This window comes from Lissotriton helveticus, chromosome 2_1, assembly GCF_964261635.1.
Source record: "Lissotriton helveticus chromosome 2_1, aLisHel1.1, whole genome shotgun sequence".
NCBI classification, from domain to species: Eukaryota; Metazoa; Chordata; class Amphibia; order Caudata; family Salamandridae; genus Lissotriton; species Lissotriton helveticus.
In genome coordinates, this window is record NC_136059.1 from 846,260,186 (window position 1) to 846,332,274 (window position 72,089).

Below are 72,089 nucleotides of genomic sequence, written 5' to 3' on the forward strand. Positions count from 1 at the left end.
CAGTGTAGCGGGATACAGTTGGGGTCGATGGAATGTACACAAGGTTTGTTGGCGGTCTTACCCAAATCGCGTAGAGTCGCGCTAGAATAGTGGAATCTCGGCTGGTCCACTATCTCAGCAGAGCCTATATCGATGATGGAGGAGCCAGAGTGTCCTGCCCCGCGCCCCGGTCGATCGCGGACGGGCGCAGACGGGCAGGACTCTGGCTTGACTCCGGCGCGCGACCGGCGCGCTCGCAGTGCGCGTCCGCTGCGCGGAGCCATGGACGTATGCTTTTAAGCGCTCGGTAGCGCGACGTGCAGCGTGAGCCCACAGTAATATGGCCGCTGCCTGACTCTCGAGTTAGCCTAGACCTGCCTTTAACCGGTCATTGAATCGACCGTGCTCCCAGGGCAAGCAAGTAGGAAGCCTGACAATAATGTTAGCCTGACAGTTATTTTCGGCAAATCGGCGCTAATGTGGCAAAGCAGAACAATTGTAAATCATTGTTGGGGGGAGGGAGCGGACACACGGGAAAAAGGTTAAAAAGATCGGATCACAATTTAAAAAAGATATCCTCCCGGCTCAAGCCTTAGGAGTGAATGGTAGCAATCTAAGATCCCCACGAGCCTTTCCTGCTTTTAAGCGCTCGGTAGCGCGACGTGCAGCGTGAGCCCACAGTAATATGGCCGCTGCCTGACTCTCGAGTTAGCCTAGACCTGCCTTTAACCGGTCATTGAATCGACCGTGCTCCCAGGGCAAGCAAGTAGGAAGCCTGACAATAATGTTAGCCTGACAGTTATTTTCGGCAAATCGGCGCTAATTCACCAAATCGAGCGATCTCTGACAGCAAGGGCTGCAGGTTGGCCTTTGGGGTGCGGACATACAGGACCATTTCGTCTGCATAGAGCGAGACTAAGAGCGGGCCGGTGCGGAATTGGAACACCCTGTGGAGATGTTTCTCCTGAAAGTGTCGCACTAGGGGGTGCATGTCAATGATGAAGAGGAGTGGGGATAGGGGGAATCCCTGCCGGGTGCCTCTAGATAGGTGAAACCTTTCAGTGATGGTGCCATTCAAGCGGATCCGAGCAGTGGGGACCGTATACAGCAGTTCCACCGTGGCAACAAACATCGCGGGCATGCCCATCCGCCGCATCACTGTCAGGAAAAAAGGCCACTCCAGCATGTCGAACGCTTTTTCGGCGTCTAGAAATACAGCCGCCGCCGGAGTTGAGGGGTCGATCCTGTGTAAGACTGAAAAAAGTGTGCGGAGATTCAGGGAGGTAGACCTGTGGAGGACAAAGCCGGACTGGGCCGGGGACACAATAGTATCCACCAGCAGCGCCAGTCTTATCGCCAGAACTTTGGCCAAAATGTTATAGTCGAGGTTGAGGAGCGAAAGCGGTCGGTAGGAGCTACAGACCGAGGGGTCGCGTCCCGGTTTGGGCAGCAAAACAATGACCGCCTCACGGAGCGTTGGAGGGAGAACGCCGGACTCCAGAGCCTCCGCATACACCTCGACCAGTCTCGGTACCAGTTCCTCCTTATATTCTTTGTAAAAATCGGCCGTGAAGCCATCAAGACCAGGCGCCGAAGAACCCCTCAAGGAGTAAATGGCTTCAATTATAGAGTCCGGTGTGATGGGATCGGCCAGGAAGTCTTGCATGTATTTCTCTAAGTATACCATGGCAATTTCATTGATATACAACCCTGGGTCTCGGCGATCTCCTGGTAGGGCGGAAGTGTAAAGGCGGCGCTAGTAAGCCAGAAAGGCGTCACAGATTTCGGGGTTGGAAAAAAGGTGGGTGTCCTGTGAGTCAACTATGTCCGTGATGTATGCAGCTTGTCGTGGGGGGCGGAGCAGCTGCGCCAATAATCTGCCCAGCCTATCCCCTTCACCATACTGGCGTGCCGTTTGGTACTTGCCCAGAAACCGCAGTTCCCTGTCCGCAGTTTCCCTGAACTCAAGAAGTAGCTCAAGACGCTTAGCTTCGCGGGTCGGCGCGGGGTTAGCGAGAATCTCACTCTCCACCGCCAACAACTCCGCCTCCACTCGATCCAGAGTAGCACGAACCTCACGCAGAGCCCCAACATGCTTGGCGATACAGACACCCCTAATGGTGGCCTTGAACCCCTCCCATAACGTGGCCCATGTGGCCACAGAGCCAGTGTTGATGTCAAAATAGTCCTCAATAGCAGTACAGATCTCCTCAGTAAAGACCGGGTCTGCAAGGGCTCTTCCCGGGAAACGCCACTGCCGTTCATACCCACCCAGCCTCAGCACCGCCAGGGTCAACAGCACCGGAGAGTGGTCAGAAAGTGTGGGCGGAAGCGTGGTGTGATCAGCCACCCATCCCACCAGGCCCGGAGAAAGTAGCCAGTAGTCAATTCTTGTGCTGGTGTTATGGAAGCTGGAGTGGTGAGTAAAAGCTGGGGCATGAGCATGCAGTCTGGTCTCCACATCCAGCAGGGAGAAGTGTGAGCAAATAGCAGCTACCGCAGCGTGAGCAAGTGGTTTGCGATCTGGGGAGGAAGCCGTGCTATCTCTGCCAGGGTCCATCACCGCCCAACGCCAGCAGCTCTATGTCCGAGTGTAGTAGTGTCAGATGCAGGTCATGGAAACAGGCCGGGGAGTCAGTATTAGGGCCATAGACCCCAACCAAAGCAATTCTGTAGCCATACAACACACCAGAAAGTAGCGCATATCTGCCCTCTCTATCCACCTTGCTGATTGTAACTACAAAGGGTATTCGTTTGTGGACAAGAATCGCAACCCCCCGAGTATTCCTACTATAAGTGGAAAACACTCTATGAGTCCCCCATCCCCTAGCCAATGAGGCAGTATCCGCCTGCACCAAGTGGGTTTCCTTTAGGAAGAGGATGTCCACCCCATGACGGTCAACATATTGCAGAACCTGTTTGCGCTTTCGAGTGGTGTTCAAGCCACAAACATTCCATGACATCAACTTTAGTCTGGAGGGACCAGACTGCATGCCTAACCTGGCCATAGCGCTAAACCAAGGACAGTAAATGGTGAGCCGTCAGCTACCAGGCCGATACCATGAATCTCGCAATCAAACACAAATACAAATTTCCTCAAATAAAACATACACCCCGTCCCCCACCCACCACCCAGCCTCCCAACACCCCAAGAGAGGCAGAACCCCAACAAGCTCTGAACAGTTGCGCAGAACACAAATAGCAAAATATACATTGTAACAGAGCATATCAGCCAACTAAAAGATAATAAACCCCAATAGAATCGGAACAGACAGGCATTCGCCATGGGGGAAGCAACGCTACCCCATGCGGGCGGCCCAGCAGAGCGTCCAACGAGGTTTCAGCACGAAATGTCACCTCCCAGAGCGGAACTCTCAACCACCATACATAAGAATCAAGAATAGAGTGCATTTGGGTGATCAGCCTAGGCCAGTTTCAGCAAACAAATCAGCACTGGCCTGTGTGTCGGACTGAGGAGGAGAATGAGGCCTAGATCCGGGGGCTGAGCCCGGTTGCTTTTTGTAGCCATGGCAGAAATCTTGGGCCTCTGCCGGAGAGTCGAAGATGCGGAATCGGCCATTCACTTCCACCTTCAGCTGTGCCGGATATAGCATGCCGTATTTCAAGCCAAGATTGCGGAGGGCGGCCTTGACAGAAGTGTATTTCCTACGTGCCTCTTGCACCATGAGAGTGTAGTCCGGAAAGAAAGACAGCTTGCTTCCCTGCCACTGCACCTCTCCCATCTCACGTGCGGCGCGGAGTGCCGCATCACGGTCCCGAAAGTTCATAATCCTGGCAATAATGGGACGAGGTGCCTGTCCAGTGCGCGGCCTGGGTCCTAGGGACCTATGTGCTCGTTCGACGACAAATCCAGCCGTGAAGGTGTCCCTTCCGAACAGTTCGATAAGGAGGTGTTCTACAAAGGTGTCGAACCGGCCCGTGGCAGTTGTCTCCGCCACTCCAAGGATTCGAATATTGTTCCTCCGGCTACGCGCTTCCAAGTCCTCATTCTTAATGGCCACATCCTTAAGAATTTTTTCGACTCGTTCCAGCCGTTTCAGTGTTTTGGCGGCCCCGTCCTCAACATCTGAAATTCTGGACTCCGCTAAGTCGAGGCGGCGGTCATGGGCTTGCACCGTGGAACCAATATCTGACAGTTTTTTCTCTAGGCTGTCGAAGCGAGTGTCCAAGGCCTTGAAGCCAGCGCGCATTTCACCCATCATGGTGGCTACCATGGACGCTGCGTCGCCACTTTCCATTGTGCCGACAGCACCAGAAGCCGCGCCAGGTAGGGGGTCCGTGGTAAGGAGGGGAGTTTTATCGAAGCTGAGCTTCCTTTGGTTAGGATCTCTTTTCCCCATCCCCAAGGCCGCGTGGAAAAGCGTTGCAGCAGCAAATATGGCAAAGGTGGCGGGCAGTTAGACAGAAAGCAGGGACCGATGAACCACTTGGCGTCACCACCACGCCGCCACCAGAGTGTGGGCAGCCCAGACGATGGTAGCGGAAAGAAGGCCGGACCCAATCCTTAGGCGCGTTGTTCCAAAAAAGCAGCGGTCAGGAATGGCCAGCCTCGCAGCCCAAAAGCGGGACCTTCTCCAGCATGGACGTGTCGGCACACTGCGTGCAGTGAGTCGGGGAGCAACCCTCTCTCGGTGACCACACCGGAGGAAAGGGGAGATACACGGTCTCCCGGCCGGCATGCGAAAGGCGGGGCCGCCGTGTGTCGCCGGAGAGCGCCGCCAGCTACCCCAGCCGCACCACTCCCAGCCCCCACCCGAACACCAGCGCGGGCCCAAAATCGAACACCAGCGCGGGCCCAAAATCGAGGCCTCAGCTCTGGCACTTCCCTAGGCCGCAGGCTGCAGTTGCGCACCGGGAGCCAGGCGCCCGAAAAAAAAACGGGAGCCGCGGAGGAAGGGAGACGCAGTGTGAGCCCAGCGGGGGGAAAAGGCGGGGGAAGGAAGCGCAGCGGGCGAGAGCCGCGCCGCACTCACCCGGCACACCAGCGCAGAAGGGAAGATGGCGCCGAGGTCCGAAGGCCTCGAGTCCCCTCCGCCGTATACGCAGCCTTAGGTTGCTCCCACGGCATGGAAACTTCGCCCAGCTGCCCAGGGTGTCATCAGCAGTCGGCTCCACGAATCTGGGGGAGGCAGGAGTAGCGGATCACATCTCGCCCGCAGCCACTGGGAGCCCGCACGGAGGAGCTTCACGGCAGAGCGGCCATTTCGTTCGCCGCCGTGGCCACGCCCCCCTTTGAGTTTGTCCTTTGTGTGGTTTGAAAGGTGGGTATATGTTTTTATTTTGTGATGGTAAGTATTATGAGGTGTTGCACTTTGAAGATCTTGTTGTGCTGGTGTGTGATATGTTTTTTTTAGGAGTAGTGAAAAGGGGTGCTGATGTATATGTTTCATGAAATGGATTTAGTTGTATAGTATTGTTTGTGAGAGGAGGTTGGACGGTAGAGGGGGTGGTGATGTATTTATGAGTAGAGTGTATTTTGTGTGTAGGAGGGAATGAAGTTGAGGTAAGAGTGTTTATCTTAGACTGGTTTGTTACAAGAGTTACAAAGTGTGGTGGTGTGCAGTGTGTTTGTTGTGCGTTGGTGTTATTATGGTAGAAGGGAGAGGAGGGTGTTTGTTGGACAACTGATGGAAGGATGATTATATGTTTATTAGTTATAAAAGGTGATCTGTAATTACAGCAGGAAGTGTGTTTCTGAATGGGATGTAGTTATGTATGGTGTTGATTGGCGTTGTGTTAGTGAGACGTGTATTGGTTAGTGGTATAGGATAGAATTGTGTACTGTTTGTAGGTGATGGTGGATATGTGTGGTAGTTGGTATAGTAGGGTGTGTAGATGTGGTTTGGTTGGGTTTGTAGTGCATGCTGGTACATTAATCTGTGCATAGTGTTGTGCGTGGTGTACATTTGGTGTGAGTGTGTTGCTCTGTTTGTGGATGTGGATGGTGTGGGCTAGGTATTGCTAAATGGGAAAATGGGCAGCATTTCTGGCTCTGGCCCTGGTCAGTCTTGAACAGGCTCAAACTGGCAACTGCCCTTGTCCTCTCTGCCCTTAGCCTCGACGCCCGGGCTGAGACACCCTAAGCCTGGCCTTTTATAGCCCTAGCATTCAGGTGACCATTCAGCCAATGGGAACCCTAGACCTAACACTATCCAATCACAACACTAGCCCTAAAATCTAGAACCAATAGGAGACCAGGACCTTACAGCCAATCTTAGCCCTAGTCCAAACATCCAATCAGTTCAAAAACCCTGACCTCTACGTCTAATAGAGGCCCTAGCCCTACCAGTAGTCCCAATTAAAGTCCAAGCAACCAATGGCACAGGAAGCCCTAGTCCCTACTTCCAATAAAAAGCCTAGCCCTAATTTTAGTCCCACAACTAGTCCAGGAACCAATCACACCAGAAGCCCTAATTGCTACTTCCAATTAAAAGTCTAACCCTAGCCCTAGCCCTAGTCCCACCCTACTCCCAACAACCAATAACATAGGAAGGCCTAGTCCCTTCTTCCAATAGAAATCCTAACCCTAGCCCTAGTCACTACCCTACATTGATTGAATCATAGACCCAGAAACCAACTAGAACCCTCAAAAACACAACCAATGAGTACAATAACTCTAATCCAATAGAAACACCAGATACAACCACCAATCAGTGTACACATGTACCAACCACTAGCAGACCATATAAGGTCCCAGCGACCACAGACAAGGTTTGCTGGCCAGGGAGTTGGAAGCTGCTTCTCCTGTTCAGAATCTCCTAAGAGACTGACAGGCTCAATCCACACTTTGGACTTCTGCAGCTAAAGGCCTCACTAACCTGAAATCTAACACTACTGTTTAAATAAAAATGTACTCACTCTCCTGGCCAAAAATCAAAGTGCACAGGCCCTACTAAACACAGTTTAAACAGCTCACAGAAGCACCCTCTGATGTAGAATATCCCTGTTGCTGGGGGGGGGGGGCATGGGGGTTGGTTTCACTGGCTTGTGAACACAAAATGGTGGCTGGGGGTGCACTGTTTTAACATACAGGTCTAAGCACAAAGCAAAGGAGAAATTTGGAGGGAAAACTGAATTGTCACCAGGAATGAGAGAGATAAACTGCAGAGGTTGGACTGCAAATCCCACAATTCAACACGTTAAATGGAAGCAATCATGGGCAGGAAAAACCACAAGTTTAAAACACAAAACAGGTGATAAAATATGCAATCACAGGCAGGTTAAAACTACGATTTCAAACTGTAACATCCACAGGCAAAGACAGTAATCACAGAAAGGGAAAATCGTTTTTTTAACAACTTTTGTTTTGGGGAAGAGACAGCACTAGTCTGTCTCTGTACCACTTCCTGGACTCTGCTCACTGCAATCTGGGGCAAAGGTAGGCTGCAACTTACAAGATGGAGGAGAATGATTTGGGGTGCACCTAGCAAAGCCTTAAGGGGCCTGGGCAGGTGTGAGAGGAGGGCTCAAGGTTGCCTGGTAGCTGAGTCGCCAATGGTCTGCTGGCCTGGGGGTACTCTCCTGGCCAAAAAACGAAGTGCACAGGTCCTAGTAAACACAGTTTAAACAGCTCAGAGAAGCAACCTCTGATGTAAAATATCCCTGTTGCTGGCTGGAGGGGGGGGGGCAGGGGACTGGTTTCACTGGCTTTTGAACACAAAATTGTGTCTGGGGGTGCACTGTTTTAACATACAGGTCTAAGCACAGAGCAAAGGAGAAATTTGGAGGGAAAATTGAATTGTCACCAGGAATGAGAGGGATAAACTACCGAGGTTGGACTGCAAATCCCACAATACAATACATTAAATGGAAGCAATCATGGGCAGGGAAAATCACAAGTTTAAAACACAAAACAGGTGATAAAATATGCAATCACAGGCAGGTTAAAACTACGATTTCAAACTGTAACATCCGCAGGCAAAGACAGTAATCACAGAAAGGGAAAATCGTTTTTTTAACAACTTTTGTTTTGAGGAAGTGATAGCACTAGTCTGTCTCCTTACCACTTCCTGGATTATGCTCACTGCAATCTGAAATTATTAATGACAGAGATCATATCCAGCTACCACAGTGATCAGGTCAATCATGTCTTTCACCCTCCCCACCTATCAGGAGACATGCTGCAAAGGTCCACCACAAGTAAATAAAACTTCTGGGGCTCTTTAATGGTCAAAACACTCCATCATGATGGGACATTTCTGCTGCATTTATGAGGTATGTGTCACAAGTGCCCTTTCCTAGTGCACAGCTTTGCCAACGTCTAAACAAAACATAGCCCTAGATTGAGTGATGACTACCCAATCTCTCCTAGGGATCATATGTGACGAGGCTATGATTGTGTCTAGGAAAGGTTTTCCTATCCAAGGGAATTCCTGGAAGTTGAGTTCATGTAGTCGTTTTCAACCTAAGGTCGCCAAATTGTTGACCCACATGGTAAGGGGAAAATAAATTCATGGGCTACACTCCCCTACAACTTTACGCATTAGGCACAGTCTCTCCCGGCTGGTATGAGCAAACCTCCAACACTGAGCCACTTGAATGTCACACCAGTAGATTTGTGGCTTTTGACAGTGATCCAGCGAGCTACCAACCTGCGGACATCTATCACGAAATACTTATCTGGGCCCATAAACACACTCACTCATATAGGCCGGTGAACACCGCTGGGGATCGATTTATAGAGCTAAAATTGTATATTCGTTTGCTTATCAATTCTTAAATCTATTTACTAATGCAAAGCCCTTTCTATGATGAATAGATCTATTTTAGTTGATTAGGATTTTATGATTATGACATACATCTCATATACCTGATTTTCTCATTGAATAACCACAGACTCTGGAAAGTGATTAATGTGTATCTAAATTAATCATATGAACAAACAAATTACAGTATTAACTCCATCTTTCAGAGGAAGAAAGATTGAATCTATCCACTTAAGTAAGATTTCACAAGTACCTCAGGAAAGAGAGGATAGAGAGAGAAAGGCACATTGACACAATGCACAGATATATATTTATCTAGAATGGTGCGAAAATCAGACCCCTCTGGCCAACAGTTATAGGCCCCTTCGAAAATTCAGGTGACAGGTTTTCAGGACAGGATAGGACAGGACAGATGACCTCTTCTGGATTCGATACCTGCGTCTCACCCCTCTCTGATGCTAACTTCCTTGATTCTTCCGTGATCTTCTTCTAATTCTATTACCTCCTCGATTCTTCCGCGATCTTTTTCTAATTCTAATTTGCTTTGAAAATTCTAAGTCTGCTTCTTCAGGTGATCGATCAGCATTCGGACAGCATCTCTATCGCTCAGCGTTCTGACAGCGACTACTCAACTAGATTCTAACTAACTACCCCAATTATACTTTCTTAATGGCAAGTGCCACCCCTAAATGTGTCAACTTTATGGAACTCCTATTTCTGATTGGACAAGCTGAGAAGATGATCATCACACCATGCTAAGTTTAATACTTTTTCTTTAAGGTCATTGTTTTAAGTTCCCGCCCATTAATTTGTTCTCCTAAGCTTTATTTACCACCCATATTTGTAAACTTTATCGACACCAATGTATACAATTTCACAGTTGTCCATTGAATCTTCAGGATGTTCAGCTGGTTCCCAGGACATGTGTGGAGAATGTCCTTGGACGAGTCCCAGGACTTGAGCTCATTGCTTCAGAGTTGTCCCTCCTGCGCATGTGGGTAAACCTATGTGGGTGTCAGACTTTAGCATCATCCAGAGGCCCAAATATGAACTAATAGAAAGGTCAAAAGACAAATTATAAAATTCCGAGTAAAATTATTTTACTGTACACCACCTGTCTCTACTCCCATTTACATATAAAGACTATTTATGCATTAGTACTTAATATATAACACAGTTAATTTCAGCAAAGCAGATGCTTAGCGTGTGAGTTCTCAAGCGGCCATATTAGATGCTACTGCGCAGAAGCAGAATTTTCTCTCCAAGCGTTAAGACGTCATGCAGCTGATGCATGCGAAGTACATTTTCCTGCTTTAGCAGCCATCTTTAATGACACTCAGGTTACTTTTAGTAAAACACATAGGCAAGCTTCCCCTACATAGAAATATAGGGAATGTTGTGTATAATTATTATTACAAACATTATTAATACTTTGTTACGCGGTCATATGAGAGGATTGCGTCCGAGCAAGTCTCTTTTACACAAGTTCTTGCTCCATCAACAGCATACTGTTATTGTTATTGTTAGCTTCGGTTTATATAGCGCCAACTCACCGGCAGGTCTCAAGGCGCTTGTGACCGAAGGACAAAAACAGCTATTAGCAAATCGGAGGCTAAAAAGACCCCAGAGCCTCCTTAAATAGAAGTGTTTTTAGCGATTTCCTAAAACGCAGAAGGTTACTTTCTTTACGAAGGGACTCAGGTAGTCTGTTCCAAATTTGTGGAACTAGACAGAAAAGGATCTCCCACCCTTTGTTGCTAGTTTGAACCGTGGACAAACTAACATCTGAGCATCAGAAGACCTCAGTCTTCGTTCAGGTTTATAGACCTCCAACCGTTCTTTAATATAGGCCGGTGCTTGCCCATAGATTGCCTTATGGGCCGTGCATAAGCTTTTGAACCCAGCCCTTTGCCTAATAGGAAGCCAATGAAGGCTCTGTAGCAAAGGAGAGGCATGGGATCTTCTCGGGAGTCTGAAGATGAGTCGTGCGGCATCATTCAGAACAACCTGCAGTCTATTGGTCAAGATTTTCGGCAGACCTAAATAGAGAGCGTTCCCGTAGTCCAGCCTCGAGATGATTGCAGCAGAAACTATGGTGCGAAGCATGGAGGGGGAGAGAAGAGGAACTAACTTGCGCAGCTGTCTAATTAGGCCCGTGCACGTCCCCACGACAGAGGAAATCTGACTGGCCATTGACAGTTCACAGTCAATCTTGATACCAAGACTTTTCACCTTGTCACATGGTATTGGGGTAGGACCTAATTCCTGGGGCCAATATAGATGACTCCAGGGAGAGCTTATAGTCGAGACCACTAAAACCTCAGTTTTTTCAGGATTAATTTTCAACAGATTTGCCGTCATCCAACTGACTACATATCTGAGAATATTCTGAGCATAGTTCTGCGTGGGGACCGTATTATCTATGCTAAGTAGCAGCTGGGTGTCGTCAGCGTAATTAAATACGCGGCAACCCATATTTGCCAGAGAGTTAATCAATGGTTGTAAATAAAGATTAAACAATACTGGAGATAGTGCAGAGCCCTGTGGGACTCCGCACCTCAGGTTGCCCACCTCTGATAAACTATCCCCCAACTGAATCCGCTGCGTCCTTCCCGACAGGAAAGATTGAAGCCACCGAAAGGCCGCATCCCGAAACCCGAATTTGGCCAGTCTATCCAAGAGCAAGGTGTGGCTGACAGTATCGAACGCCGCTGAAAGATCTAAAAGTATCAGGGCGCTCGGTTTCTTACTGTCAGCCATCCCACTAAGCTCATCCAGCACCGAGAGCATCACCAACTCGGTGCTGTGATGTGCCCGAAACCCCGCCTGACGTTCCTGGAGAAGATGATGTGACTCCAGAAACGGGGCCAGGGACTTCAGCACATGCTGTTCTAGGATTTTGGCCAAGGAACAGGAGTTGGGAGATAGGCCTATAGTTTTTCAAAATAGTGGGGTCGGCTCCTGGCTTCTTTATCAGGGGCTTCACTTGAGCTTCCTTGAAACTAGCTGGTAACAGCACTGTTTCCAAAGAGTTGTTCAGAAGGGAGGTGATATGGTCTTCTAAAATAGGACGTGCCAAACGGAAGACACTAGGGGGGCATGGATCTGCCGGAGAGCCTGATTTAGTTTTGCTCATAAGTTGCTCAAGACTCATCGGATCTATCAATGGGAACTTTGAAATGAAGACTTCCTGAGGGATCTTGACATCCTGTGACATAATAGATCCAGTCATAGTACCATTCCTAATATCAGAGAGGATGGTGTCTACCTTCGCCAGAAAATAGTCCTGAAACATATTACAGCTAATTGTTATCTCAGTATTTTCAGGTTTTTTGCTCAACTCTGCTAATTTTTTTAAAGTTTCTTTCTGGACATTCTCAGCCTGGTTAATACGAGTTTCGTAGTATTTTGCTTTAGTAGCCAGAATAAGTTTTTTATATGAGTTGAGCGAGTTTTTATACTGTTCCCGATCCTCTTCGTCTTTTGTTCTCCTCCAGCTTCTTTCTATATGACGGAGGTTCTTTTTATGTTCCCTCAAAGGCGGTGTAAACCAGGGAGCCCCCTTTCCTGCTCCTTTGGCTAATTGTAGCCTCTCCGGTGCAATCTGATCAACCGCTTTACTCAGGCTGCAAACTATATCCCTGTAATCTTGATCTAAATTGCCATTAAGGGACTTTGGTTGGACAAGTTTCGAGAGGGTATCCGTTAAAGTTTGTGAATCAACTTTCCTCCATTGACGGACTTTCTTCATTTTAGGGGGTGGTTGTGTCGGCTTCATATCAATAGGGACATCACAATAAACCAGGTGGTGATCTGACCAAATACAAGGTAGGATGTCCAAAAGAGCCACCTTAGGATCTGAACTCCAGATAAGATCAAGGATGTGTCCCTTTATGTGTGTTGGAGCTTCTACCAGCTGCCTAAAGCCCAGTGAGGACATAGTTGTCTCCAAAAATCTGGCCGCCGGCTCCTTATGAGCCTTGTCCCAATGTAGATTAAAGTCCCCAGTTACCACTACTTTTTATATCTAGAGCAAATGTCAGATATAGTAGACATAAATAAATCGTTAAAGGCTGAGGTAGAGTTGGGTGGACGATAGACTGTGAGAATCACCAGACATGGATTATCAAACATAATTTTTACTCCAAGAATGTCGGCTAAGTCCATTGTTTCTGCCACCATTTTAACTACTGTTAACGCTTTTTTAAACAGAATTGCTACTCCCCCCCCTCGCGCATTTTCTGCACGGTTATGCCATACTACATCATACTCATTCGGAAGAGCGGCTATAATATCTGGCAGCGAATTGTCTCCGAGCCACGTCTCGGTAAGAGTTAAAACATCAATATCTTCATCCTGAAGCAGGGAAAATATTTCGAGATTATGTTTGTGCAGTGACCTTGTGTTTAAACAGGTCAATTTCAAGGAGCAAGGATGGATTCCAGACGAGCCAGAGGATGATCTTACGATGGACATCTCGTCCAGTATAGTTAACGTGGCCAAATCTAAAGACTGATCCTTTCTGACAAGCTGGTGTAATTCCCCCGCGGAATAGACCCGCCGCCGACCAGGAGTCCAGGCCCCGGCGCCCGTTCGTGCGCGGACGGGCGCAGACGGGCTGGACTCTGGCGTGACTCCGGCGTGCTCACGCTGTGCTCGAACGCTGCACGTTAGCATGGCCATCCTGAATAGCTGCCTATGGACAACTAGCGCGCAAACAAAGATGGCGCCGCCGGGCGTCCCGTCTTTCCCCCAAGATGGCCGCCGGTGAATAAAGGGATGCAAGGGACCCGCCAAAGCGCGGTGTGTTTACAAAATTAACGTGCAAGTAAGCTGAAATTGGCCGGATTTAAAAACAGGGGATATTTAAAACTCGCTCTTGCCACCACACTATGAGGCCTAATACACGATCTCCAAAGCGCTGCAGAAGTGAATAAGCGCCGATCTCCAAAGCGCTGCAAAATTGATTTCAAGCGCCCATCGAAGTCCCATACAATCCTGGACCTGGATGCTGCCTGTTGGACTAATGAATGGCCCACCGGACACACAGCCACTTGGACTCCATGGCTCACAAAGACAATTTTGTGAGACTTTGCAATCAAAGGCATAGCAATTAGGTGCACACATGAAGCTTATAAGAATATCAAGATCACCTTCCCAGGTTTTTCACTTGATCATGGCTTAAGCCTACTCCAGCTGCCATGACACGCAGCTTCTGTTCTCCTGGAAACGGGGTGAGGACTCGGTCAGCACGGCGCAGCGTTGCCTTTCAGCTGTGTTTTGCTGGCTGGCTAATGCACAGCTAAAGTGCAACGAAGAAAAATCTGAGGTTCTCCTGTTTGGCTCGTTTCCTGTGGATTTTAGAACTAGGCTGTGGCCACCTGACTTCCCGCCCCCTTTGACGGAGAAGGGTCTTGCCAAAAACCTGGGGGTCTGGTTTGAGGAAAATTAACACAGGTGAAGAAGCTAACAGGGACATGCTTTGGCACCCTGAAAATTCTGAGGAAATTTCTTGCCCTTTCGCCAGGTGGCGCCAAAGAGACGGTCGTTCGGGCTCTGATCCTCTCCCGCCTGGACTATGCCAATGCTCTCCTGGTGGGCTGTCCGGGCTATCTGACCAGGAAGCTGCAGGTAGTCCAGAATACGGCAGCGAGACTCCTCATGGGACTCTCTGCTAGACAGAGTGTGCGGACCCATCTGCGTCATCTGCACTGGCTCCCAGTAGAGTCTCGTCTGAAATTTAAAATGCTGTCCATTGTTCATCGGGCCCTGTATGGGTTGGGTCCGCTCTATCTTCAGATGCGCTTTGCCTTTTATAAACCTTCTAGGCAATTGCGTTCCTCTGACTAACTCTTAATACAGAACCCTTGTTTCAATCGACACAGGCTGGGTGGTTGTTCCTTCACCCGCAAAGCAGGTCTTGCCTGGAATGAGCTTCCACTGGCCCTCAGGGGGGTGTCGGACCCCGTTGTTTTCAAGAAGAAATTAAAAACTTTGCTTTTCTGAGGCCCTGGCTGTGTGGTAGGCTTTCTTTGGAATTAGCGCCAGGATACTTTGAGTAGCTGTGCGCTTTAGAAATCTAGTATAACATATAACATGGTTGCTGCACCACTTTGGAAGGAGTGGGGTAAAAAATAACTAGGATGAATACCGACAGCTGGCAGTGCAGAAATAAAAACTTCCGAAAATTGATGACATGATAAAACTTTTTCTTATTCGTGTATCAAAAGGGCAGTAGACAATGCAGTCAGCTGCACTGATAGATGCTGTTTAGATGACTGATGGAGCAACCCGATGGCCCAGGAATTGTTTTCATCATCCACCCTTTTCCAAGTAGGCTTTTTTAGAATGTGTCAGCTTAATGATTACATACCAGTGCCAACATATGCATGACTTATCTGAAGACCCCATTACGGTTCATTCTATACTGATCGACTAGCTCCTCTACCAACAATGTCCCATAAAAGATGAGCACGGACACTGCTGCAAACAGCTTTCCATCATAGGTTGTGAGGAAGATGTGAATGTGGGGTAAATAAGTGAGATTGAGAGTGTCCACTTAGGGCCCAATTATGAGTCTGGCATTCTGAGGACCACTCTTGGTGACGCTGCGGTAGCGGTTTTTGTGACCTAGGATCACAGACTTCATCAGGGAACCGCCATTCCCTGGTGGTTGCGTGGCAGTCTAAAGGCATCTATATGCTTGCCGGGACCGCCAAGGATGTTATGACTTTCACTTCCGCCACTGATTTGATGGAGTTCTTTCGTCCATGAAAACAGTGGCCGAGACTGAAGGCAATAGGGCCCTGCATGGCCCCTTTGTGCCTCACGCCATGTGGATGCACAAAGGGGGGCATATGTGCCCACCTGTGTGCATGCACAAAAGTTCCAGCACAGCATGGACGTTCAAGTCCATGCCATGCTTGAACTTCCTTATCCGTTCCCATGGTGGTGCCTATTTTATAGGTACCGCCATGGCAATGGCAAAGGAAATGCCTGCCAATGACTTAGAAAGTCATTATTGGGCAGGCGGTCTTCAAGTGGCTTTGGCACAGCTGCACCGGAGGAGAGCAGGCGCAACTGCGCAAAAGTTGTAATCAGGGCCTTAGTGTCTGGGGCCAACTTAGGGGCTTATTTACAAGGCCCTTGCACCACTTTTGCATCATTTTTAACATGGGAAAAGTGATGCAAAAGTGGTGCAAGAGGCTTGTAAATCTGCCCCTTAGTGTTTAGTGTTCATCTAGTGTCTAATGCCGACCTAGCGTCATGTTTCTTCCTTGTCAATACTAAACTCTATTCCTTATCTCCATTAAAAAGTAAAAAGATAAATTGTCCACTGCCATAGAGTGCTTAGCAAAGGACCCTAAAGCTGCTAAGTGAGCTCTGGAACAACTGACCTCCCTTGTGCCTGCAGCTTCTTAAGAAACACAACTATTCATTCCAGTATAAAGATATTATCCTTTCCTTTTTTGTGCAAAATATCTCGTATGTTCCGAAGGACCTAGTGTAAGTACTGTGCTTAGTGTCTGCCAACAAAGCAGATTCCAGGTTGATGTCTGCCGCTTCAGTGTGTATCTTCCAAAAATTAGATAAAGTCTTAGCTGCATTATTCAATATCCCTAGAACATGTTTTACTTGAAACATGGCGTTTACTTTCAGATATAGCAGCACCAGCTATTTCAGCAGTGGCAAAACCATTTTGCAAAGGACTGTGCGCGATCCAAGATGTAAGCTCCTGTCGTATCGCTATGCCTGACCTCTGTCAGGGATAGTTTGTGAAGTCAAATATCTAACAAACAAACCAGCTGGGTAGGAACTAAGATTACCTAATGCATATACTCATCAACATTCTATGTGGTCACCATTAAATTTGAGACATTTCAGATTCAAATTATCAATTGTTGATTAATTGTATAGACTTCCGTCAGACAAAAATATAAAAAACTATAAAAAGAGGGAGTAAAAACACATGTATATAACACAACAGAATTTTTATTATGACACAATAAATCAACCGGAAAAATTGGACAAGAACTACAATTCATAAAACCTTCTTGTATCAATTTATAATTAAAAATTACAGATAGTCAAATAAAAAAGATTTTCAAATGTGAATAACTAAGGTTCCTTCTAAATCCTAAAATATAAGGAAAACCTATATTCACAAGAAACATAAAACGTGGCCAGAAAACTAATTTCTGTTCGACGCGCGTTTCGGCGTTTCCACAAACGCCTTCTTCAGGAGCCACAAGGTTATACTGTAATAATCTTTAAAGAAAAAGAAGAAAGAAAAATATTTACATTTACCTTCTGTCCATTCTAAAAACATCTCATTATCATTATACAAAAAAACATATGTACACATTCCCTCATAATTCAAACATTGTTACATAAATTTCTATTTACATCATAAGCATCTATCTTGAGCCGTGAACCACAGTTCTCATTTAATCAACATATTCCTATCTTACACCAGCTGTCTTATTCATCTTATATCACATAATTATTTACACAGGAGAAAAAAATTTTCTCAGTTCATGATGGGTTTCTAGAGCAGTTAAGTCACAGATTTGGAATATGGCAATAGAGGGGTACCTCACTAGTGTTAGGAGATACAACCTAATAAAAACCAAAGTCATTTTAATGTTTAAAGAAACACAGGGCTATCCCTTACTAAGGTTTCATTTATTATGCAGTGCAGGTGATAAGTTGTATTTAGGGGTCTACTTACTTTAAAAGGGGAAGGAAAAGGACTTCCCAAGTTCAGAATATTTCATGTACCAATAAGACACTCCACTTCTGTTTAGGCAAGAGATGTCAATTTATGTCTGTAATTTTCAAAAAAGGAAAGAGGGAGGTGGGCCATGTTATAGCTGCTATTGTATTCTTTTAATTGCAAGTACATGTTCACCATCAGCCATAAATAGCGGCCAGCAAGGGCAAGATATCTTTATGTATTATCATCTTTCATATTTTGGCTTCAAAGATGACCCTTCAAAATTGCAATGATGCAAACACCCCATATGGTGGCGTTTTATATATTGGTCTATTATCTGTCAGGGATAGGGCAGGCGAGGAGGAAGAGGAGGGGCAGGAGGAGGGACACAGGAACGGGAAATGAGTTTTTCTAGGTTGTTGTATGCAGTCAGGGAAAGAATAAAGACGCATGCACTTGAGCTCCGACTCCTGGGTATTATTTCAGTGCGGGTTCGCGACAATGGCGACGAGGGTGGGATGCCTACACACCCGATGAAGAGCGCAGCCCAGCCGTCGACACACGGCCCGACCAGCGAGTCTGCAGCCCGCCACCCGGCAGCGCGGAAAGGCGCGAAAAGCAGAAACCGACGCCGGGGCTGCCGAGAGCAAGTGCGCCCGCTAGAGAGCGGTGAGGACAACCAGCCGTCTGTACACGGCCCGACAGGAGCCTGTCACCCTGCCCCCCCCGCAGCGCGGTGAGCGCCAAGAGAGACAGAAACCAGCGGGGAGCGACCTCACGCAGTGAGCGGAGAAGACAGCGTGAGGGAGACGCGTCATTCTGGGGATAGCACGTGGAGGAGGAGTGAGTCGCGCTCCTGAAATAAATAACCTGCATGACTGTGGAAGTTCCAAGGGGACCAAGGCCTAACCACACGGCGTCCCAGAAAGCGGCCATTTTGAGGTCAGGCGCCCGTCATTGGACAACCCACGCTGTGAGCACGGCGGCCATTTTAGAGTCAGGCGCCACTCACTTCAGCCCATAAAACGTGTCCTGAAAAGAGCGGGAAGCCTCAAGTACCAGAGGTCAAGCCACTGAAGCTCCAGGAGAGCGTGTGCCAACCCTGATGTCTGATACTGACGCCACCAGCACCTCGGGAGGCACCGCTGCGGCAAGCACGGCCGCCCAAGCCAGCACAGTCATGATGCCCCATCTGCCCATGGGGGTACCTTACCTGCGACCACCGGAACCCCTGACATTGACGACAGGCAACAGCATGGGGCCCGCATGGAAAAGCTGGAGCGAAGACTTCGAGGACTATATGACTGGGTCCCTCGTACAGGACCCCAAGCAGAAACTCATAGCCTTAAGAAACCTGATAGGCAAAGAAATAGCTCAAATCATCAAGGAACTGCCAAATGCGACCACAGCGCAATATGAAGAGATAAAGGAAGCTCTCAACAAACGTTTCCTTCACAAACGTAACGTGGATTACGAACGATACACGTTTGGCCTAGCCACCCAAGAAAAAGAAGAGTGCATGAGCGACTTCATTATGCGCATCAAGAGGTTAGCACGTCACTGTGAGTTCGACAATTTCAACACAGAAGACGCACTGCGACTCCGTATCATTGATGGCTGCCAATCTGAGTCCCTACGTCGGCGACTCCTGAAGAAGCAATATACCTTGGAAGAAATTGAAGAACTAACGAGAATTAACGATCAGGCGGAGGATCATGCGAAACGGATGGAGACCCACAAGTCCGACAGGAAAGAACACGCCCTGCGGATGCAAGCACACAAGACCACCCGACATCCACCGAGCTCCCACCAGTCAAGTAAGTCGTCTCGGTCCATGACCTCCCGAAAAAGCTCATCCAGACAAGAACAAAGACACAACAGATCTGACAAATCAGCACCCACAAGCTACAGGTGTGGACAAGACTACCCTCACTCAGGACAATGCCCAGCGATTGGCCAGCAATGCCACCGCTGTGGGAGAGACAATCATTTCGAGATTGCATGCCAGGCCCGACAGTCAAAACACAGGCCGTCGCAACCTCGGCACGCCACACAACACCATGCGCGTGCTGTGAAAGGACGAGAAAGATGTTCCTCCAGCTCGTCGAGATCCAGCAACCAATCGATAAGCCCATATCGCTCACGAGGCAGATCCGTGAGCGCTCATCGATCTCGGAACCAACCGACGACTTCCTATCGGTCACATCGGCCAGCGTCCAGCGACTCATCATCATCTCACACACATATATCTCAGGACAGTGATGAGTACATTTGCATGGTTACGCTTATATCTCAGGACAGTGATGAGTACATTTGCATGGTCTCAGACCCCGATCGCCTGAAGCGATACCCAAAACTAGACATTAAAATAGGTGATCACCCAGCAAAGTTTGTTCTTGATTCGGGAGCGTCACTAAACTACATCTGTGCACTGGAATACCATAACATGAAACCACAGCCCAAACTAGAGCCAGCAGCTGTCCGTATATTTACATGGATGTCCAGAAAACCTTTGCCGTGCCTGGGCTGATTTCACACCGTGCTGTCATTTAAGGACCGGAAAATCCCTGCATACATCCCCGTGGTCAAAGGCCCAGACCTGGCTGACTGCCTGCTCAGCCTGCCGACAGCCGAACGACTAAAATTAGTGGAACTCCTCTACATGACCGAAGATGCTCCCGACATTGTGGCAAAGTTCCCGAACCTCTTCAAAGGTCTAGGAAAGTTAAACCACTTTAAGGTAAAACTGCACATCAACGAACGAGTGACACCCATTGCTCAGCACCATAGGAAGGTACCTTTCCATCTACAACAAGCTGTAGACGATGAGCTCCAAGACCTGTTACAAACAGACATCATCGAGCGCACGTCAGGACCCACTCCCTGGGTATCGCCAGTCGTGGTGGTTCCCAAAAAGGGACAAGACAACAAAGTACGGCTATGTGTGGACATGCGGGCGCCCAACACTGCTATTGAACGAGAACGACACCCGGGTCCACACATAAGTGACATGATCACGCGCCTCAATGGCGCTACTGTGTTCTCCAAGCTCGACCTCAACAAGGGGTATCATCAGCTAGAGCTCCATGACAAGTCCAGATATATCACTACATTCACTACGCATCAAGGCCTTTTTCGCTACAAGCGGTTGAACTTTGGCATTTCATCGGCCGCCGAAATCTTCCAATAGGCTATCCGGCGAGTCATACAAGGCATTCCAAATGCCTTCAATTACAGTGACGATCTGTTAGTCTTTGGGAAAGACCAAACCGAACATGACACTGCGCTCGACAGAGGCTGCCACGCTTTACTGAATGCTAACTTGACGCTTCATGCCAGCAAATGCGAATTCCACAAGGACACCCTGAAATTCTACGGCCACATCTTTTCCAGGGACGGAATGAAACCCGATCCGGAGAAGGTATCAGCTCTCGCCGACACCCCGACACCCCAGGATGTGAGCGACCTTCGCTCGTTTCTAGGAATGGCAAGCTACTGCGCGCGTTACATTCGTGACTACGCCACCATCAGCTATCCCCTACGAGAACTCACACGTCAGGGTCAACCCTTCGAATGGTCCAACGCCTGTGAGCGAGTATTTGTTGAGATCAAAACTGCTGTCGGCTCGGCGATCAACCTCGCCTACTTCGACACGAAAAGGAGAACGGAGATCACTGTCGACGCCAGCCCAGTGGGACTTGGCGCGATCCTAGCCCAGTACCGAGAGGATTCTGACCAGCGCCACATCATTGTGTACGCGAGCCGCAGCCTCACCGACACCGAAAGAGCGTACTCCCAGCCGGAGAAGGAAAGTCTAGCAGTGGTGGGGCTTGCGAGCATTTCCACCTGTTCGTCTATGGGAAACATTTTACCATCGTCACGGACCATCAAGCCCTCATCACTATATTCGGCAATCCCACCGCCAAGATGCCGCCTCGCATCGAGCGGTGGGGACTGCGTCTCCAGGACTACATCTATACTATCGTTCACAAGCCGGGGAAAGCTGAAAACCCAGCCGACTATATGTCCCGGCATCCCCGACCCATCACTGGTGTCGCTCACTCTCTGGCTGAAGATTACATTCACTTCGTCATTGATGCTGCCTGCCCACCTACGGTCCCGCTGGACGCCATCCAAGCGGCGTCGGTGCAAGATCCGCTGCTTCAAAATGTCATGACTCGCATCCGTACCAACACATGGCGCCACGTGAAAGACACGGACCAGGACTCCGGATCCACTCTCCGCAAACTCAAAGCATTCCAACATGTACAGGATGAACTCTCTATCAGCGACAATGGACTACTTCTGAGAGGGGGGAGGATCGTCATTCCTCACAAGTTACGCCAAGGGGTAATCAACCTCACCCATGAAGGCCATAGAGGCATAAGCGCCACAAAGAAGACTCTGCGGGAACGTGTCTGGTTTCCCACGTTAGACCAGATGGTAGAATCAACCTTAAAAGACTGCATGACATGCCAACTAGTGAGCCGTGAGGAGCCACCTGCCCCGCTCCAAATGTCGGAACTACCAGACGGGGTATGGCAGCAGGTAGCCGTTGACTTCTTTGGACCACTGAGATCAGGACAATATATCATCGTTGTCATGGACGAATACTCCCGGTTCCCGTTCGCACACCTGGTGTCATCCACCAGAGCAGCGGCAGTAATCCCAATACTGGACGAAATCTTCGCAGCATGGGGAAACCCACAGCGAGTCAAATCGGACAATGGGCCCCCATTCAACGGCCATGAGTTCTCAGAATTCGCTGAGCATCTCGATTTCAAACACCAGAAAATCACACCACTTTGGCCACAGGCCAACGGCATGGTGGAACGATTTATGGGGACACTGAAAAAGGCAATCCAGCAAGCTGAGTTAACGCACAGAGAGGTTCAACAAACCTTGAACGAAGTACTGCGGGCATACCGCACCACACCGCACAACACTACCAATCAGTGCCCAGCCACTGTGATGTTGGGGAGATCCCCTCGCACCCGGCTGCCCATGATGAACAACATGATGCAGCCACGGACTGTACACATCGATCATGACACCCTGGCTGGAACTGACCGTGTAAAGAAACTCAAGATGAAAACATACGCTGACCGGCGCAGACGCGCCAGAGACGTCGACATTCAAGAAGGAGACTGGGTGATAGTTCGGAGTGATCGACGAACAAAAGCAGACAGCCGATATCTCGACCAACCCCTTCAAGTGAGCCGACGAAAAGGAACCATGGTCACGGCGAAGGCTGACCACAAGCAAATTACCAGAAACATATCGCACTTCAAAAGGTGCAATCCCAACCATCACCGGGAAATCCAGTCGAGTCGAACTTCCACTGACTCAACGGACCACAGTGACATCAATGACTACGATCACCCAAGCCCTTTGAGACTTGACACCAACCCAGACCGTCACGTCAGAACGCCAGAACAAGAGAGCCGCCCGAAACGTCAAACAAGAAGACCAACGCGACTCATTGAAGAAATATAAGAGACGGTGAGACTTTGTACAAAAGGGGGAGGTGTTGTATCGCTATGCCTGACCTCTGTCAGGGACAGGGCAGGCGAGGAGGAAGAGGAGGGGCAGGAAGAGGGACACAGGAACGGGAAATGAGTTTTTCTAGGTTGTTGTATGCAGTCAGGGAAAGAATAAAGACGCATGCACTTGAGCTCCGACTCCTGGGTATTATTTCAGTGCGGGTTCGCGACAGCTCCGTCATTGTCTGCAATTTGCTGCCGATATTTTACAGACAAATTGCTGCTTTTTGCTTGCTACTGCATAAAACTGAAATTTCATGTACCCTGGCACCTACCTGATGCTTTTCACTCATTTTCCTGGCCTTGGTGACCTGGCTTCTGCTGTTTCAATGTTCTAGTCAGAAGCCTGCATTCCCAGAGTTGGCCTGAGGGAGGTTTCCTGAAAGAGGGTGGTCTTATTCAGCCTGCTGCTGTTTCTTAAAGGTACTGTTTATAGCTTTTGCTTTAGGTATTACAGGTAAGGTCTGCTTTTATTGGTACCTGGCAATGATGAAATCTGTTTTTTTGGGCACCATTGTTTAACTGGGTTCTTGCCTGCTTTTTCAGCAGTTTTGTCACAAAAAAGAGGTTTTCGTTCCCTATTTCAACATTTATTTAATTTTGCCAGCCTTTGAAAGAACTGTCTTTTATAACTACATAAAATGGATACAAAAAGCACACAAAATACTCAACAAAATTGAAAACAAGAATCTTCTCTACCTCCTGCCAAAACAAAAATGGTGGATTCAAACACAAAATCTATGGCGAAAATTCTGGAAAAAATACAAGCCATACATAAAACTACAGACACCATCTGCTCTGATATTAAGCATTTGCAGAGAGATATGGCAGCGCTTAGAATGCAGACCTTTGATAAAGGCATTAAAATAAGAGATAATAAGGCTGCGAATGACGAAATGTCTCCTCAGGTTAATCTTATTGTACCTTTGAGGAAATAGCTTCTTGACCAAGAAAACAGAAATCGCCTATATAATCTGCATATTTTCAATCTGCCAGAAAATATTGAGGGACAAAACTGTAGATCTTTTTTGGAGAATGTCATACCTTAACTTTTGAAAATAAAATTTATCTGAAAAATTTGAAATCAACAAGGCCCATCATTTTCCCTCAACTCAATCCAAGCCAAGACAAATGATTTTCAAAGTTCTGCAACATCATCAAATTGTCCTTATTCGAAAGGCTTTCACAGAAATCCCAATGCTAATTGTTGAAGGAAATAAAGTTTATATTCATCAAGACTTAGCAAACGAAACTGTTGTCATGCACAAGCAATTCTCTCACCTACACCTTAGATTAAGAGAAGCTGGGTAAAAATATGGGCTGTTTGATCCTGCAGTGATACGAAAATGGAAAAATGACATTTCCAAGTCCTTCAAATCTCCTTCTGATCTAATTGCGTATTTGGATATTCACACTCCGTTGGCAATGGAATTTCAGTCTTCTACAAATGATACTTGATATTTGTTGCTGCATAACTAATAATAATTTCTTTTCCACTACTAGGCTTCACGCTATTCATTGGATTCCGGGTTTGTACCTTCGTAGTTTCAATACTTCATTTTATGTGCGCTGTACTTAAGTGTTCTCCATGGTTATTTGTCATATTCGGGAGTCTGTCCTTGTTTCTGGGCTCATAGTTTGTTCGATTCAATTATATCTTTTCTAATTCCTATATATAAATCCCACTTTTAATTGCACTTTTCTGTACATTTATTATGACTAATAGGTGTGAGTTAAAAATTGTCTCACTTAATGTTAATGGTTTAAAACATCCTGTCAAACAACCAGAGTTCTAGATTATTTATACAAATGTAAAGCTACAAAAAACCCTTATTGCTGATAACATCTTAGCAACTATGGCTAAATCGTGGGTAGGATTTAAAGTGTCCTCACAAGCTTCTTGTTGCAAAAGTGGTGTTGCTATCTTTTTCTCTTGCAAATTACAAGTTGCCATTTTAAAGCATAAAGCTGAATTAGATGAATGCTACATTTATGCTCAAATTCAAATTGATATTCTTCTCTCCATTTAGTCAATATTTATGCTCCCACTCAAGGTGATCCCCATTTTTGGCAAACAATTTCAACTGAAATCCAGCTATAGGACATGTACCTATTATTGTGGGAGGAAACTTTAATATAATTTTGGACCTACCTTTAGATAGAATTTCCAAAACTAACTTTCATCCTACAAAAACAAACGCATGTTTAAAACCTTTCTGTCTACTACTAAATATTAGATCATTGGCGACTCGCACACCCAACTGACAAAGACTTAACATTCTTCTCCCATGCTCATACTACATATTCTCGTATTGACAATTATCCTCCAGACATTTAATTCATATGATTTCCAATGCTAAAATAGAACCCATCACTATGTCAAATCATGTTTTAATTTATCTTTCATTAACCATAGCTTACGTTCCTTAAAATACATATAAGTGGAGAATGAATACTGACACTTTACTTTTTGGTCAAAATCAACTCAAATTGACAACTGCTGTTACAGAATATTTCCAAATTACAAAATTGAAGATACACCCAAAATTGATAATTGGGGCACTTTTAAAGTTTACGTACAAGGAGTTTCCATCTCTATAATGGCATATGAGAACAAATTATTTAATTCCTTATTATCATTACTAAAGAAACAAATTGATATACGATTTAAGCTAAAACAACAATCCCTTTGTTTTTTTTTGTTTTTCTTTAAAGAGGTTTATTGAAAAATAAAGAGGTATGACATAACATTACAAGGACACCACTTACATCAAATCAAATATATGACAGATCTACAGCATTGCATATCATTGAGCGTGTCATGGGGTAAGGCAGTACTGAGAATGTTAAAGGAGTGCAGAGAGATTGTTACACCATGCAGGTCATAAATAAAATATAACTTTACATACAATAATCAAAGAAAATACACAACTTGTAACTCATTGAGTTAGGTGGGTTCCGTGAACAACATTGTATGAAGTGCCAGTCTAATACCATTGGCGGTGTCCATAGTGAATATGCGATAGCCATCTCATAGCTGTGAGAGATGCACTTAAGGGCACATTGAACTATCAAGTGCATCAGGAGATCTGACTATAGTCTGCTCAGCATGTGGGGGGACTGGTGGTGTGGAAGAAGCCTGTGACGAGTGAAGCAAGCGCTGTAGGTGTGTGCGATATATGCACCAAATGTCACGGGCCTGGAGGTTGGAGTGTGGCGTATGTCTCTGACTGGACACTGCAATGCGCCATACTCCGGAGCCAGGCCGACCTGGTTGGGCTAGCCCTAGCTCCCCAGAGAGTAGCTATCTGGCGCTTCGCCAGTAATAAGGCAATCGATGTAAAGCGCCTGTAGCACAGTTTAATTCGTTGAACCACCCACAGCAGTCCCAACTCCAGAGAGGGTACCAGAGACGTTTCTATTATTTAAGCTAACACAGCAAATACTTCCTGCCAATACGGTAGAATGTGGGGGCAGGACCAGGACATATGAGCAAAATCGGCATTCAAGACGTTACACTTGGGGCAATTTGTTTGCTTAGAAGGGTCAAATTTGACTAGTTGGGTAGGGGTCACATAAATTCTATGAATTAAGTTAAAATGGAGCAACTTATACCTATGATTAGGGGACACCCTGTGGGTCTGTTCTAGGCAGTAGGCCCATTCTTTGTTAGTCAGTGGAAACCCAATGTCGGCCTTCCATCGTATCCGGGCCCGCTATCCCGCCCCATGCGGAGCGCCATGCATGCCCTATATAGTTTTGTGACAATATGTGATCCTGTGTCATCGGCTATGAGGAGGGTGACTTGGGAAAGTCGTCGTAAGGGGCAGGATAAGTGGAAAACAACAATCCCTTTGAAATGAATATAATACACTGCTTAGTAAAAGAGCGAATCTTTATGTGTGTAAGCAGTAAGTTAATTTCCAGTTTAATGCTAATAAAGCAGGTCGCATTTTTTGCAAACTACATGCTCATTAAAAGAGATAAGATAGACATTCCTGCCATTCGTTCCTCAAGTGGTCACCTTCTTTTATCCACCACCGAAATAGCTCATGAATTTCAAGAATTGTGTTCAAACTTATACAATAAACCCACACGTTGCTGCTAACGATGCAATTATGCAGTTCCTTTCTCTATTGAAGAAGTTTACTCTGCCATTAAATCCCCAAAGTCCAAAAGTACACCTGGACCTGATGAAATTACAGCAGAATTCCACAAAATGTTTTCTACTCAATTAGGCCCGGTCCTCCAATCCTTGTTTTTTGCTTTCAATGCCTCTGTTGAGGGTACATTTAAAGATGTCATAATTATTGTGCTTCCCAAACCAGAGAAGGACCATACTCCAATTTCAAACTTTTGCCCTATCTTGCTTATTAATCAAGACTGCAACATATATGCAAAAATCATCTGAATTAGGGTATATTGTGTACTAAATCAACATATTCACCCAGACCAAACAGGTTTTATTAAAGGATGTGTATCTGCATATAATACAAGACTTTGATGTCATACTATTGTTTCAGAATGAAAAATAAAGCACCCTATTTATCTTTTAGCTCTAGATGCTGAAAAAACATTTGATAAAGTTAATTGGAAATGTTTGTTCAAAACTATGGAAACATTTGGTTTTGGAGTGAAAGTTCGTTCAATGGTTAAAGCTTTGTATTCTGCACCTCAGGCAACTATTTATGTTAATGCCACCACTTCTAAGTCATTTGCCTTATATAGCGGTACAAGACAAGGTTGCCCTTTTTCGGCCCTATAATTTTTACTAGTCATTGAACCTTTATTGTGCCTTCTACGTAACTCGCCAGATAATACGGGAACTAAAGTTAATAATATTATTTTAAAAACTTCTGCTTCTGCTTATGATGTTTTGCTATATATTAGTGACCCCACAACCACTATACACAGTATTTTGCGCATTATACAAGATTATGCTTTACTCTCAGGATACACATTGAATATTAATAACATGGATTTTTTCCACTCAATGTTTATTGTACTCAATATATGCTTAGTAATACCAACGTTATTTGGAATTCATCTACTCTACAGTACTTAGGAATGTAATGTAAATCTTAATTAAGAATACTGTCGACAAGAATTGTAATTAAGTAATATCTCGTATTACTGAACAATTTGACAAAGTGGTCTTCCTTGAATTTATCCTAGTGGGGGAAATTAGAAGCAATTAAAATAGTGATTACACCTCAAATATTATACATGCTGTCAATGTAACCTCTGTCATTTCCTACTTTTTTTTACAAGACCCTCAATACACTTCTCATTAAATTCACCTGGAATAATAAGCCTTCAAAAATATCATTTCTCTTTTTTAGCTGCACAAAATGTTCATTGGTTTACAAGCTCAGATACAGGTAAACATGCCAAAGTTTCAAAAAAGAAATATACATAGGTTCTCTGGCAATATTGCCTCTAAAAAGTATAAAAAAATAGATTCTTACTAAGTCTTCTAACCTCACACAGATATGTCAATTTTGGAATCATATTCTTAATAGCAATTATGCTACAATCAATAAGAAGAAAATTTGGTTCTGAAATATTTCTGGTTGGTTACCTTTGTCTCGTTGCCAATCCTATTAATTTATTTAAAACAATTGCTATTGGACTCCTGTCAAATTACATGATGCACACCTGTCTGTGTCTAGTAAACTCAAGCATTTGTTTTTAAATTGTCTGCTTATTTTTAAGTTTTGGTCTAATGTTTGGAAATTTTGGGGGTACATATTTAAATTTGATAACGTTTAACATTATTATAAGCACATCTTTTTACCTTCCTAAACATCTATTATATATGGATATGCAATTGTTTGATCTTCTGGTTTTATGTACAAATAAATATATCAGTATGAATTTGAAGTCTGCTAACCTTTTATCTGTGCAAGTATGGTGGGATTAAATCTATACTAATATAATAAAGAGAGAGCCCAAACCTTTGAGGCGGGTAATCTCAGGAACCACAGCACCAATCACAACACCCAATACAGCGTTGGAAAGGGCAGTTACAGCAGAAGGACATAGGCTATGCAGACGCACACCATATACATTTAAAAGGTAAAAGAACCGTGCCAGCAAAGTAGTCCCTTGTGGGCGTGTCTGCGTTGTGCTGTGGGCGTGTGCTGGGGGAGTGATAAACGCTGGGGGCGTGTGGTACGTTCCGCCCTTCATGCCATGTCTCATATCGTGTGCTAATCCCAACCCTGCTCCCTTTAAATAGCCCTGCACCCCATAATCATAACCCACCCTTACTCCTTAAAATACCCCAACACCCTTAAACACTAACCCAACTTAACCCTATAAATATACCCTGTACCCCAAAACCCAAACCTATCCCTAAAACCTAAAAATACCCCTGTAACCCAAAACCCAAACCTAGCCCATAACCCTATAAATACCCCTGTACCTCAAAACCCAAACCGACCCCTGAACCCCAAAAATATCCCTGTACCCCAAAACCCAAACCTAGCCCTGAACCCCAAAAATACCACTGTACCCCCAAACCACCCCTGAACCCTAAAATACCCCTGTACCCCAAAACCCAAACCTAGCCCTTAACCCTTAAAATACACCAGTACCCCAAAACCCAAACCTACCTCTGAACCCTAAAAATACCCCTGTACCCCAAAACCCAAACTTAGCCCTGAACCCTAAAAATAACCCTGTACCCCAAAACCTAAGCCTACCCCTGAACCCTAAAATACCCATGTACCCCAAAACCCAAACCTAGCCCTGAGCCCTAAAAATACCCCTGTACCCCAAAACCCAAACCTAGCCCTGAACCCTTAAAATACCCCTGTACCCCACAACCCAAACCTACCCCTGAACCCTAAAAATACCCCTGTACCCCAAAACCCAAACCTAGCCCTGAACCCTAAAATACCCCTGTACCCCAAAACCCATACCTATCCCTAAACCCTAAAACTACTCCTGTACCCCATAACCCAAAACTATATCTGAACCCTTAAAATACCCAAACACCCCAAAACATATACCTCAGTACCCCAAAACATATACCCCTATACCCATACTTACCTTATCCAAACATTTAAAAAAAACATGCTTTTACCATTCATGCATTTACAACGCATTTCGTTGTAAATGAATGCGTGGTAAAAGCATATAAAATGTAATGCCATGCGTTATAATGGCATTGCGGAGTCATGGTACTTTTGTAATGAAAGTATGCGGAGTGATGGTATGCGGAAAGAAAGTTACGGAATAATGGGTGTTTACCCTCCCCCGGTAAGTACATTGGTGGCACGGCGGCCCACATCTCCAGCAACATACTCATATTTTTTCACCACCCATTTGAAAAATGCACAGGTCTCTCTCATTGATGGCCAGCACCGACATACACTTTTAGACACACCTCCCGCCACAAGTTCTAGAATTGCGAACTTTAGAGCTGGGGAGCTACGTTCGAATCTCGGCATCAGCTCAACATCCTGTGATTCCAGGCAAATCGCTTTGTCTCCCCGTGCCTACCACAAATGAATGTGTTCTTCTGTAATGTAAATTGTGCTCATGCCATGTTGTCGAGTTTGCGCTATATAATATTGCTAGGAAAAATAAAGTAGGGAAACTCGAGTTCACACACTACTGAACGCGCACTCTTAAGTGCATCAGCAGTGCACTGTGAATCGGAGCGTTTCACAGGACTGTCACAGATAAGAAATGCTATCAAAACGAAATCCTACAAAACAATATACTACGGGCCGGCAGCAATTCATACCCGGACAACGTCGGGACGGGCTGCTAGTTCTTTATATAAGGAAAGGAATAGATTTTTCTTTTAACAAAATTAAGACATTTCCTTTAATCCGAATCCTTATATCGAAAACTTTGGATGAAATTATTTCTAACTGAATGGCTCTGAATATGCATTTCTTTTTAATAAGTTTTGTTTCTTTTATAGGGTTATTATTAATTCCAACATATTTCTTATTACACAATTACATAGCATAAGTATATAATTTGTGTAAATGTGTACCACATTTTTCTGATATTTTTTGTCTGTTTCTTGTTCATTTATTTATAACATTCAATATAATACTTTGAAATTGAAAAATAAATTGCAAGATGTCCACTGTGTATTCATTCACACACTGCTTTGTTGTTTGACAAACAAAGAAATTACGATTCCGGTATGAAATTGGGAGGACCAGATGGATGTCATAACTACGGTGAGAAATAATGGCAACCTGTATTTAAACCATTCATCTAGCTTAATTGCCCATACACCACTCAGAGCCCAAATGGCACCAAAAAACAATGCTCCTTGCAGAACAATGTCACAATTCGAGAGAGACTGTGATAATCAAACCAAAAATCTGTTAAACTGAAGCAAGAAGAGCAACAAATTCCCAAGTCTTCTCTGATATCCTCAGTGAGCCATGGGTGCAATGATTTTTTCTCAAGTTCGCTATTGCCCAAGAGATAGACATAGAAAATGGACAACCCATTGGAATGATCCTCAAGGTGAAATTCAGCAAAAAAAAACAACCTGTAGTTGATGTAATCACTTTCCTTACTCTTATGCACCCATCAACTCGCTGCAGTAAAGCACGCTTATTTTCCAGTGGGACTTTACCCCGTAGTTCCTCAGCCTTGAATACATTTCAATGCTTAGGAAAACAAGAGAGGTGGAGGGGTCTGTAGTTACTCCCTTCCCTAGAGGTACTAACATCATTTATGAAATGTGAATAGGCCCCTGTAACGAGGATCAACACTCAGAGGAGGCTGCTGCTGCCATGAAATGGGAATCATCAAGTTTATTAATAATGTTGGTAAAACTAGTTGCTCAGGAAAAACACACTCACTAAAGGTACTACATTTTTCAAAATACACACATGATATGACATATACAGTTGGGATATATCTATGATTGTTAAACACGCTCTTAAAGTGGAAAGTAAATCAGGCAATAAGCAATTGTCTGGAAGACTGGGAGAAAAATGAAGGCTAATTCAATGTCAGCTTTCTCCAAATATGCACCCTGCCCATACAATCTCATTGTTCCAGTGCTTGGGTGTGCCACTTAGGGAATGATAGATTGTGCATTAAGCGGGTTCTTTCTTAGGTACCATGCCCAAAGTTGAACACACAAAATAATGCTCTGAAGGTTTTCTATAGGAATCAGCTATAAGGCATAGGACTATTTATTTCTCAATATTTGCCCTTACCATGCCAGGATTAGCCACTATGATAACTGATTCTCACTCGTGCTGTTAGCCTCTACTTCGATAGCAGGGTTTTCAAAACCTTCAGAAAAACATGACATAACTCTTTTGCAGTTCTCTAGACAGACCTTTGATTAAACTATTGCAAAAAAAATCTATTCTTACAGGGATGGGGGCTGTCCAACCTCACTGGGACATTTTTGTGGGACTTTTTTTTGTCTTTGACTTTTTAGAACATGTACATTCCGAGTGTTATGTAAGATCACAAAAGGAGAAGGCATGCTTTAACTTGGAGGTACCTGGGGGTTTCATACACAAAGTCCTGTGTAAATGCCCACCATGTATCTTTTTGCTGCTCTATGTTGGTAGGTGCAAATTTTTTGTTTCCTGTATGAGGATTTTCTTCCTGACACTGAGTTAAGCCACACCACACAGCCATTCCATAACTTCAGTCTTTTCCCAACCAGCATCTTGGTCATCGACTTTCACCCATCTAAAAGTGTGGTTGTAGTCAAGCCATGCTGTGCCCCGATATTCATGGTGCACTTTTAAAATCTTGTTCCTGTAATAAATCCTCTCTGTTCTTAACTCAGGTTTCTTCTCTAATAGAACCACCTCATACACAATAAAGCCAAACAACTAATTTGTAATATCCTTAAACCTTTAGCTTCTTGCTAAACTCCTAACTACCTTTAGCCTCCATCTCACTTCACTTCACACTGATTAAGGAAAACACTTCTCTATAGTCTCCAGAAATACACAAGGACTCCATTTTCCATGGGAAGACAACATGGACTCAGTCCCTAACCCCCCTAATATTCTTGCTAGTTCAGTCTCACCTTGACTTTCTGAGGCCATCTGATTTTGCTTACCTGCCTTCTTTTTGTGTGCCTTATTGTGTGTTGCTCCTTCTACCATTACATTGTCAACCTCTCCAAATTAATCTCTCTGCCCCTGCACATGCACTGGTACTCCTGTACTAAAACTGGTTTCTTATGATGATGCTGCTGTTCCCATTTAGACTTGTATTTGATGCTATAGAGCCGATGCAACAGTTGTGATTTAGCTGTAGAGGCTATAATTAACTGCTGAACTGATGATAACTGTGCCTATAGTAAGCCCAAGCATGATTGGTCTAAAGATAGGAGTATACCATGTCAGATGGGTCAGCAAATTGGTCACAAAAGAATATTGTAGGAATGCAGTACCTGCTACCGGGGCCAGAGTAGTAAATAAACTACATGCATTAAGATCAGTCCCCCCACAACCTACAGTAGAGGGATTATGACGACTGTCCTTATTGGACGAAGGGCTAGCTGCGGACATAGGTATTATACGGGACATCATGACACCAATAGCACCAAATGATTGCCTGGAAGTCGTGGAGACCCATGATCCTAAGTCGTCCCATAGGTAAATTACAAGGGAACCCCTCAAGAAATACATCACTGTTGGCCCCTATTTAAGCCTAAGGCATAACTGCAATACTGATTTCAATGTAGTTATCACAGATCTCCCGTATATTGAAAATTAACCAATCCTTGGGCCTCGGGACAGCAGTGATACTGTCAAACAAGCTATAACTAATCTGCACTCAAGTACAAGCACAGATATGCTAACAAACAACATTAATAGTACTATTAAAACTACGCCCTTGATGCAACATCAATTAACATCATGTCCGATCGGCACATCCAGTGATAGTGATCTTCCAATTGGTACAGACACACAAGGATGTACACCCATAATTAATAATGAGGTAAACAACACTCTAACAATAATATTGTGGAACCTGGCGGGTATCCACTCCAAACTCCAAGATCCAGATTGGTTTTCCTATGTAGAGAAAAATGATATTTGTGTCTTCCAAGAGACCTGGGCCTTAGACAGGGTACATATAAACGGTTACACAACTTACAGTGTGGAAGCTAACCCGCCCAAGACGACGGGTAGGACTAGTGGTGGGCAACTAATATTTGTAAAGCCTTTCTATCTTGCAAATATAAGCACATACCAATTGACTCTCAAGATATTATGGGGATACAGCTTGTCTTTTCGACCAGCTTAATTTTGACCTTTCTTATAGTTTATGCCAGGTATGAACCATATAACAGAGTTCATTACAAGAGTGTTAGCAACTTAGCCACGTTAAGCTCTTATCTCATGTTGGGGGTTCCTATGACTGAACCCTACATTGGGGAACCAAGGTCTGGAAATTACCTTGGCAATTATTTCTTGCAGTCCCAGATCTTCACTGCTGTTGTTAGTTTGCAAGGAAACAGCTGTAAGTGCATTGTGGACAACCATCACACCGGAGGACTCGCCCATTCACTAAACTTGCTAGGAATGTCCTGCGAGAGTGATGACTCAGAACAGCACACATGACTTTCCTCACTGTCCACAGGTCCCAATGGTAAAAGGGTTACTCCTGTCACTGACTCAAACTAACAGCTCCTAGTGAACTCAAAACTAAAAATGACTTAACAGAAGTAAAAACAACTATCCCCCCCTCTACCCATATATTCTATGCAGGCCACAGCTGACCATGGAATCAGTGAGGTGGGGGTAGACCCAGCCACCCCTCCCTAAAGTTGCTGCCGCGTAATCAGAGCACACACTTTCATTTCTCACCATATATGTTTTCTTTGTGGTTAATTTTGTAAGCTTATTTACCCAATCATCAACTTCATTAAACAAACCTTAAACTTTGATGTAAACGTTATACTTCTATTTAAGCAATCTGTGTCTGAATAGTTATAAGACAATGTGAGAACACATATTTGGTGGTGTATGTTGTGTCCACAAAACAAGCTTTGAACATCTAGCCGTTAGTGAAGTATTGAGGTAATCGGTGCTCAGGTGGTTTAGCATATGATGCTATAGCTTGGATTTTAATATTTGAAGAAATGGCGAATTCCTACTTGGGCAGACAGGGCATTCCATATTCAAGAGGGCAGACATTTGTTTGAAGGGAAGTGTTTTCAGAAGTAATGTGGACTTGCTTCATATGGTCCTGGTTTTACTGGATTATTCCAGTTTTTGTGTGAACTTGGGTGGTACATTTAGGCGGATTGCTTTAAATGTGAGACAGGCTGTTGTTTAAGTCAAGTCAAATTCCATGTTAGCCATTTAAGGGAGATAAAAACTGAAGTGAGCCCATTGTGTTTTCTCGTTTATGTGGTCAGCCTAACCGCAGCGTGGAGGATAGCCTTCGGAGATTCTAGACTGATTAGTTGAGCCTTGAGGAGCGTACGCTTTTATGTGGAATGGTGGTGAATGGAAAGTGAACCAGTGCTTATTGAAGCTTCTCTACCAGAATAGTGATCCATTTCAACATGGCCATGCTTATTTGTATAAAATGCATGTATTGGTCTTGAAATGTCCTAATATTTAAAGATTTGTGTGCATTGGTATTTATTTGCTTTTTCAACAGTGAGATGTCACAAGCAATGGTTTTCTGGGTGAGACAGTAAATATTGCCTAGTAATACCCTCACTTTTGCTTGGAATCAGAATTCCACTTTAAGTATGAGTTTCCTAAATTAATATATAGATGTAAATATTATATTTAAATATGAAGATAAATGATTTATCAATTAATTTTAATTCTCCTCTATCAGTTCTCTTTCAATGCACATTACTTCCTTTTAAATACATGCTATTCAAAATATTTTTTGTGATGTAGGGATAGATTTATGAAAAAAACACAAAGTGCTCTGTTGCATCAAAAAGAAGATGGACTGTGCAATTTTTTGCTCCATGAGCAGCGCCATATTTACTGCTACCAATCAGAGCTATGCATTATGTCACAACGCATTGTAACACTATTCATCAGTCCCTGAAACAAGACCTTGTTGCATGGCGCAAGATGTCCTTACATCATTCTACACTTTAAAAAATGCTTCAAATCTGATGCAAATATCTGGATTGTTCCAAACAGCAAGATAGCAAGTAAGAAGAGGGTATATGTCAAGAGGTCACTTAGCATCAAGAAAGAGTAATCTTATGTTTACCCAGGAGGAGGATAGGATTTTGATTACCGAGATGACAAAGCAGAAAAACATCTTTTTGTCGCCTAAAAACTTTTACCAACTAAGAAGGCTGTTTTGTGGAAAGGAATAGTTGAATAGGTGACTAGTTAATTCTGTAGCACCAACACAAAAGAATGTAGAGGGAAATAGAAGGAAAAGTGGCATGACTACAAGAGAAGGACTAAGAAGAAACTGTGATAAATCCTGAGGGCCACATGGCAACAGGTGGAGGTCCAGGCATCTAACAGGAATTGACGCCTATTGTAGTGTAGTTCCTATCTTCCCAATAGGCTCTGCGCATTGGAATAATACCTACAGCAGTAAAGGCCTAGGCCAGACGTTAACTAGGTCTACTACTGTCGATACTAGACTTAAGTTTTGGGTTTGCCAGCGTAGCTCAGAGTTCGCTAGAAACTTTCTCGAATGTTCAGGAAAGAATTAACTCCCCTGATTAGACAAGAAGGGATTTAGTTTCTGACAACCATAGAACATGACAACTTTGCTCTCCCCTAATCAAGAGTATATCTCCAGAGTCGTGTGAGCACAAGGCAATTATTTTACTCAGTCAGTACGTGCATTCTTAGTCTCATCAGATTGTAGAGAAAAGGAAGAGACGGGCGTGTTCAATAAAAAGGTGTTATTTATTGATCAGTCTCTTTTCTCGTACAAGAGAAATGGATCGATATTATTGCAATACTTATAGTTAAGTAAAGTGCATACATTAAAAGCAATAGTATAAAATAATACTGTAAAAACATTGATATGGTTTCTGAGCCATATGATGTTTAAAATGATTAAAATATATTTACATACACATATACATTTGACTAAACGTACTCAACTGGTGTTTCTAAATACGCCTACCCCGTGTACCTGACCTAAGTCTAATGCGTGGGCGGGAATAGAAAGTTCCAGTTTAAGTTAAGTTTGTTTTTGCCAAGTGAATAACTAAAGAATTCTCTGTGAGGGGTTATTCAGTTCTGCACCTGGAAGTTAGGATGAATGAGGAATGGTATCTCTTTCTCTGCTCTCGATATTCCAGGCCGCCTGCGAGGGCAGCCCGAAAGCGCCAGTGCTGGGTCTCTCGGCAGGAGATAGCAGCGCGTCTCTCAGCGCGTCAGGAAGGCGGGGCTGCTGCCAGCGGGGTCTGCTCTGCTTCTGGGCTTCGGCAAGTATGGCTGCTCCGTCTCGTCACCACGCGTGTGTTTGCATAGGGCAAGATCGGCAATATTTATACCTTAAAGGTGCCGAGATTGACGTAAGGATGGACATAGATACGTCAATAAAGATGTCATACGACTTGCTCGTTAGCACATTCTTTACTAAAGTTCTCTGTGAAATCAAAACAATGGCTGCACGGATTTTCCAGGTTGTCATAGGTTTGATTTGTTATGAGAACGTCGTATGCCTTATCAGGGGCTGGAGGAATGTCGCTTGTCTAATTAGATCTCAAGCGTTATGACCTAATCAGATAACACGTTCCTGTGCCGTAGTGTGACTGCATCAGATAACGGTATCTGCATCATGGGGGCTTTTCTTGCCTCATGGGCTGACTGTTAGTTAACTTGATAGTTAGTTTAACCAGAATAGGGTCAGGAATAGGGGGATTGATTCAGAACCTATTTTTGTTTCTTGCATTGTCATTTGGTACTTCATTGTAGATTGGTGTGTCTCTGCTAAATGTTTTTATTTGGGTTGTCAGAGGTCTGAGTTCTATTGCATTGTTGCATAGTCCTTCTTGTTCTTCTGTAGGCGTGTCGAATGTGATGAGCCTCTTTGTTAGGACCTCTGTACTGGTAGCAAACCTTGGTGTTCTGCTACTTATTGGGAGTCCACTTGGCCTACTGTTTGTTATCGGCCACATGTTGTGGTTTTACCAGGTCGATTGATACAACTCGGTTCTCCTTTTTACCAGCAAGTGGCGGTAGTACAACTGATCTTGTCCCGTTGACAGACAAGACAGGAACTGCTTTTCTGTAAGAAGGCCCAAATTCCTTCTTTACCGCGATCTTCTCCCTGACTAGATCCCCGACTTTTGGAATCCAGACAGGTCTTGCTGGGACAGGTGGTGGTTCTTCAGTGGTTGTTGGCTGTTGTTTCAACTGTATGTTGCTCAGGTCTTTTCTTGTTTTGTTTAAGTCCTGCAAAATAGCCAAACGGTCTTTGACATCAAAGCTTTTTTCTTTAACCACTGAAGTCTGACTATCAAGGTCAGAGATTATCATTCTAGTTCCAAATAATAATTCGTACGGACTGAATCCCTTCAGAGAATTTCTTGGCAACTTATTTAGACTACGTTGGACACTTATTAGATGTTTGACCCACCCAGCTCCCGAACCTAATACCTTTGCCGTTATAGATTGCTTTATGTCACGGTTTTTTCTTTCAACAATTCCGTTCCCCTCAGGGTGAAATGGACAAGAGTACCGCAATTGCACGCCCATGCTGACCATGGCCTCCTTATAAGCCCGAGAGCTAAAAGCAGGACCATTGTCCAAATGCAGCATGCCAATTGCGTATGTGCCGATAAAGACTCGCAAATCTTTTATAACAGTTCTGGCGTCAGCCGTTCGCTGGGGCCACATCCATATGAATCTCGTGCATGAATCCACTGCGACCAAGATATATTTATAGTTACCATCCCTTTGTAAGGGACCGCAGTGGTCTAGATAAACACAGGCTAATGGTTTATCCGAGATTAGAAGGGGCGTCTGCGCTGGACGTCTCACCGTTGATACTTTCATTTTTTGACATATTTCACATGCTAGAACATAGTTCCTCGTTTGTCTTCTCATTTGTGGCCACCAGTATCTCTGTTTTAATAATGATACTGTGGCTGAGACGCCAGCATGAATAGAAGCAAGCCCTTCGTGTGCCGCTATTATTAGTCCTAACCTATGTTCCATGTTTGGAATTGCCCTATCCCCCACTCCAGGGATTCGAGCAAAAGGAACATTGTTTGCATCAGATATGTATGAGTATTTTACTGGAAAGCCTTTAGGGAGTGGTTCTATCGAATCCTTTTCTGAAGCGCTGACAGCTTGTAATATTTCGCTGTCTATTTTTGTTTTTGACCGGGTGACGGCAGCTACGGAAGCCGTTTGCACAGCTGCCTTCGCGGCCTCATCAGCCAATGAATTCCCTGCAACGTGAACGCCATCACGTTGATGACTCAGTGTATGTATCACGTGAGTCTTTGGTAGTTCTTTTTGTAAAAGAGCTACTTGTTCCCAGAGCATTTTATGCTTGATTGTGCCACCTTTCGCATCCTTGAAACCGTTCTGAAGCCAGATCTGCAAGTATTCATTGTAAGACTGAACGCAATAATACGAATCACACACTATGAGTGTGGGGAATTCTCGATCGGTATTTTCAAGCGCCATCTTGAATGCTAGTAGTTCAGCTCGCTGAGCTGTACAATCTCCTAGGGATTGTGTTTTAGTGAGGGTTGGTTTAAATTTCCCTTCGTGCCAACGACCTTTAACAATCGCGCACGCAGCACTGTAAGCTTGTTTACCCCCTACTGCGGGTTGTGCTGATCCGTCTGTATATATTATACAGCCGTAGTGATCTAGAGGCAGAATTTCGGTTGGCGGAGGACATTCAAATTCATATTGGAGACATTCTTGTGTTTTTAAGTAAGGATCAAATTCGTACACCACGTCTGTTGCAGCAAGAGAGTTAGCCCATTGTATCCATCTTGGATGGAGTGTGTTACCGCCTCTAAGGCTGGTATTGGTGTTACGATTACTATTCGTTTACCTTGTGCCAGGGCTCGTTCTTTTGCTATAGCTGTCTGTGTTGCTGTAAGAATTTTTTCCGTTGGGCTAAATTTCATTTCAGCCTTAGTGTACAAGTGTGATTTGAATGCAATTGGTACCTTTTCTCCTTCATTAGAAGTCAGGTATGTGAATCCGCATCTCCCTGGGATGACTCGAATCACAAGATTGCGTGTGTTATCACGTGTTTCTAATTTTGTTTTAATTAGCATGTCTGTTTGTAAGGATCTCAAAATTTCTGTGTGTGTTTGAGTCCAATTGGATCTTTTAAAGTCTGGTTGAATTAGATCATAAAGGGGTTTGACCCTTTCTGCGTAATTTGCAATGTATGTTCTTCCGAAATTTAGGAAGCCTAGAATTGACTGTAGGTTTTTTAGTGTTTTAGGAGCTTGGATTACGGCACATTTCTCTAGGAAATTGTCTGCCAGGCTTTTACCTTCACTTGATAACTCATATCCTAAGAACAGGACTGTCAGATGGGCAATTCTGGATTTTTTAAAGTTGAATTTGTAACCCTCTGCTGCGAACCCAAGTATTATGGTGTTCACTCTTTTCAAGTGAGTATCCAAGTCATCATCTGTTAAGTAAATGTCATCGACATAAGATAACGCTTCATCATCATATAGTTGTAGTAATTCTGTTACTCTCGCTGAGAATACCCCCGGGCTGTTCTTGTACCCCTGGGCTAACCGACAGAATTGTTTTTGAGTGCCATTTACTGAGAATGCAGTTAAATATCTGCTCTCTGGTGCTATGTTTTGACAAAAGAATCCATTGGAGATGTCCAAGGTTGTTTTGTATTTTTTGCGCACTATGTTATTCATTAGTGCAGCACTGTGTGAGTTTTGCACTGCAAAGGTTTTGCAACATGTGTTAAGGTGTCGGTAATCCAAAACTAGACGATATGAATTGTCTGGTTTGGAGACCGGAAACAAAGGGTTGTTCATTTGTGAGGTGCAAGTTTCAATCACCCCCTGGTATTCTAGCTGATCTAGTATTTCATTTACTTGTTTTTTAGCTTCTTGCTTAATTGGGTACTGCCTTTGTGCAGTAGGTTGTGATTTTAACTGGATTTTGTGAGGAGGAGAATCCTCATCCCATCCTACATGATTTTTATATAAAGCAGGTGCTAAGGCCACTGCCCACTTTCTAGCAAGTGTGTATTTTTTATGAATCGGGATTTGATTCGAGAAGGCAGGCATAATTACTTCTTCGCCATGAGGGCACTCCCTGACAAACTCTGGTGGCCAGTCTTTTTCAGCTAGAAGGATGTCATAACCCTTGGAGAGGTTATCCCAAAATAGTCCCCTTATTTTCCTAGTCTTATCTCCCTCTATACGTAATGTTATCTCGTATATCTTGTGGGGTTTGCTAACTCTGGTGTCTGCAGTTTCCACTTGAAGATATTCATTCGTGTCCACTGTCTCCAGATGATTCATAAGGACTTTGCGAGCTATGCTCACCTCTGCTGCGCTGTCTAGCATTGTCTGAGCCCATTCTCCGTTTTTCAGTTGTGTCCTCAGTATTCTCGGCATTTTTAACTACCTTGATACTGGCTACCTTCTTTTTTGGAAATTGTAATTTCTTTTTTAGTTGAGCAGGTTCCTTGTCTTTGGACTTGGCGTGCTCTTCTCTTTGTTCTGATCGTCCTCTTCTTTCCGATTTCTGCGAGGAATTCTGAAAAGATTGAGAGGGACGTGTATCAATGTCTTGATATCTATCAGGTTTTTTAATGTTATCCCTATTTCTAAGGTTATATCTATTCCCAGAGGGGTCACTCTGCGGTGACCTCTGTCTTCGGTTTGGAGATTTCTCCCTTCGCCTAGGAGACCTTCCTCGGGACTGGAATTTCTTTTCTTTTGGATTGGATTGTTTGTTTCCATCCCAGTTCTTTTTTGGTGAATTATTATTAAAAAATATTTTTTCTGGACTTTCAGTCAGTTGCGGTTTTACTGGTATTCCACCTAAACTATCTCTACCTAGTTCCTCATAGGATTTTTCTATGATTCTGGCAATTTCAGCTGGTTGGTCTGCTATATCTGTCTCTTTTAACCTCTGGCAGATTGCCACGTTTGCTGCTTCACCTTTTATGTTGGCTAATAATATAGCCGAGACCTGCTTGAAGTCTTTCAGTAATTTCATACCAAGAGTTAAAGCTGGTTCTGGACCGTATTCATCTTGAATTTGTTTTAGCACATCTGGTATCACCGAAATGGATGGAACACCGTGCGTTTTTGTGTAGATGGAAGCAAAGACTGTACCCCAAGTGTCACAGTCCTCTATGTGTGGTGCGATTCCCATTGGGAGACATATAGTCAGAATCCTGTGTTTTTCTATCGAGGTGGTGTCAGGAAACACCGCCTCTATTTGGGTGATTTTCTGTGCCAACCAGAATGGTATCTGTTCCCGTTTAGCCGGAACTTTACCTAGGCAGGATTGGATGTTCTGTGGTGTAATTTTATTTGTGTTCCCCTGGTGAGGGGTCAGCTGTGGAAGTTTAATCGCTGGCTGAATTGTTGAAGTCCGCATTACATACTGAACTAATTGTCTATGAATTTTTAGTAATTGTTTTAGCTGTATTAACAGCTCTCCTGTAGACATTCCTTCGATGTCTGGGTGAGGTGTGTATCCGGCTAAGACCGGCCACGTTGCTCCTGGTCTACCTAAAGGACCGAGCCTTGTAATGTGATTGTTATGTTTTAGGGCGCAATCAAATAAGAGCAAATGCTCTTGGAATTTGAGTGGTACTTCCACCTCCTCGAAAGGAGTGTACTCATTAGGAGGTTCCTCTATTTTGTAATAGTGGAAGTACTTTGTTACAGCATTTGCTGCTGGAAAATGTATCCATGAATAGTATACCTCTGTCTGCCGATATTCGTGTGCCTCAATTACGAATATGACTGTGCCACCTCTAGGTGTCAGTCCATTTTCTATAAGTTTTAGAGTTATAGATTTTCTTTTGATGACCGGAATGAGTATTATATCCGCGTCTGCTGCTTGCATGGTAGCATCAGCATCTGCGATTTCAGTTGCTAATCTAACTGCCTCTCTTTCTTCATCACTTTCTGACATTTTACTGTTAGAAAGGTTATTTTGTTTATTTGCAGATCAGGTTTCTCAATGGAATAAAGATTAGATGCACAATATTTTGGAACAGTGTATCCTTCAACGTTGACTAAACCAAGAACCTTACATAGGAGTTCCCTCCTGCGAGGTTTTGGAGGATATTACCTTTCACCCACTCCAGACGTCTTTGGAGTATTTGGGAAAAGGGGTCTGAGTGAGAAAGCACGACTGAGTTACTCTAAATGTCTTACGTTAGTTTTATCGCCCTTTCCAAATGCGTTGGGCGCCATGTAGTGTAGTTCCTATTTTCCCAATAGGCTCTGCGCATTGGAATAATACCTACAGCAGTAAAGGCCTAGACCAGACGTTAACTAGGTCTACTACTGTCGATACTAGACTTAAGTTTTGGGTTTGCCAGCGTAGCTCAGAGTTCGCTAGAAACTTTCTCGAATGTTCAAGGAGGAATTAACTTCCCTGATTAGACAAGAAGGGATTTAGTCTCATCAGATTGTAGAGAAAAGGAAGAGACGGGCGTGTTCAATAAAAAGGTGTTATTTATTGATCAGTCTCTTTTCTCGTACAAGAGAAATGGATCGATATTATTGCAATACTTATAGTTAAGTAAAGTGCATACATTAAAAGCAATAGTATAAAATAATACTGTAAAAACATTGATATGGTTTCTGAGCCATATGATGTTTAAAATGATTAAAATATATTTACATACACATATACATTTGACTAAACGTACTCAACTGGTGTTTCTAAATACGCCTACCCCGTGTACCTGACCTAAGTCTAATGCGTGGGCGGGAATAGAAAGTTACAGTTTAAGTTAAGTTTGTTTTTGCCAAGTGAATAACTAAAGAATTCTCTGTGAGGGGTTATTCAGTTCTGTACCTGGAATTTAGGATGAATGAGGAATGGTATCTCTTTCTCTGCTCTCGATATTCCAGGCTGCCTGCGAGGGCTGCCCAGAAGCGCCGGTGCTGGGTCTCTCGGCTTGAGATAGCAGCGCGTCTCTCAGCGCGTCAGGAAGGCGGGGCTGCTGCCAGCGGGGTCTGCTCCTGCTCTCGGCTTCGGCAAGTGTGGCTGCTCCGTCTCGTCACCACGCGTGTGTTTGCATAGGGCAAGATCGGCAATATTTATACCTTAAAGGTGCCGAGATTGACGTAAGGATGGACATAGATACGTCAATAAAGATGTCATACGACTTGCTCGTTAGCACATTCTTTACTAAAGTTCTCTGTGAAATCAAAACAATGGCCGCACGGATTTTCCAGGTTGTCATAGGTTTGATTTGTTATGAGAACGTCGTATGCCTTATCAGGGGCTGGAGGAATGTCGCTTGTCTAATTAGATCTCAAGCGTTATGACCTAATCAGATAACACGTTCCTGTGCCGTAGTGTGACTGCGTCAGATAACGGTATCTGCATCATGGGGGCTTTTCTAGCCTCATGGGCTGACTGTTAGTTAACTTGATAGTTAGTTTAACCAGAATAGGGTCAGGAATAGGGGGATTGATTCAGAACCTATAGGAATACATGACACAGGCTCCATGCAAACTAATTCCGTTACACAGAAGCGTGCCGCTTAGTGACATAGCACAATTGTTGCCACTAAGAAACACTTTCTGTCCTTTATTACTGACACATGCATGTGAATAGGGCAGGTTCCAAGTTGTTTTAAGGTACCCCTTCCCCAATTTCTCGTACATGCCAGCCTGTATATATTTTTGGCAGTATTGAAACCTGAAGGTTGAGATTGGAATATTTATGATTCCGTGGATTATCCATTCACTGACAGGTCGTTCTGACATTGTCATTGGTAATCTTTCTAGTTTTTCAATGCTCAAGATTGTATAATCAGCACCCTTTTGCGCCATACCGATTTGTCTATCAGTAAGGTTAAAGATTTGGAATAGTGACGTTGTGTTGATTAAACGCCAAGGCACATAGCCTGAACGCAGATTTTGTAACGTCCAGCCAAGCTGTACAATAGAACGCAATTGTGACGGACCATGTTGTAATAACAGTAAGTCTTGCGATAATATATCGATTGCTGAAGACACAATGCTGTCCAATGAAAAAATTCTGGAGGACAGAGTCATTAACCCATTGTCCACTACAGAAAGTGATTTTTCCAAATTAATACGGTCAATTTCCCGTATTCTCTCTGCTGTTTCAATTTGATTAACCTTCCAGGCCTCATTGTATGCTGCATATACAGAGGCTGCTATGAAACGCTTTTGACGCTGTTTGCGTGGTCCCATTATGAAATCACACAAGTCAGCACCATCAGTAAGTAAAGTTAGGTGTTGCTTAATTTCAGGCAGTGTGGAAGTTTGTAGCCACTGAAGGCATAATTTGCCCACACTGTAGGTTGTTATTATCCCTGGGTGATGTCTTTGGGGATATCTAGGGTCTGGCCTGGTCATTTTGAACCCCTGTGTTTTATTCAGGAATCTGTCTTGACAGTTATTTGTATCTGTGGGCCAGATTAACCATTGTTTCCAATCAGGATGTGTTCTGTTTTGGTTTAATATATGGTTTACGTCTATCTCTTCATCCGTATCAGAGCTATTGCTAAACATTGTTGGCCTTGGAATAGACGGTTTATTTAAATCTTTGATTTTGGCTAGGCCAAGACAGGTGGTTTGTTGAACAGTGTCATTTAAAAATATCATTTGTTCTGGGATCATGCAAGCTCTAAACAAAGCTTCTAAACCCTGTACTTGCCATTCTTTTGTACCCCAAACACTTTTCAAATCAACATTTTTGTCCCAATAATCAAATCCAAAAGTATTCATTTCTTCGAAGAATGAATCTGAATATATCAACTTTGTGTTGGTTATCATGGTTTTCATCCCTGTCTTGTTTGACAATTTAAAATAAAATGTTTCAGCATTACTTGTGTTAAAACCTGAAAAATATGAATATTTGTCGTAAACGGTTCTTGAGCTCCCTTTTGGAGGTGTTGCACAATGTTCCCATTGATTATAATTTAAAACATTTCTAGGTTGTGCAGATTTATGTAAAAAATGGTTACCATAGTGGTTATAGCAATACATACTATCATAATTTGTAGAACCTTGCAAATAATCATGTTTTGTAAATTTAGCAGACATTACTAAGTCAGACATCATGTTATTAATGCTTTCGAAGTCCCAATCATCAGCAAATGAGTTTGGTTTTGCAAAGTCACTCAAGGAGATCTTGATTTGGTGTGGATATTTCAGGATCTCGACCGGACCATAAATTTCATAGTCAGTGTTGTCCCAGGCTACCCCACCAGGTATAGGATTGGCTGTGAAGTTGGCTGAAGAAAGTTCTCTTTTCTCGACGTGTGAAGATGTGTGTGGTTTGAGGACCAAGTTGATGTTCTGACTTGCTGTGTCCATTTTGGCATATTTTCCCTCAATGAAGCGTCCCAAAGTTAATACCATGATGAGCCAAAGTATGAGGATAAATGCACCAAACCCCACCCAAAATTCAATCCATGGAGAAATCAGATATGTTTCTTTCAGTTGGTTCAAAAGTTCCTTAGCTTTGTCTTTAAAGGATTTTGATGATGGCTGTGTCTTTGATTCACTGAGGCTTTCAGAGGAATCATCGAAGTTGATGAAGTAGCCGGATGCAGTTCTGTCAATTGTTCCAATTGCTTCAGGATTTTTGTTTCTTGAATTGTCACCTGATACTTCATTATAGATTGGTGTGTCTCTGCTAAATGTTTTTATTTGGGTTTTCAGAGGTCTGAGTTCTATTGCATTGTTGCATAGTCCTTGTTGTTCTTCTGTAGGCGTTTCGAATGTGATGAGCCTCTTTGTTAGGACCTCTGTACTGGTAGCAAACCTTGGTGTTCTGCTACTTATTGGGAGTCCACTTGGCCTACTGTTTGTTATCGGCCACATGTTGTGGTTTTACCAGGTCGATGGATACAACTCGGTTCTTCTTTTTACCAGCAAGTGGCGGTAGTACAACTGATCTTGTCCCGTTGACAGACAAGACAGGAACTGCTTTTCTGTAAGAAGGCCCAAATTCCTTCTTTACCGCGATCTTCTCCCTGACTAGATCCCCGACTTTTGGAATCCAGACAGGTCTTGCTGGGACAGGTGGTGATTCTCCAGTGGTTGTTGGCTGTTGTTTCAACTGTATGTTGCTCAGGTCTTTTCTTGTTTTGTTTAAGTCCTGCAAAATAGCCAAACGGTCTTTGACATCAAAGCTTTTTTCTTTAACCACTGAAGTCTGACTGTCGAGGTCAGAGATAATCATTCTAGTTCCAAATAATAATTCGTACGGACTGAATCCCTTCAGAGAATTTCTTGGCAAGTTATTTAGACTACGTTGGACACTTATTAGATGTTTGACCCACCCAGCTCCCGAACCTAATACCTTTGCCGTTATAGATTGCTTTATGTCACGGTTTTTTCTTTCAACAATTCCGTTCCCCTCAGGGTGAAATGGACAAGAGTACCGCAATTGCACGCCCATGCTGACCATGGCCTCCTTATAAGCCCGAGAGCTAAAAGCAGGACCATTGTCCGAATGCAGCATGCCAATTGCGTATGTGCCGATAAAGACTCGCAAATCTTTTATAACAGTTCTGGCGTCAGCCGTTCGCTGGGGCCACATCCATATAAATCTCGTGCATGAGTCCACTGCAACCAAGATATATTTATAGTTACCATCCCTTTGTAAGGGACCGCAGTGGTCTAGATAAACACAGGCTAATGGTTTATCCGAGATTAGAAGGGGCGTCTGCGCTGGACGTCTCACCGTTGATACTTTCATTTTTTGACATATTTCACATGCTAGAACATAGTTCCTCGTTTGTCTTCTCATTTGTGGCCACCAGTATCTCTGTTTTAATAATGATACTGTGGCTGAGACGCCAGCATGGATAGAAGCAAGCCCTTCGTGTGCCGCTATTATTAGTCCTAACCTATGTTCCATGTTTGGAATTGCCCTATCCCCCACTCCAGGGATTCGAGCAAAAGGAACATTGTTTGCATCAGTTATGTATGAGTATTTTACTGGAAAGCCTTTAGGGAGTGGTTCTATCGAATCCTTTTCTGAAGCGCTGACAGCTTGTAATATTTCGCTGTCTATTTTTGTTTTTGACCGGGTGACGGCAGCTACGGAAGCCGTTTGCACAGCTGCCTTCGCGGCCTCATCAGCCAATGAATTCCCTGCAACGTGAACGCCATCACGTTGATGACTCAGTGTATGTATCACGTGAGTCTTTGGTAGTTCTTTTTGTAAAAGAGCTACTTGTTCCCAGAGCATTTTATGCTTGATTGTGCCACCTTTCGCATCCTTGAAACCGTTCTGAAGCCAGATCTGCAAGTATTCATTATAAGACTGAACGCAATAATACGAATCGCACACTATGAGTGTGGGGAATTCTCGATCGGTATTTTCAAGCGCCATCTTGAATGCTAGTAGTTCAGCTCGCTGAGCTGTACAATCTCCTAGGGATTGTGTTTTAGTGAGGGTTGGTTTAAATTTCCCTTCGTGCCAACGACCTTTAACAATCGCGCACGCAGCACTGTAAGCTTGTTTACCCCCTACTGCGGGTTGTGCTGATCCGTCTGTATATATTATACAGCCGTAGTGATCTAGAGGCAGAATTTCGGTTGGCGGAGGACATTCAAATTCATATTGGAGACATTCTTGTGTTTTTAAGTAAGGATCAAATTCGTACACCACGTCTGTTGCAGCAAGAGAGTTAGCCCATTGTATCCATCTTGGATGGAGTGTGTTACCGCCTCTAAGGCTGGTATTGGTGTTACGATTACTATTCGTTTACCTTGTGCCAGGGCTCGTTCTTTTGCTATAGCTGTCTGTGTTGCTGTAAGAATTTTTTCCGTTGGGCTAAATTTCATTTCAGCCTTAGTGTACAAGTGTGATTTGAATGCAATTGGTACCTTTTCTCCTTCATTAGAAGTCAGGTATGTGAATCCGCATCTCCCTGGGATGACTCGAATCACAAGATTGCGTGTGTTATCACGTGTTTCTAATTTTGTTTTAATTAGCATGTCTGTTTGTAAGGATCTCAAAATTTCTGTGTGTGTTTGAGTCCAATTGGATCTTTTAAAGTCTGGTTGAATTAGATCATAAAGGGGTTTGACCCTTTCTGCGTAATTTGCAATGTATGTTCTTCCGAAATTTAGGAAGCCTAGAATTGACTGTAGGTTTTTTAGTGTTTTAGGAGCTTGGATTACGGCACATTTCTCTAGGAAATTGTCTGCCAGGCTTTTACCTTCACTTGATAACTCATATCCTAAGAACAGGACTGTCAGATGGGCAATTCTGGATTTTTTAAAGTTGAATTTGTAACCCTCTGCTGCGAACCCAAGTATTATGGTGTTCACTCTTTTCAAGTGAGTATCCAAGTCATCATCTGTTAAGTAAATGTCATCGACATAAGATAACGCTTCATCATCATATAGTTGTAGTAATTCTGTTACTCTCGCTGAGAATACCCCCGGGCTGTTCTTGTACCCCTGGGCTAACCGACAGAATTGTTTTTGAGTGCCATTTACTGAGAATGCAGTTAAATATCTGCTCTCTGGTGCTATGTTTTGACAAAAGAATCCATTGGAGATGTCCAAGGTTGTTTTGTATTTTTTGCGCACTATGTTATTCATTAGTGCAGCACTGTGTGAGTTTTGCACTGCAAAGGTTTTGCAACATGTGTTAAGGTGTCGGTAATCCAAAACTAGACGATATGAATTGTCTGGTTTGGAGACCGGAAACAAAGGGTTGTTCATTTGTGAGGTGCAAGTTTCAATCACCCCCTGGTATTCTAGCTGATCTAGTATTTCATTTACTTGTTTTTTAGCTTCTTGCTTAATTGGGTACTGCCTTTGTGCAGTAGGTTGTGATTTTAACTGGATTTTGTGAGGAGGAGAATCCTCATCCCATCCTACATGATTTTTATATAAAGCAGGTGCTAAGGCCACTGCCCACTTTCTAGCAAGTGTGTATTTTTTATGAATCGGGATTTGATTCGAGAAGGCAGGCATAATTACTTCTTCGCCATGAGGGCACTCCCTGACAAACTCTGGTGGCCAGTCTTTTTCAGCTAGAAGGATGTCATAACCCTTGGAGAGGTTATCCCAAAATAGTCCCCTTATTTTCCTAGTCTTATCTCCCTCTATACGTAATGTTATCTCGTATATCTTGTGGGGTTTGCTAACTCTGGTGTCTGCAGTTTCCACTTGAAGATATTCATTCGTGTCCACTGTCTCCAGATGATTCATAAGGACTTTGCGAGCTATGCTCACCTCTGCTGCGCTGTCTAGCATTGTCTGAGCCCATTCTCCGTTTTTCAGTTGTGTCCTCAGTATTCTCGGCATTTTTAACTACCTTGATACTGGCTACCTTCTTTTTTGGAAATTGTAATTTCTTTTTTAGTTGAGCAGGTTCCTTGTCTTTGGACTTGGCGTGCTCTTCTCTTTGTTCTGATCGTCCTCTTCTTTCCGATTTCTGCGAGGAATTCTGAAAAGATTGAGAGGGACGTGTATCAATGTCTTGATATCTATCAGGTTTTTTAATGTTATCCCTATTTCTAAGGTTATATCTATTCCCAGAGGGGTCACTCTGCGGTGACCTCTGTCTTCGGTTTGGAGATTTCTCCCTTCGCCTAGGAGACCTTCCTCGGGACTGGAATTTCTTTTCTTTTGGATTGGATTGTTTGTTTCCATCCCAGTTCTTTTTTGGTGAATTATTATTAAAAAATATTTTTTCTGGACTTTCAGTCAGTTGCGGTTTTACTGGTATTCCACCTAAACTATCTCTACCTAGTTCCTCATAGGATTTTTCTATGATTCTGGCAATTTCAGCTGGTTGGTCTGCTATATCTGTCTCTTTTAACCTCTGGCAGATTGCCACGTTTGCTGCTTCACCTTTTATGTTGGCTAATAATATAGCCGAGACCTGCTTGAAGTCTTTCAGTAATTTCATACCAAGAGTTAAAGCTGGTTCTGGACCGTATTCATCTTGAATTTGTTTTAGCACATCTGGTATCACCGAAATGGATGGAACACCGTGCGTTTTTGTGTAGATGGAAGCAAAGACTGTACCCCAAGTGTCACAGTCCTCTATGTGTGGTGCGATTCCCATTGGGAGACATATAGTCAGAATCCTGTGTTTTTCTATCGAGGTGGTGTCAGGAAACACCGCCTCTATTTGGGTGATTTTCTGTGCCAACCAGAATGGTATCTGTTCCCGTTTAGCCGGAACTTTACCTAGGCAGGATTGGATGTTCTGTGGTGTAATTTTATTTGTGTTCCCCTGGTGAGGGGTCAGCTGTGGAAGTTTAATCGCTGGCTGAATTGTTGAAGTCCGCATTACATACTGAACTAATTGTCTATGAATTTTTAGTAATTGTTTTAGCTGTATTAACAGCTCTCCTGTAGACATTCCTTCGATGTCTGGGTGAGGTGTGTATCCGGCTAAGACCGGCCACGTTGCTCCTGGTCTACCTAAAGGACCGAGCCTTGTAATGTGATTGTTATGTTTTAGGGCGCAATCAAATAAGAGCAAATGCTCTTGGAATTTGAGTGGTACTTCCACCTCCTCGAAAGGAGTGTACTCATTAGGAGGTTCCTCTATTTTGTAATAGTGGAAGTACTTTGTTACAGCATTTGCTGCTGGAAAATGTATCCATGAATAGTATACCTCTGTCTGCCGATATTCGTGTGCCTCAATTACGAATATGACTGTGCCACCTCTAGGTGTCAGTCCATTTTCTATAAGTTTTAGAGTTATAGATTTTCTTTTGATGACCGGAATGAGTATTATATCCGCGTCTGCTGCTTGCATGGTAGCATCAGCATCTGCGATTTCAGTTGCTAATCTAACTGCCTCTCTTTCTTCATCACTTTCTGACATTTTACTGTTAGAAAGGTTATTTTGTTTATTTGCAGATCAGGTTTCTCAATGGAATAAAGATTAGATGCACAATATTTTGGAACAGTGTATCCTTCAACGTTGACTAAACCAAGAACCTTACATAGGAGTTCCCTCCTGCGAGGTTTTGGAGGATATTACCTTTCACCCACTCCAGACGTCTTTGGAGTATTTGGGAAAAGGGGTCTGAGTGAGAAAGCACGACTGAGTTACTCTAAATGTCTTACGTTAGTTTTATCGCCCTTTCCAAATGCGTTGGGCGCCATGTAGTGTAGTTCCTATTTTCCCAATAGGCTCTGCGCATTGGAATAATACCTACAGCAGTAAAGGCCTAGACCAGACGTTAACTAGGTCTACTACTGTCGATACTAGACTTAAGTTTTGGGTTTGCCAGCGTAGCTCAGAGTTCGCTAGAAACTTTCTCGAATGTTCAAGGAGGAATTAACTTCCCTGATTAGACAAGAAGGGATTTAGTCTCATCAGATTGTAGAGAAAAGGAAGAGACGGGCGTGTTCAATAAAAAGGTGTTATTTATTGATCAGTCTCTTTTCTCGTACAAGAGAAATGGATCGATATTATTGCAATACTTATAGTTAAGTAAAGTGCATACATTAAAAGCAATAGTATAAAATAATACTGTAAAAACATTGATATGGTTTCTGAGCCATATGATGTTTAAAATGATTAAAATATATTTACATACACATATACATTTGACTAAACGTACTCAACTGGTGTTTCTAAATACGCCTACCCCGTGTACCTGACCTAAGTCTAATGCGTGGGCGGGAATAGAAAGTTACAGTTTAAGTTAAGTTTGTTTTTGCCAAGTGAATAACTAAAGAATTCTCTGTGAGGGGTTATTCAGTTCTGTACCTGGAATTTAGGATGAATGAGGAATGGTATCTCTTTCTCTGCTCTCGATATTCCAGGCTGCCTGCGAGGGCTGCCCAGAAGCGCCGGTGCTGGGTCTCTCGGCTTGAGATAGCAGCGCGTCTCTCAGCGCGTCAGGAAGGCGGGGCTGCTGCCAGCGGGGTCTGCTCCTGCTCTCGGCTTCGGCAAGTGTGGCTGCTCCGTCTCGTCACCACGCGTGTGTTTGCATAGGGCAAGATCGGCAATATTTATACCTTAAAGGTGCCGAGATTGACGTAAGGATGGACATAGATACGTCAATAAAGATGTCATACGACTTGCTCGTTAGCACATTCTTTACTAAAGTTCTCTGTGAAATCAAAACAATGGCCGCACGGATTTTCCAGGTTGTCATAGGTTTGATTTGTTATGAGAACGTCGTATGCCTTATCAGGGGCTGGAGGAATGTCGCTTGTCTAATTAGATCTCAAGCGTTATGACCTAATCAGATAACACGTTCCTGTGCCGTAGTGTGACTGCGTCAGATAACGGTATCTGCATCATGGGGGCTTTTCTAGCCTCATGGGCTGACTGTTAGTTAACTTGATAGTTAGTTTAACCAGAATAGGGTCAGGAATAGGGGGATTGATTCAGAACCTATAGGAATACATGACACAGGCTCCATGCAAACTAATTCCGTTACACAGAAGCGTGCCGCTTAGTGACATAGCACAATTGTTGCCACTAAGAAACACTTTCTGTCCTTTATTACTGACACATGCATGTGAATAGGGCAGGTTCCAAGTTGTTTTAAGGTACCCCTTCCCCAATTTCTCGTACATGCCAGCCTGTATATATTTTTGGCAGTATTGAAACCTGAAGGTTGAGATTGGAATATTTATGATTCCGTGGATTATCCATTCACTGACAGGTCGTTCTGACATTGTCATTGGTAATCTTTCTAGTTTTTCAATGCTCAAGATTGTATAATCAGCACCCTTTTGCGCCATACCGATTTGTCTATCAGTAAGGTTAAAGATTTGGAATAGTGACGTTGTGTTGATTAAACGCCAAGGCACATAGCCTGAACGCAGATTTTGTAACGTCCAGCCAAGCTGTACAATAGAACGCAATTGTGACGGACCATGTTGTAATAACAGTAAGTCTTGCGATAATATATCGATTGCTGAAGACACAATGCTGTCCAATGAAAAAATTCTGGAGGACAGAGTCATTAACCCATTGTCCACTACAGAAAGTGATTTTTCCAAATTAATACGGTCAATTTCCCGTATTCTCTCTGCTGTTTCAATTTGATTAACCTTCCAGGCCTCATTGTATGCTGCATATACAGAGGCTGCTATGAAACGCTTTTGACGCTGTTTGCGTGGTCCCATTATGAAATCACACAAGTCAGCACCATCAGTAAGTAAAGTTAGGTGTTGCTTAATTTCAGGCAGTGTGGAAGTTTGTAGCCACTGAAGGCATAATTTGCCCACACTGTAGGTTGTTATTATCCCTGGGTGATGTCTTTGGGGATATCTAGGGTCTGGCCTGGTCATTTTGAACCCCTGTGTTTTATTCAGGAATCTGTCTTGACAGTTATTTGTATCTGTGGGCCAGATTAACCATTGTTTCCAATCAGGATGTGTTCTGTTTTGGTTTAATATATGGTTTACGTCTATCTCTTCATCCGTATCAGAGCTATTGCTAAACATTGTTGGCCTTGGAATAGACGGTTTATTTAAATCTTTGATTTTGGCTAGGCCAAGACAGGTGGTTTGTTGAACAGTGTCATTTAAAAATATCATTTGTTCTGGGATCATGCAAGCTCTAAACAAAGCTTCTAAACCCTGTACTTGCCATTCTTTTGTACCCCAAACACTTTTCAAATCAACATTTTTGTCCCAATAATCAAATCCAAAAGTATTCATTTCTTCGAAGAATGAATCTGAATATATCAACTTTGTGTTGGTTATCATGGTTTTCATCCCTGTCTTGTTTGACAATTTAAAATAAAATGTTTCAGCATTACTTGTGTTAAAACCTGAAAAATATGAATATTTGTCGTAAACGGTTCTTGAGCTCCCTTTTGGAGGTGTTGCACAATGTTCCCATTGATTATAATTTAAAACATTTCTAGGTTGTGCAGATTTATGTAAAAAATGGTTACCATAGTGGTTATAGCAATACATACTATCATAATTTGTAGAACCTTGCAAATAATCATGTTTTGTAAATTTAGCAGACATTACTAAGTCAGACATCATGTTATTAATGCTTTCGAAGTCCCAATCATCAGCAAATGAGTTTGGTTTTGCAAAGTCACTCAAGGAGATCTTGATTTGGTGTGGATATTTCAGGATCTCGACCGGACCATAAATTTCATAGTCAGTGTTGTCCCAGGCTACCCCACCAGGTATAGGATTGGCTGTGAAGTTGGCTGAAGAAAGTTCTCTTTTCTCGACGTGTGAAGATGTGTGTGGTTTGAGGACCAAGTTGATGTTCTGACTTGCTGTGTCCATTTTGGCATATTTTCCCTCAATGAAGCGTCCCAAAGTTAATACCATGATGAGCCAAAGTATGAGGATAAATGCACCAAACCCCACCCAAAATTCAATCCATGGAGAAATCAGATATGTTTCTTTCAGTTGGTTCAAAAGTTCCTTAGCTTTGTCTTTAAAGGATTTTGATGATGGCTGTGTCTTTGATTCACTGAGGCTTTCAGAGGAATCATCGAAGTTGATGAAGTAGCCGGATGCAGTTCTGTCAATTGTTCCAATTGCTTCAGGATTTTTGTTTCTTGAATTGTCACCTGATACTTCATTATAGATTGGTGTGTCTCTGCTAAATGTTTTTATTTGGGTTTTCAGAGGTCTGAGTTCTATTGCATTGTTGCATAGTCCTTGTTGTTCTTCTGTAGGCGTTTCGAATGTGATGAGCCTCTTTGTTAGGACCTCTGTACTGGTAGCAAACCTTGGTGTTCTGCTACTTATTGGGAGTCCACTTGGCCTACTGTTTGTTATCGGCCACATGTTGTGGTTTTACCAGGTCGATGGATACAACTCGGTTCTTCTTTTTACCAGCAAGTGGCGGTAGTACAACTGATCTTGTCCCGTTGACAGACAAGACAGGAACTGCTTTTCTGTAAGAAGGCCCAAATTCCTTCTTTACCGCGATCTTCTCCCTGACTAGATCCCCGACTTTTGGAATCCAGACAGGTCTTGCTGGGACAGGTGGTGATTCTCCAGTGGTTGTTGGCTGTTGTTTCAACTGTATGTTGCTCAGGTCTTTTCTTGTTTTGTTTAAGTCCTGCAAAATAGCCAAACGGTCTTTGACATCAAAGCTTTTTTCTTTAACCACTGAAGTCTGACTGTCGAGGTCAGAGATAATCATTCTAGTTCCAAATAATAATTCGTACGGACTGAATCCCTTCAGAGAATTTCTTGGCAAGTTATTTAGACTACGTTGGACACTTATTAGATGTTTGACCCACCCAGCTCCCGAACCTAATACCTTTGCCGTTATAGATTGCTTTATGTCACGGTTTTTTCTTTCAACAATTCCGTTCCCCTCAGGGTGAAATGGACAAGAGTACCGCAATTGCACGCCCATGCTGACCATGGCCTCCTTATAAGCCCGAGAGCTAAAAGCAGGACCATTGTCCGAATGCAGCATGCCAATTGCGTATGTGCCGATAAAGACTCGCAAATCTTTTATAACAGTTCTGGCGTCAGCCGTTCGCTGGGGCCACATCCATATAAATCTCGTGCATGAGTCCACTGCAACCAAGATATATTTATAGTTACCATCCCTTTGTAAGGGACCGCAGTGGTCTAGATAAACACAGGCTAATGGTTTATCCGAGATTAGAAGGGGCGTCTGCGCTGGACGTCTCACCGTTGATACTTTCATTTTTTGACATATTTCACATGCTAGAACATAGTTCCTCGTTTGTCTTCTCATTTGTGGCCACCAGTATCTCTGTTTTAATAATGATACTGTGGCTGAGACGCCAGCATGGATAGAAGCAAGCCCTTCGTGTGCCGCTATTATTAGTCCTAACCTATGTTCCATGTTTGGAATTGCCCTATCCCCCACTCCAGGGATTCGAGCAAAAGGAACATTGTTTGCATCAGTTATGTATGAGTATTTTACTGGAAAGCCTTTAGGGAGTGGTTCTATCGAATCCTTTTCTGAAGCGCTGACAGCTTGTAATATTTCGCTGTCTATTTTTGTTTTTGACCGGGTGACGGCAGCTACGGAAGCCGTTTGCACAGCTGCCTTCGCGGCCTCATCAGCCAATGAATTCCCTGCAACGTGAACGCCATCACGTTGATGACTCAGTGTATGTATCACGTGAGTCTTTGGTAGTTCTTTTTGTAAAAGAGCTACTTGTTCCCAGAGCATTTTATGCTTGATTGTGCCACCTTTCGCATCCTTGAAACCGTTCTGAAGCCAGATCTGCAAGTATTCATTATAAGACTGAACGCAATAATACGAATCGCACACTATGAGTGTGGGGAATTCTCGATCGGTATTTTCAAGCGCCATCTTGAATGCTAGTAGTTCAGCTCGCTGAGCTGTACAATCTCCTAGGGATTGTGTTTTAGTGAGGGTTGGTTTAAATTTCCCTTCGTGCCAACGACCTTTAACAATCGCGCACGCAGCACTGTAAGCTTGTTTACCCCCTACTGCGGGTTGTGCTGATCCGTCTGTATATATTATACAGCCGTAGTGATCTAGAGGCAGAATTTCGGTTGGCGGAGGACATTCAAATTCATATTGGAGAAATTCTTGTGTTTTTAAGTAAGGATCAAATTCGTACACCACGTCTGTTGCAGCAAGAGAGTTAGCCCATTGTATCCATCTTGGATGGAGTGCTTTAGCATTTGGAATGCTTGCCTTTGTTATCGCCTCTAAGGCTGGTATTGGTGTCACGATTACTATTCGTTTACCTTGTGCCAGGGCTCGTTCTTTTGCTATAGCTGTCTGTGTTGCTGTAAGAATTTTTTCCGTTGGGCTAAATTTCATTTCAGCCTTAGTGTACAAGTGTGATTTGAATGCAATTGGTACCTTTTCTCCCTCATTAGAGGTTAGGTATGTGAATCCGCATCTCCCTGGGATGACTCGAATCACAAGATTGCGTGTGTTATCACGTGTTTCTAATTTTGTTTTAATTAGCATGTCTGTTTGTAAGAATCTCAAAATTTCTGTGTGTGTTTGAGTCCAATTGGATCTTTTAAAGTCTGGTTTAATTAGATCATAAAGGGGTTTGACCCTTTCTGCGTAATTTGCAATGTATGTTCTTCCGAAATTTAGGAAGCCTAGAATTGACTGTAGGTTTTTTTAGTGTTTTAGGAGCTTGGATTACGGCACATTTCTCTAGGAAATTGTCTGCCAGGCTTTTACCTTCACTTGATAACTCATATCCTAAGAATAGGACTGTCAGATGGGCAATTCTGGATTTTTTAAAGTTGAATTTGTAACCCTCTGCTGCGAACCCAAGTATTATGGTGTTCACTCTTTTCAAGTGAGTATCCAAGTCATCGTCTGTTAAGTAAATGTCATCGACATAAGATAATGCTTCATCATCATATAGTTGCAGTAATTCTGTTACTCTCGCTGAGAATACCCCCGGGCTGTTCTTGTACCCCTGGGCTAACCGACAGAATTGCTTTTGAGTGCCATTTACTGAGAATGCAGTTAAATATCTGCTCTCTGGTGCTATGTTTTGACAAAAGAATCCATTGGAGATGTCCAAGGTTGTTTTGTATTTTTTGCGCACTATGTTATTCATTAGTGCAGCACTGTGTGAGTTTTGCACTGCAAAGGTTTTGCAACATGTGTTAAGGTGTCGGTAATCCAAAACTAGACGATATGAATTGTCTGGTTTGGAGACCGGAAACAAAGGATTGTTCATTTGTGAGGTGCAAGTTTCAATCACCCCTGGTATTCTAGCTGATCTAGTATTTCATTTACCTGTTTTTTAGCTTCTTGCTTAATTGGGTACTGCCTTTGTGCAGTAGGTTGTGATTTTAACTGGATTTTGTGAGGAGGAGAATCCTCATCCCATCCTACATGATTTTTATATAAAGCAGGTGCTAAGGCCACTGCCCACTTTCTAGCAAGTGTGTATTTTTTATGAATCGGGATTTGATTCGAGAAGGCAGGCATAATTACTTCTTCGCCATGAGGGCACTCCCTGACAAACTCTGGTGGCCAGTCTTTTTCAGCTAGAAGGATGTCATAACCCTTGGAGAGGTTATCCCAAAATAGTCCCCTAATTTTCCTAGTCTTATCTCCCTCTATACGTAATGTTATCTCGTATATCTTGTGGGGTTTGCTAACTCTGGTGTCTGCAGTTTCCACTTGAAGATATTCATTCGTGTCCACTGTCTCCAGATGATTCATAAGAACTTTGCGAGCTATGCTCACTTCTGCTGCGCTGTCTAGCATTGTCTGAGCCCACTCTCCGTTTTTCAGTTGTGTCCTCAGTATTCTCGGCATTGTTAACTACCTTGATACTGGCTACCTTCTTTTTTGGAAATTGTAATTTCTTTTTTTGTTGAACAGGTTCCTTGTCTTTGGACTTGGCGTGCTCTTCTGATCGTCCTCTTCTTTCCGATTTCTGCGAGGAAGTCTGAAAAGATTGAGAGGGACATGTATCAATGTCTTGATATCTATCAGGTTTTTTAATATTATCCCTATTTCTAAGGTTATATCTTTTCCCAGAGGGGTCACTCTGGGGTGACCTGTGTCTCTGGTTCGGAGATTTCTCCCTTCGCCTAGGAGACCTTCCTTGGGACTGGAATTTCTTTTCTTTTGGATTGGATTGTTTGTTTCCATCCCAGTTCTTTTTTGGTGAATTATTATTAAAAAATATTTTTTCTGGACTTTCAGTCAGTTGCGGTTTTACTGGTATTCCACCTAAACTATCTCTACCTAGTTCTTCATAGTATTTTTCTATGATTCTGGCAATTTCAGCTGGTTGGTCTGCTATATCTGTCTCTTTTAACCTCTGGCGGATCGCCACGTTTGCTGCTTCACCTTTTATATTGGCTAATAATATAGCCGAGACCTGCTTGAAGTCTTTCAGTAATTTCATACCAAGAGTTAAAGCTGGTTCTGGACCGTATTCATCTTGAATTTGTTTTAGCACATCTGGTATTACCGAAATGGATGGAACACCGTGCGTTTTTGTGTAGATTGAAGCAAAGACTGTACCCCAAGTGTCACAGTCCTCTATGTGTGGTGCGATTCCCATTGGGAGACATATAGTCAGAATCCTGTGTTTTTCTAGCGGGGTGGTGTCAGGAAACACCGCCTCTATTTGGATGATTTTCTGTGCCAACCAGAATGGTATCTGTTCCCGTTTAGCCGGAACTTTACCTAGGCAGGATTGGATGTTCTGTGGTGTGATTTTATTTGTGTTCCCCTGGTGAGGGGTCAGCTGTGGAAGTTTAATCGCTGGCTGAATTGTTGAAGTCCGCATTACATACTGGACTAATTGTCTATGAATTTTTAGTAATTGTTTTAGCTGTATTAACAGCTCTCCTGTAGACATTCCTTCGATGTCTGGGTGTGGTGTGTATCCGGCTAAGACCGGCCACGTTGCTCCTGGTCTACCTAAAGGACCGAGCCTGGTGATGTGATTATTATGTATTAGGGCGCCATCAAATAAGAGCAAATGCTCTTGGAATTTGAGTGGTACTTCCACCTCCTCGAAAGGAGTGTAAATGTCGGGTGGAACCTCTATTTTGTAATAGTGGAAGTACTTTGTTACAGCATTTGCTGCTGGAAAATGTATCCATGTATAGTATACCTCTGTCTGCCGATATTCGTGTGCCTCAATTACGAATATGACTGTGCCACCTCTAGGTGTCAGTCCATTTTCTATAAGTTTTAAGGTTATAGATTTCCTTTTGGCGACCGGGATGAGTATTATATCCCCGTCCGCATCTAGTGCTGCAGTATCAGCTGCTGCTATTTCAGCTGCTAATCTAACTGCCTCTCTTTCATCATCACTGTCTCCCATTTTACCGACAGGATGGTATTATGTTTGTTTGCAGATCAGGTTTCTTATGGAACAAAGATTAGATGCACAATATTTTGGAACAGTGTATCCTTCAACGTTGACTAAACCAAGAACCTTACATAGGAGTTCCCTCCTGCGAGGTTTTGGAGGATATTACCTTTCACCCACTCCAGACGTCTTTGGAGTATTTGGGAAAAGGGGTCTGAGTGAGAAAGCACGACTGAGTTACTCTAAATGTCTTACGTTAGTTTTATCGCCCTTTCCAAACGCGTTGGGCGCCATGGAGTGTAGTTCCTATCTTCCCAATAGGCTCTGCGCATTGGAATAATACCTACAGCAGTAAAGGCCTAGGCCAGACGTTAACTAGGTCTACTACTGTCGATACTAGACTTAAGTTTTGGGTTTGCCAGCGTAGCTCAGAGTTCGCTAGAAACTTTCTCGAATGTTCAGGAAAGAATTAACTCCCCTGATTAGACAAGAAGGGATTTAGTTTCTGACAACCATAGAACATGACAACTTTGCTCTCCCCTAATCAAGAGTATATCTCCAGAGTCGTGTGAGCACAAGGCAATTATTTTACTCGGTCAGTACGTGCATTCTTAGTCTCATCAGATTGTAGAGAAAAGGAAGAGACGGGCGTGTTCAATAAAAAGGTGTTATTTATTGATAAGTCTCTTTTCTCGTACAAGAGAAATGGATCGATATTATTGCAATACTTATAGTTAAGTAAAGTGCATACATTAAAAGCAATAGTATAAAATAATACTGTAAAAACATTGATATGGTTTCTGAGCCATATGATGTTTAAAATGATTAAAATATATTTACATACACATATACATTTGACTAAACGTACTCAACTGGTGTTTCTAAATACGCCTACCCCGTGTACCTGACCTAAGTCTAATGAGTGGGCGGGAATAGAAAGTTACAGTTTAAGTTAAGTTTGTTTTTGCCAAGTGAATAACTAAAGAATTCTCTGTGAGGGGTTATTCAGTTCTGTACCTGGAAGTTAGGATGAATGAGGAATGGTATCTCTTTCTCTGCTCTCGATATTCCAGGCCGCCTGCGAGGGCTGCCCGAAAGCGCCGGTGCTGGGTCTCTGAGCAGGAGATAGCAGCGCGTCTCTCAGCGCGTCAGGAAGGCGGGGCTGCTGCCAGCGGGGTCTGCTCTGCTTCTGGGCTTCGGCAAGTATGGCTGCTCCGTCTCGTCACCACGCGTGTGTTTGCATAGGGCAAGATCGGCAATATTTATACCTTAAAGGTGCCGAGATTGACGTAAGGATGGACATAGATACGTCAATAAAGATGTCATACGACTTGCTCGTTAGCACATTCTTTTACTGAAGTTCTCTGTGAAATCAAAACAATGGCCGCACGGATTTTCCAGGTTGTCATAGGTTTGATTTGCTATGAGAACGTCGTATGCCTTATCAGGGGCTGGAGGAATGTCGCTTGTCTAATTAGATCTCAAGCGTTATGACCTAATCAGATAACACGTTCCTGTGCCGTAGTGTGACTGCGTCAGATAACGGTATCTGCATCATGGGGGCTTTTCTTGCCTCATGGGCTGACTGTTAGTTAACTTGATAGTTAGTTTAACCAGAATAGGGTCAGGAATAGGGGGATTGATTCAGAACCTATAGGAATACATGACACTATAGAGTAGCAGGTGGCAGCAGTTATTGGTCCTGAGATGATTGGCAGGATCTCAGGGTTAGATACATGAATAATCAAAACATGTTTTTATGTATTCATATTTGTAATATTATTAACATAAGAAAGAAGAAAATGTATGCTATGTTTCTTTCCCTTTGATGTCCTGGGGTTAGTCCTAGTATGGCTCTGCTAATAGAACAAAGTACAATCCCTTCAGCAATTTACTATCTCTGGTAGAAGCACGGCGTGAACTCCATGGAGTGTGCAGCATTGTCCCAGGCACTCCTGGTCACCCTCAGCAGCTGTCCAGAATACTGTGTTGCGAAGCGAGCAAGTTGCACAGTACGTTGTTTAGTCACTTTGTTGCATGGGTTATTTGTTTGTCTGTCCCTGAGAATATTCTTTTTCCAAGGCGCTTTTGCTTTCAGTCCTTATGACCCCCTATTCCTTTCATTCCCATCTCTTGTTATGGTCTTTCCAGGATTAAGTGCTTCCTCTACAGAGCCTCACAAGACTTTGGGGACAGTTAACATCTCAGGACTGGCCTTATACAAATTGTGCCCAAGCCTACAAACATTACTTGGCTTTGACACTTTTCAGAGAGAAGATCTAGCAGAAGATCTCACTCTTTACTCCTACCTGTATCTACAGATTCCTGTTCCTAGATCGGACATCCTGGGTCTTCCCTGTGACCCTGGCGAGTCGAACTTCAGTGATTGCTGCTCCTCTCGAGTCGCATCAAAAAAGGGAGAGAAACGTGACCACCGTCTTTCGCACAGCACGAAAGGACACCGCGCTACATTTGAGCTGTAACCCCGTTGAAAAATCCAGGTGTTTTGATAATAAAAAGGTACATTGATTCAACCAGCAGAAACCCGAACATAGTGGCACAATAAGAATGGCACATTGCACGTAACCCAGAGACAGCCACCAAACAGGCAAGGAAGCCTGATCCCTCACGATACAAGACTCGTGTGATTACAAGAATGCATTCCACAGCTCCTACTCCCTTAGGAAATCATCTGATATAATGACTACGCCCTGAAGAGATCCCAGGAACTGGTGTCCTGGAATCGAAACGCGTCGGCATTTACAAAAGGAGCATTTTTTCGCTAAATCAATGCACTAAAACCAGCGTCTGCTGGTCCAAATAGGGGTCATTCATTGACAACTCCTTTAGTTTTTAATTGGTTTAAGCATCAAATTCCAAGGCACATGATTATTTGATGTATTGTCTTGTTGATTAGTCTTGTGTTTTATGTAGGATGTTAGAAATTACTTTTTTTTACGATTGTTATTCTTTTGTTTGTAAATTGTATTGTACAACAGTGTTAAATATATGTATGTACAGTGGTCTTATCTGCCTAAAATGTTTCTATAAAAAGTTGAAAAAATAGATATAAATAGTTGGTATAAATAAATTTACCTGGTCAAATTAGACAATTGGTTATTTGGCCCATCGAATTTTGTTTAAAATATTGGTGGTTTAGGCATTTTTGTGTTTTTCTCATTTAAATAGGGTCCAGCCTAACCACGTGTCCACAGGGGCCTTACTCCATAGTTTCGTAAAAGTTATGTGGCCATGGATTAACCATTCTGTGGAGGGTGATTCTGCCACTGTGAATGCTAATCTGTCCAGTCTTTTAATGCGCAGCATTGTATACTTTGCTTCCCTTTGTGCCATTTCTATCTGCTTCTCTGTCATATTGTACCAGGAAAACAGAGACATGCTGTTTATAAAACGCCATGGCACATAGCCTGCGCGCAGAGATTGCAGCGTCGAGCTCAGTAACATAATAGGACGTAATTGCGATTTCTGGTGTTGTGATATAGACAAATCTTGTTCTAGTACATCGATAGCAGAAAATACAATGTTGCTCAGTGAATATATCCTGGATGTTAATGTTGTTAACCCATTATCGACCACTGCAAGAGCTTTCTCTAGATTAATAAGATCTATTTCTTGTAATCTTTTTGCGGCCTCTTGTTGTGAAATCTTCCAAATCTCATTGTAGATGGCATAATAGAAACGTTTGTGACATGGTTTCCTAGGACCTAATAAAAAATTCCGTAGGTCCACATCCACTGTAAGTAAGGATAAGTGTTGTTTCACCTGTGTGAGTGTTGAGGTTTGTAGCCAATCTAGGCATAACTTTCCAACACTGTAAGATGTCGCTACCCCTGGGTGTTGTCTTTGTACATAACGTGGATCCGGCATATTAATACTAAATCCTTTAATTTTACGCAAGAATCTTTCTTGACAGTTGTTGGTGTCTACAGGCCAAACCAACCATTCCTTCCAATCGGGGTCTGATCTATTGCTTTGCAAAATGTAATCTACTGTAACCTCTTTCTGTGATGTTATGTTATCCTCAGTGTGTGATGGTGCTGGCACCCGAGGTGTATTAAAATCTTTATTCCTGGCTAACCTAAGACAAGTTGTTTGTTGCACTATTTCATTCAAGAACATTATTTATTGAGGAATAAGACATGCTCTAAATAGTGCCGCAGTTCCTTGGACCTGCCAATCTCTAGTACCTAAGACGGATTTTAAGTCTATAGTGTCTTTCCATAGGTCAAACCCTTGTTCAGGCAACGGGGCAATAAAAGAGGCAGAATAGATTGGTTGGGTGTTTGTTGGGACACGTTGACGTAGATCTCCGTGTTTGTTTGAATTGTAATTTGTCTTTCAGTGGAGTTCTCATTTTGAACTTCAGTATCAAGTGGAACGAGTTCCATTGCATTGTTGCTTAGTCCTTCAAACGTGATGAGTCTTTCTGTTAGAACTTCTTGTATAGTTGTGAGAGGAGGGTGTCTGCTACTTCATAGCTACTACTCAGTATCGGTTAGATCAATTGAGACAAATCTTTTCTCCTTTTTACCAGCAAGAGGTGGCAGAAGTACAGTTCTTGTTCCTTCAACTGCCAGGACAGGTACAGGCTTTCTGTATGATGGTCCAAATTCTTTTTCGTCCACTATTTTCTCTCTGACCAGATCCCTAACTTTAAGGATCCAGATAAGTCTTGCCATGACACGTTTTACTTCCCCAGTGGCGTTCTTCTTTATATTGACATTACTGTGTAATGCCCTGGTTTCGTCCAGGTCCTGTAAAACAGCCAAGCGTTTATGGATGTCAAAAGGTATTTCATGCCACTGTGCCTTCACAATCAAGATCAGGTACCCACATTCTCGTCCTGAATAGGACCTCACAAGGAGTGACCCCCACAGAGAGCTTCGTGGCTGATTGTTTAATGCCCTTTGGACTCCATACAGATGTTTTACCCAATTTTCACCGAGCCTAATTCTCAAGCTGTTGAAGTTTGCTTTGAGGTGGGTTTTCCTCTCCACAAACAAATTTCCCTCTGGAGGGTACAGAGAGGAGTACCGCGATGCTACACCCAGACTTCCCATAGCATCCTTGTAAGCCCTAGAGCTAAAAATGGGGCCGTGGTCAGAATGAAGTGTGCCAATTGCGTATAAATACTCCCAAATCTTTTACAACAGTTTGAGCATCAGCCGAGCGCTGGGGCCACACCCAGAGCAGGAATCCACTGCAACCATGATATACTTGTAAGGCCCATCAGATTGTAAGGGGAAGCAGTGGTCCAAATAAACACATCCAACTGGTTTGTCTGATATTAGTAATGGTGCCTGCACTGGACGTGTTACGGTGGAGCCTTTCATCTGTTTACAGACGTCACATTTCATGACATAGTCTTTAGTCTGCCTTTTTAGTCTTGGCCACCAGTAGCATTGTTTCAATAGAGAAACAGTAGCAGAAACCCCTGCATGTGCAGAACCTATACCCTCGTGTGCTGCTAGAATTAATCCTAACCTTCGATCCATATTTGGTATTACTGCATCCCCCACTACAGGAATTTGAGCAAATGGAACATTTTTTGCATCTAACTTGTAGGAGTACTTGAGTGGAAATCTTTTTGGTACTGCTGTGTTATTGCGTGTTGCAATAATTGCAACCATTATCTCACTATCTATCCTCATTTTTGAACGAGTGATTGCAGCTTGGGAAGCCGTGTGTAAAGCCCCCTTTGCGGCTTCGTCGGGCAATGAATTCCCTTAAACGTGAACGCCATCACGTTGATGACTCAATGTGTGTATCACGTGAGCCCTTGGTAGTTCGTTCTTCAACTCTACTACTTGTTCCCTTAGCATTTTATGCTTAATTGTGCCACCGCTCACATCTTTAAACCCATTCTGCCTCCAGTGATTTAAATATTAATTGTATGACTGTACACATTAAAGGGAATCGCACAGGATTAACGTGGGGAATTCTCGATCCGTATTTACCAGTGCCAGTATTAGTGCTTTTAGTTCTGCCAGCTGTGCCATGCAGTCTCCAAGAGATGCTGTTTTTGTGCAATTTGGATGAAACTTTCCATCCCGCATTCGTCCTTTAATGATAGCACATGCGGTGCTGTATTGCTGTTTACTCCCTATCGCCGGTTGCGCAGAACCGTCAGTGTAAATAATGTACTCATACTGATCTAGAGGCATTATCTCATTTGGTAGACGATATTCTTGCTCGTTTTGCAGGAATGCTTGTGGTTTTAAATTTGGGACGTACCTGTATTGTACGTCTGTTGCTTTGAGAGAATTAGCCCATTGTATCCATCTTGGGATGTAAGGCTTTAGCGTTAGGAACGCTTGCCTTTGTTGCAGCCTCTAAAGCTGGAACCGGGGTCACAACTATTATACGTTTCCCTTGAGCCAGGGCTCTTTCTCTAACTACCTCAGTCTGTACTGCGGTTACAATTTTTTGTGTAGATGCAAAACACATCTCAGCATTTGCGTACAAGTGAGATTTATATGCTATTGGTACTGTTTCACCTTCATTATATGTTAAATAGGTGTACCCAGATTGACACGCAACTATTTGATCACCAGATTACGAACGTTTACGCGTGTCCGTAAGTGTTTTGAAGCTATCATATCAGCTTGTAAGGAACGCAGTGTATCTGTGTGTTCCTGTGTCCATTGCCTAACTGAAAAGTCAGGTTTTATTAAATTGTAGAAAGGCTTTACTCTTTCTATGTAATCCAAAATGTATGTTCTGCCAAATTTCAAGAATCCCAAGATTTAGTGTAATTGTTTTTTTAATGTTTTTGGAGGAGTAGCGCACACTTTTCAAACAAATTTGCTGCCAAGCTTTTCCCTTCACTCGAAAACTCATATCCTAGAAAAAGGACGTTAAGGTGGGCTACTTTTTATTTTTTTAAGTTGAATATATAACCCTCAGAGGCAAATCCCCAAATTATGGTATTTACTCTGTTCAAGTGTTCCTCCAGGTCATTGTCCATTAGGTAAATATTATCTTTATAGGATAATGACTTTGTGTAGTTAAAGTATTTTTTAGTGGAATAATGTGGAGGGTTGAATCTTCATCTCATCCAACATGGTTTTTGTACAGTGCTGGAGCCGGGGCTACCGCCCACTCCCACGCATATATATAGTTTAAATATTTTGGAACATGGTCAGAAAATGATAGTAAAATTACAGTTTTTTCCCTAGGGCAATCCATGACGAATGCTGGCGGCCAATCTTATTCACCTAACGAAATATCATAGCCAAATGTCAGGTTCTCCCAAAAGAGACACCTAACTTCATACAATTTATGTGGGACACTTACCCTAGTATCAGGTGTTTCCACCGTGCTATAATCATTCAAGTCCGCTGTCATCAGAAATTCCGTCAGGTTCTGGCAAGCTTTTGTTACTTCTGCTGCACTGTCTAGCATCGTCAGAGCCCATTTCCCGGTCAGTAGTCGAGTCCTCAGAATTCTGGGCATGTCTGATCTATAGACCTGCAACCTTCTTCTTTTTGAATTGTGGTTTTGGTTTGGCTTGATCTTCTTTTTTGGAAGTATAGTCTTGAGTGTTCTGCTTGTCTCTGGACTTTGTACGCTCTTGTTGTCCGTCTGAACGTCCTTCCCTCTTGGAGTTTTTTGATGAACCCTGAAAGGAATGAGAGGAACGTGTATCAGTATCAGATATAGCATGCTCCAGGGGCAATGCAGACCACACATAAACTAGTCCTCCTCCTATTTTGACAGCCTACCATGTCAAATGCCAAATTCTGGGGATAGACTTGACACAATCCTAGAAGCTACAGGATCCAATAGAGACTGCTTGGAACAAAAGATTGATATGGTTGTAATAGACTTAGACTTACTCTGAGACAACCTTAGAAAAATAGCAGAATCAATCAGTAAGGCAAAGAAGTCTTTATTGGACTTGGGGCTAGATGTGGATGAGCTTTATGGAAAAGCTGGAGAACTAACTTGAGCGAGTTGGGGTTCTTGAAATATAGGGCAGATAATTCTAAGGGGAGGTCTAGAAGAAACAATAATATATTTGTTGCCCTTTCTGAAAGGATAGACGACAATACAATGATCACATTTCTAGCAGCTTGTGTACAATAACTGGTTCGCCAGATGGACTCGCACAGTTCTTTACCCTTAAGAGGGAGCACCGAGTCCCTGTCAGGCCTCTGCCACCTGGCTTCCCACCAAGCTGATTGTAGCCAGGCTCCGGCATATCGGGACCATGACTACTATAAGAAATTGGGTTACTGGTTGAGGGGGTGGAAGCCCCACTAAGGAAATAACCACAAGAGTTTTCGATTTGAAATACAAAAGTAAATTAACCTGTGGTTTACCCTATTATTGCTTGGCACAAAGCAGTCAGGCTTAACTTGGAGGCAGTGTGTAATCACACAAGCAGCAGTAAAATTAAAACAAAACACAAGTAAAATCCCAAACCAATTTAGACAAAATACAGTATATTTTAATAAAGAAATGAGATCAGAAGTTTTATGTAACTATAGTGCCTAAAAGCACAAAGTGTAATTGGCGGTCATCTGGTCGTGCTAGACCAGAGAAAAATTACAACTTTAGGCCGACTATGATGGAACACATGCAGAATACAAGATTGAGGTTAGTCCTGCTGAAAAAGTTACCTTCTCAAAGCAGGGCACAAAGAATTCTGTTCATGGTGCAGGAGGCTGAAAAGAGCAGGGAGAGGATTGTGGATTGTCATCACAGTAGCACGCAGATCCGGTTGGGTGTCACATATTTCAAATGTACTTTATTTCGGCAAAGCTGTAAAAGTTTTTCCATTAAAAACAATTAATAACAACAACATTTTAACATTCAAATCAGTGCTAGTAAAAACATATCACATTTTAAGACCTAAAATCATTTGACAGCTTAGATTTATGCAAAGTATTGCATGTAGTTAAAAGAAGCGGTTTAAGAAAGTAGAACATATTAAACAATTTATAAAGCCAGCACTTGTTAATCAGAGCTTCAGAACTAGTACAGAAACATCATCATTTAATAACTGATCTTCTATTTGTCCCTATCAGCCCCAAAAACGTTACTGTTGCACTAGCATATAATGTAGAAGAGTCAGTTCTTAGTATCATCAAAGCAGTGCAGTGAGAAGAAGTCCCCATTAGCCCGCACATGGGTGCTAGCCAAGCGAAACAAATCTGAGCATAGGCCGGGTTAGCAAACAACACATGTGGCACAATCATCACTTGATCAGCTTAATAAGGGCAGTTACTAGCATCAGTACTCGACCACTTTGCAGAAAATGATGTTAAAGGGATCGTCCCTACTCTAAATTGATGACATAGATCCAAATGCTTCTCTAACCCATCTTCTACTTTAAAATTGAGAAAACACCCGTCAATTATGTGCATATCACTTTTTGCTCCTTCCTTTGTTTTGAAAATGGCCAGTACTGTTGTTTCAGTGTCCACTTGGATGTGCATGAACCCATAGCAGGATGGTACTAAAGATGTGTCACATATAGTTGTTGCTGAAGGTTCCCATTGGTGGTTACCACAGGCTGTAGTTGCTGTAGCGCGATATAAAGCTGTCGCTTTGCAGGTCATCGCTGGGGGTTCCTATAACCCAAAGAGTCGAGTTCACCAGAGCTTCATGTTGGTGGTCATCACAGGCGGAGGAGTATGGGCCTGTTCACGGTTGCGTAGAGCCTAAAACTTCAGGATTTCACCTTTTCTTGTATGGTAGTGAACTCTGGGGAGGCACCTCTTGGGGATCAGGAACTCACTCTAGCAGAGGCTAACAGGACTAAGGCAAGTCCAGAATAGCAGGTCAGCTATGCAGTTGCATGAAGTCCTCTGGAGCTTATCGTGTGTCTGTAGCTCAAAAAAGGAAGTCAGCCAACTGAAAAAAGAACAATTGATGGACAGAATGCAGAACAATGTCATACATTCACCCCAGTACAGAGATCTGGGCCTATATCCATAGTTTTTTTGCTCACCATGCCATTCCAGTTTGGACCCAGCCATATGCAAATCAGTCTTGACCCTGCACCCAATGGGAACAGTCCAGTCCGAACTGCCAGGCCAGGTCCTCCCTGAACTGGAAACAAGCATCCTAGGACCGGTTTTGGGGTTTCACCCCTCTTCAGCCAGGATAGCTTGACTCCAGTAGCATGGAGAGCACAGGACTCACGTCTGAGCATACCCATCCCTTTCGGGGTGACAAATGCAAAAAGAACAATTGATGAACAGAATGCAGAACAACTGACCCTTAGTGTAACTCAGGTAGCCTGGGATGAATGAAGCAGGCCGATTCTTACTTTTCAGAGATCTGGGCAGGCTTCAAGCAGAAGTGCTGTTCTCTGGGGGAACAAGGAAGGCCTCAAGGCAATCCTCTGGTAGCATTAGGGCTTTCTTCTGGGGAACAAGGCAGCTTCTGAAAAGTTCTTCCCCTCCACTGCCAAGGCTCCAAGAAGTCTGGAATGACAAACGTCTGGTGTCAGGTTCCTTTGTGTGTGCTGGTGGCAAGCCCTTTCAAGTGTAATTGGAGCAGAGAACAGTTCCTTCAAAGCCCATTCTGCCTAAACCCAGTCCCCTTTGTCTCACAGACTGGCAGGAATACCCAAACCCCAACAGCAGAGCCAGTCACAGTCATGTGGCACAGGATACCAGCAGCAGGCCTCAAAATGTTAGGACAAGAAAATGTAATCTTCCTAAAAGTGGCATTTTTAGATTTGTGACTTGAAATAAAGCGTTATCAGTAGGTATCTCGTTTACCAGCGATTTAACAGAATCTTTACAACATAATGAATCACCAACTATAGTTAAAATAGTCAAAGACCTCCTGTTCAAATGGGCCCCTAAACACATATCATGGGGGGGTTAGACTTGAAACCCTCAAAATGATGATTGCCCTGGTGGTCAACCTTGCCACATATATGCTTCCCCAGAGATTATCACCCTCCTTCTTTGAATGACACATTTACTTAATCATTCCTATGTAATGACAAAAAAGGCAGCATTCCATAGAAATCCCTGTGATTAGATTTTTCACTTGATGGCTGCAAACTATCAAACTGGAAGCACTACAATCAGCCTTTTTAGTGACACAATGTGTCCACTGGCTGCTATCTGATACAATTGCTCACCCTCGTTGGATAAATTTGGAATGCACACTTTACAACCCCTACCGCATAGACTCTACCATCATCATGTCGAAACACTTGGAAACACATTGTCGCCAAATACTTATAGATACTTTTAAAGCACTGAA